This window comes from Leptopilina heterotoma, unplaced genomic scaffold (assembly GCF_015476425.1).
Source record: "Leptopilina heterotoma isolate Lh14 unplaced genomic scaffold, ASM1547642v1 Lhet_682, whole genome shotgun sequence".
Classification (NCBI taxonomy): domain Eukaryota; kingdom Metazoa; phylum Arthropoda; class Insecta; order Hymenoptera; family Figitidae; genus Leptopilina; species Leptopilina heterotoma.
The window spans coordinates 14091-86179 of NW_025111159.1; the positions used below are offsets into that span (position 1 = coordinate 14091).

At 27.3% G+C, this 72089-nt stretch overlaps 2 protein-coding genes across 2 annotated transcripts; one reads left to right on the top strand and one right to left on the bottom strand.

Annotated features, from left to right (window-relative positions):
- Positions 1–28909: 28909 nt before the first annotated feature.
- On the bottom strand, positions 28910–39726 carry LOC122510490. The gene is made up of 5 exons (XM_043625174.1): positions 39590–39726; positions 38231–38364; positions 35987–36148; positions 35024–35197; positions 28910–31645 (listed from the first exon to the last, which is right to left on the bottom strand). The coding sequence occupies exons 2-5, from the start codon at positions 38348–38350 to the stop codon at positions 29354–29356; spliced, it is 2748 nt and encodes a 915-aa protein (XP_043481109.1). The 5' UTR covers positions 38351–38364; positions 39590–39726; the 3' UTR covers positions 28910–29353.
- Positions 39719–58069, top strand: LOC122510491 (BEN domain-containing protein 5-like). The gene is made up of 7 exons (XM_043625175.1): positions 39719–39778; positions 40002–40310; positions 43873–44108; positions 47211–47543; positions 48379–48586; positions 49927–50100; positions 57770–58069. Exons 2-7 carry the CDS (start codon positions 40103–40105, stop codon positions 57805–57807), a joined length of 1197 nt encoding a protein of 398 aa, XP_043481110.1. The 5' UTR covers positions 39719–39778; positions 40002–40102; the 3' UTR covers positions 57808–58069.
- Positions 58070–72089: the final 14020 nt, after the last annotated feature.

Here is a 72089-nt window from a genome sequence, read left to right on the forward strand (position 1 = left end):
AGTGAAATAAAAATTTACCAAGTAAAATTTGTAACGAATGTATTCAATTGTATTCAATTGTAACAAATGTAGAATTTAATTTAATTATTAACATAATCAGCTAATGAAATCCAATTGTTCGTCTTAATAAAAAATTTCTATTTGAAGCAATTTTAACATCTTGGCGTCAATAATGTTTCTAAGTTATAATTAATGAAAGTATTGACGCTGATACCGGTCACATGTATGTGAAAATTCCGCGAAAGAAAAACACCACTGCACAAGTTGAGAACCCTTCTTTTCGAAGGTCTCAACTTCGTGAAAATGTGGTATCTTCCCTTGGGTTGACTTTTTCGACATCGACATGTAGAAAAAATTAGTCTAGCTGGGCCTTACTCGTCGATTTCCCTGACCGCGCGCCTTTCTCTGTCTTTTCTATCTCTGTCTCTCTCTACTCCACGTTTCCGCTTTTCCTCTTTCGCATTCCTCCCCAGCAAAGATTCAAAGGGCCCAGCAGCCACTATATCTATATATATATATATATATATATGCTTCGAGTTAAAATTCGTTTCAACAATTTTGAAATTAACAGGATATATTGTAATAATGATTTATTAATCATTTATACTTATTATTATTATTATTATTATTATTATTATTATTATTATTATTATTATTATTATTATTATTATTTATACTTATTATTATTTTATACTTATTTATTATTATTTTTTGGCTTTGAGAAATAATTCTTTTAATGTTTAAAAATAATAATTTTATTAGTAATACGTTTATATTATCTTGAGTATTAATTTCGATTATTGTTTAATTGTTTAATTAATAAATAAATTAGTATTAATTAAATAATTAATAAATCAATATTAAATTAAATAAAGAGATAAATATATTCTTTTATTTATAATATAATTATACAACGTTATGCAAATTATATGCATTATTATGTCTCAATTAGGGTAAAATGAATGTAAAATTAGATTTTTAAGTTTAATTAAGTTTATTTTATATTTTAATATTAAGTTAGTTATATGTAAGCTGACTAGCAAGTTCGTCTCTTGTTATCCCTCTTACATGTATAAAAAATCTTCCCCTTCCGAGAGGCAGATTTTTTATGCATAGAGTTAGTGGGTATAAAAGGCGACGAAAATGCCCAGTCAGAGAGTCACTTCGCCGCCAACCCTTGTAACGGAACTACTTCCGTAGTCTCCTCCTAAATAAAACCCTAAATAAAATTTTAAAAGTTCAACTTAACAGTTGTCTCTTTTCTTTTACCTACACTACTCTACGCAAGTCCCCAGTACATCTTACCGTACACACTGGCCTTGGCATTACGGGATTTATTTCCTGACTTTGCCGGCGCGTGAGACGGTACTTTCGTACTCCCTGCACCACATACTCAACTTACACACTATCATACACATATTTGTACATCTTACCGTGCACACTGGCCTTGGCATTACGGGATTTATTTCCTGACTTTGCCGGCGCGTGAGACGGTACTTTCGTACTCCATTCACCACCTACTCAACTTACACACTATCATACACCTATTTGTACATCTTACCGTACACACTGGCCTTGGCATTACGGGATTCATTTCCTGACTTTGCCGGCGCGTGAGTCGGTATTTTCGTACTTAAACCCTTACACCCACAAACGTTTAAACCCCAATCTAACACCGCACTGATCGTAGCCATACGGGAATTAATTTTCCTTGCTTGTCTCTATGCGTGAGGTGGACGAAAGGGACAACCGTTTTTGGGGTTAATGGGTCTGACGTCATAGAGAGTTTGCCACTTTGACAGAGTCGGGCGGGATTTGTTTCCTGTTTCTGTGCACTGGGCGAGAGGCAGAATCTCATGGCGACAGTAGTATGATACTTGTGTAAACTATACTTTCACTACAGTACACAACTTTATTTGTAAACTTTTCCTGAATTTTATGATTAATAACAATTAATTATTAACTTTCAGACTTTGCTTAAATTTGAACTTCTCTCATAAGTGAACCATTAACCAAGCATCTAATTACAAATTTATTAATTAATTATTTGTAATTGCACATTTTCAAACACCAGACATGTAAACAAACCATCCTAACCTTTAAGTTTGTTTACGTTCGTGTGTTTAAATTCCTCCTCGATTCGACGCTTGCTAAGCTAACCTCAAATTTGGTCTGCTTCTGAGCATTTAAATCTCCCACCCCTGTCCGTCTTTCCCAGAAAGTAGTCAGCTTAGTGGTTTGCACTTTAATGTGCAAAAAAGTTTCTCGAGATGGCGCAGTACTCACTACTCGTCAGCAATATTCGTTACCTCATTCATTATTGTATTTGTTGTGTTGAAATCGGTTAGAAATCTCAACTAAATTTTATAAAAAAATGTGAAAGTAAAAAAAGTATTAACATTAAAAACTATTTTAATGTTGTAAAAAGAGCATATTGTTTAAAAAGTGAAAATGTTTTTAATCAGTAGCCGGCAAAGCTTGCCTTAGTTTAAAAATTTTTAAAAAAGTTTAAAACTTTTAAATTTTTATTTAGGGTCAAAATAAGTGAAACCGGCCACTTGAAAAATTTTTATCTCCAATATTCAAGTTATCTATGATTTTTAGTAGATATATGAGTACACTTTTTCCCCCTAAAATATTTTTCAAAAAAAAATTTTATTTTTGAAGTAATTAGGTATTGAAGTTTTAGGTCATTTTATTTTCATTTTATTATTACTTTGAAACAAATAAAGATAATTAAGTAATTTTTTTTTAAATTAAAGCTTAAAGTCTATACTTTAAAGATGAAATAAAGCGATTGCTAAAAAATGAAAATTTATAATTGTTATTAACAATTCTTTTAAACAATTGCAAATTGAAGAATGTTCTCAATGTTTTTGAAAGATTAAATTACCATATATTGATGCGCAAAACTATAAGGATTCATTTAAAAAAAAGAAAAATGAGTAACTTCCAATATTATAGAAATTATGTAAATTTTGCTGACAAAATGCAAGCAAAAATTGACTCAAGTTCCTGGAAAAAGATAAAATTGCAAACGAATAAATAAGATCTTCTTTTGTTTTGTTAGAAACTTCACGCTTTCAAGCGGATTTTTAAGATTAAAAATCGATTTTGGCCTGCATTTTGGCAGAAAAATCTACACAATTTCTATAATTTTGGAGGTTACTCATTTTTCTTTTTTTTAAATGAATCCTTATAGTTTTGCGCATCAATATATCGTAATTTAATCTTTCAAAAACATTGAGAACATTCTTCAATTTGCAATTGTTTAAAAGAATTGTTAATAACAATTATAAATTTTCATTTTTTAGCAATCGCTTTATTTCATCTTTAAAGTATAGACTTTAAGCTTTAATTTAAAAAAAAATTACTTAATTATCTTTATTTGTTTCAAAGTAATAATAAAATGAAAATAAAATGACCTAAAACTTCAATACCTGATTACTTCAAAAATAAAAATTTTTTTTGAAAAATATTTTAGGGGGAAAAAGTGTACTCATATATCTACTAAAAATCATAGATAACTTGAAAATTGGAGATAAAAATTTTTCAAGTGGCCGGTTTCACTTATTTTGACCCTTTAATATTATATTTTTTATTCATTGTATACGTTCATGTTTGTTTTTGTCTTGAGTAAAATTTCATCTCAAATAATAAATAAAAAAATGGATTAAAGTTAACCCTCCGTCACACACCTAGGGAGGGATTCCCTCTACGGTTTCAGTATTTTTTAAATAACTTTTGTTTTCCTCATTGCAAAATAAAATCAGTTTCTATACCTTTCGACAATTTACTCCTCAACACATTTCTAAAAAAACATTTAGTTTAAACATAATTAATATTTAATTATGAAGCTTCAAAGCCAGAAGAAACTCGAAAAAGTGAGGTTATGTTAAATAAAAAATCAAGTTCTAAAAACATTTTTTGTTCCACTGTTGGTTGATGACAAAATTATATTATAAATATAATTAAAATAAATTGTTTAATGATTTTTTTGCTTATTTGTTAATGTTACATTATTTTTACATGTCGAGTGGAATTTCTTGGAAGATGTGCATTCGTGTAATTAATTTTTATTTTTGAGACCGAAAATTAATTTGATTAATTTTATAATTTAGAATAATTTACTACATATTTGTAAGTTTGTGTTAAAACTAAATTTTTGTTGATTCCTTTGTTTATGTTGTAATGTTGCTTATTTTACAATGTGGTGAGCGATTCCCTCTGAACGTGTGTAAGGTCGGAATATTTTCTCATGTGTGTGACGGAGGGTTAATGCTATTTATATTATTTAAATTTGTTTTCTTTATTTTAAATATACTATTTATCTATGACTTTCCTTTAACTTTTATTATAAATCAGTTTATCTGATAATTTAAACGATTTAAACGAAAGTCATCAGTTTATTGTACAACACATTTATGTATTTTTATACTAATTATTCAATTGTTCTATCATCTTTAATGAGTTAAAAATACAATATTATTTCTTATCGTGTATTTTTAACATCACTAACAACAAGATTTCATTATAAAAACAAATAATTTATTCGTTTCTATGATATTTTTCTATTGCTTTAGTGAATTTTGAGCGAGTGTTGAGAACAGCGCCATCACGTGTTACTTTTTGGCACATGAAAACGCAAACCACTAAGCTGACATATTTTTCCTTCAAAATACATAGGAGTCGGACTGGGGTGAATCTCCTCAAGGCATCCTCGCCAATCTCGATAGTACCCCGTCGACTATCGATTATCGATTATCGACTATCGATTATCGAACATCGAGAGATCGATATATTGCTGACGTCACGGTTTCACGCCGGCTACGGAGAAGCTGCCTTCCCCTAAGGCCGCAGTCCCATGGCAGCGTTTTGCGTTGCGTTTTGTAACCAGGCCATGAGTGTGAGAGAGATAGAGATATATGTTTGCTCTATTTGCACTCATTGCCTAGTTGCAAAACGCAACGCAAAACGCTACCATGGGACTCCAGCCTAAGGCCCAGCTACTCTGACGTCACTGTCGCACTACGAAGGTGCTACATAAGTATCGAACGCCGAGGCGTTATTAATTTTCTCCCGATACGAAATATCAATCCGTTCTTTGCCCGGTCCCTTCCCTTCACACGGTGACCGGTAACAAATTGGCGCCCAACGTGGGGCAGGATTATATTATCCGACCTTTGAGTTCTGATGGACATCAGAACTATCACCACAACCTGATGTCTCCAACCTCTAAACGAGCTACTGTGCATACACCTTTAACCTCCAGTGCTGAGAGTAGAAATTTACGAGATTTGCCTATCCGTAGAGCACGACAGCTCTACCGTACACCACCGTACATTCGCCGTACCCCAGAACGTTTTACGGAACCCCGCTTAAACGTAGAGTCCGCGATAAGTGACGGTCTAGTGAAACCAACTGAAACGCATCTCCACATAGGTATGACAGAGACAGACAAAGAAGTTCCTAACGCTTCTACCTCTGACGTCAACCGTAAGGGGGATAACACACCTGGCAACTCTCAACAATCTCCTCCACCAATCACTTCCGGGAGTGAAATTCAAAACCCGGTGGCGTCCAACTCTACAACGGTACACACAGACAACATGGTGAATTCACACCAAACTACCGATTCCCCTAGAACCTCTCACGGGGTTGAAACGGAACAAGTCCGTAACATGCTTGATACCATGGTCGTATCTGCATCTCAAGGTTCGGAATCAACAAGCGGTTCTTCCGTAACCATTCCGCCAACATTTCCATTAGCAATGCCTTCAAACCTAACCACAGAAGATTGGATGGGACTAATTCGAGCCTTCCAGTCTCCTGCTCCACCTTTCCCTGAGTTTTACGGTCACGATTACGAGGATCCACGAAAGTACTTACACAATTGTGAGAGATACTTCCGTACCGCTCGTACGGATCCCGATCAACGTACTCAGCTCGTAAACAAAGGTCTTAAGGGGGATGCACAAAAATGGTGGTCTCTGTATAAAGATTTGTGTTTCTCCTGGGATGATTTCGAATCATTCTTCCTTTCGAAATTTGCCAATCCGACCGCCGTAATGCGCCTTCAGGCTTCCTTATACTCCCATACACAGGGAGAAAAAGAACCCGTCGCCGTATTCCTGCAGCAAAAATTCTTGCTTGCCAGGAGACTGAATGTGCCATTATCCCCAATGGAACTGACGTCACTGCTTCTCGAATCCGTAAAACCGGCATTACGTTGTCTAATACGGCCAACTAATCCGAGTAGTTTTCCGGAACTTTTAGAAGCTGCCACAAAAGCAGAAAAGGATGTAGCCGATTGTGCTGCCCGCAAACCCACTCCGGTTAGAGAGGAAGCTCCTCGGAAGCCCAAACCGGAAAATACGGATAGTAAACAGTTACGGCTGCCGCCATGCCACTATTGTCCGGAGCACCATTACCACCGAGATTGTCCCGTTTTCCAAGCCCAGCGACCTCGTTCGACTCCGGAAAACTGGCGAGCTCCGGCGGGGGCAAATGCCCCAGCTCCCGTCGAAACAAAGCCCCAATCTTAAGCTCGATTTACTTGACATCCCAAAATTTGCCACGAGCACGCGTAAAGCTCGGAAACCGCTTGCTCGTGGTTGAAATCGATTCTTGTGCCGCACATAACTTTATTAAGTTATCACTACTCACTAACCATGAACAATGCCACTATATTTTTCGATCTCGTTTAAGGTAGTCATTCTGCCAGTGCCGTATGACTAATACATTTCTTAAAGTTAAATTCAGAAATTCTACTTCTCTTCTACCATACACTCACTACATTTTGCCTTTATTTAACCACATTTCAACTCTAAAGCCTAATACACCTTGTTAGGATAAATCCATCTCACATGTCTGGGACTACAAAGTCTATTGCCACCCTAGTCAATCAGTCTTTTTACAAACTTATATCATCGGACGATGTTATAAATGACAAGGAAGCACAGTTGTCTAACCAGCTCATATCCAAGAAAGTATGCCCTTCTCGGACGCCAGCTAGACGTAGCAACTTCTCCCTTCTATTGGACCAAGCAAGGTTCATACATTCCATCTAGTCACAAAATAGGTTGAATAAACCCGAGGACTAAAACATTAAGCGAAATCATTGGTGATCACACGAATCGCCCCCAAGATGACAAGCTTACCTCCAACAACTGAAAACTAGAAGCAAGACGTGACATTGGCTTATGTCACAATAGGTCAATACCAGATTTATACCATCTAATGAGACAGATAAGGCACTATCCTTAGTTATCCTAACAGGAAAATTCTTCTATACACAGTGTAATACATTTCTAGTTCAATTAATAATATCTTATCTTCAACCCAAGAGCCTGAAACCGAACAAGTTTCACGTTCAATGAAAAATTCTCAGACTTTATACCAAAGTTTCTAGTCCCCTTTTTCTGAACAAGAAACGGACAACGATCCTTTGTCTGAAAATATTAAAACCAAATGGGTGCCCCAATTACCAAGAAAGTGATCTTGTTTATACAAGAAATCACAAACTTTCAAACGCCGCCGACCGTTATAACGCAAAACTTGCTCCGGCCCGGACAGGGCCCTATCAAGTTATTCAAGTGATTTCCCCTGACGTATTTTGGATACAGAAAGAAGATGGGCCACATAAAGTCCATTCTTCTGAGCTGACACCAGCCCCTCGAAGTGATCAGCAAACGAACGCAGTATCAACGTCGGCTGAACAAGCCGTGTCTGAACGCTTGCCACCAGCTGATCCACCGAACACAACACCTGTTCCAGAATCAACTGAGGAAGAGATCTCATCCCTGGAGGGGGATGAAAATCAAGAAGAAATGGAACCTGCAAAAGGTTCAAAGTCGCTCACAATGGAACCTGAGGAAAAAATCAGACAGCGTCACTCTACGCTACAAGTTACGCCAACGCCGAGTAGTCGACTACAAGGACGCCCGTCCTTACCTACCCCGGCGAAGTAAGATTACTAATTAGAGCCCTCTCTCTAATTAGCACTCAACTAAGTTCCAGAGCATCGCAGTTCTTTTGGAGAAAAGAAGATCATCAAAATTCTTTGGATAAAAGATAACCATCGAAATTCTTTGTATAAAAGAAACCTATGTTAGTCGAAATCGAAATAGTTCCCCAAGGGGGGGGATTGATACCGGTCACATGTATGTGAAAATTCCGCGAAAGAAAAACACCACTGCACAAGTTGAGAACCCTTCTTTTTGAAGGTCTCAACTTCGTGAAAATGTGGTATCTTCCCTTGGGTTGACTTTTTCGACATCGACATGTAGAAAAAATTAGTCTAGCTGGGCCTTACTCGTCGATTTCCCTGACCGCGCGCCTTTCTCTGTCTTTTCTATCTCTGTCTCTCTCTACTCCACGTTTCCGCTTTTCCTCTTTCGCATTCCTCCCCAGCAAAGATTCAAAGGGCCCAGCAGCCACTATATATATATATATATGGGCCATTCCATGTCAACCGGATCACTCGCAGACCCAAAATTCAGCGCAACAGAATTATATGTTCTTGGTATCAAAATGTTCGTACAGCCAAGCACTTTCGAATCCAATGTGGCCTTTTCAAAAATTTCAAAATGGCGGCTCTATATGACGCATATAATACACAAAAATAAAAAATCATCCAACAAAATTGTCAATAAAAGTCTTATAAGTCCTTAAATTACTTCTAAATATAATTTTTTTTATGTATTTGCCATCATAGTTTACAAATCTATCAAATCTTACATCAGAATTAAAAAATTCAAAATGGCGGATCCAATATGGCGGACGATATTTTTAAAAATCGTTGAATTTTAATGAAACTTTTTACTCGGGGGTTTTTGGGGTCGCTGATCACTAATCTGAACTCAGATTTTCAAAATTCAAAATGGCGGATCCAATATGGCGGACGATATTTTTAAAAATCGTTGAATTTTAATGAAACTTTTAACTCGGGGGTTTTTGGGGTCGCTGATCACTAATCTGAACTCAGATTTTCAAAATTCAAAATGGCGGATCCATAATGGCGACGGAAAAAAATTTTTAAATCATTATATTCGCTTGAAACTTGTTATTTAGGGGTTTTTCAGGTCGCCAAATTCGAATTTGGAGTCACATTTTAAAATACAATATGATGGTTTCAATATTGTGAACAAATTTTGAAAAAGGTGCTAGATTTTAACCTCTTGTGGCATACATTACATTACAACATAGGCGTTTTTGGTATCGCTGATTACAAATCTTAAGTTCCTTTTATTTAATTAACATTATTTTCTTAAATAATTGTACCGTCGGCATTGGCGTTACCCGATGTACACCGCGGGGAGGTTGCACGATCGGGTTTTGTACATCGTAGAGCCCTTAAAAGGGCAGTTTGGAAAAGCTGCCTGAATTTTGGAAAAAATAAAGATCAAAATCATAGTGGTAATCTGGGTTACCACTATGCTGCAAAAGGTTAATAAAACTTATTACTTTAAGGTCTTTGGGGTAGCTGATTATGAATATATAACCTCTGATTTTCGTAAATAAGGATTGGACTTAATTTAGTATTGAGTAATACTTAAAGGTTCCAAGGCAGCAGAATATCTCTTTGTTTTTAAAGTTTTACTTGGTCCTGGTATAAATGCATGTGATATTTGGATATTTTGAACTCTTGGAGCTTTTGATAATCGTTTGTTAAGAAACCTTTGAACCTTTTGGTGTTCTTTTTTATCATAATAGAAGAATTTTATATTTTCGAATTTTTTACATGCCCAAGAGTACAACGTTTCAGCATTTAGAATTGCATTTTGTGGATCAGCTTGAAGGCTTGCCCTTGTTGCTTCTCTTTTGAATATGGCTCCGAGTCCGTCACACGGCCCTTTACCATGTGCAGTAGCGTAAGTGTGCCATTCTGCATTCACTCCAAAATCATTTCGGTGGTTCATAAGATTCACCATTTGTGATTTATTTTTGTAGTGCTGCTTTGCACCGTCTGTAAAATAATAAATTTTATTCACCTCGGGATAAATTTTTTTAATTTCTGGAATGATCATTTTTTGCATTATGTACACTGCAGATACGTCATGAGTCGTAGAGTTGGACAATAATATGAAACTTTTATGCTTTATTTCATTTGAGACTTTGTAATATATTAATGCCGAATGAATGGTGCATTGGTCATTATTATAATGAAATGCCTGAGCTGCATTTTGTGCTACATAGGCATAATTTTCTGAAAAGTCACACTGAATTATCACTTCTCCTTCTTCAAGAGTTTCTTTCTTTTCAGTTGAAAATTCCGATTGTACTTTTGAAATAAAATGATGAGGTATTAAAGCTGTTAAGCGTTTTGACAAATCTGCAACAAATTCTGACATTGATAAGCAATGCTGCTGCAAAGTGCACCTATCCGTTGATTCCCATAAACTGAAAAAAATTTCAGAAACTCGATATTCTTCTAATATTTCTTTAATATGATTCGAAAATTTTTCGATTCCAGGGCAACGTTCACATTTAAATAAATAACACTCTGCCGTACGATTTTCGCACAAAACAAAATTTATGCAGTCTTTCCAGTCATTTATTGGGAACTTTGAATCTTTGGTAAGCTTTACAATTTCAGCAGCATCAACCATTACTTTAAAGTTTTCGTGAATGGTACAAACACAGACACTGTGGGTACCAGAAGAACCAGCGGGAACGCACCATTTTGGTCTGAGTTCAGCAAATTTGCTTAATCCTATTGGAAAATCGGGAAACTGTTCTTTAAATTGTTCATGTAAGATTTTTATGTCGGAGAGCAATAAACGCTTTTGCATTGCTTGTTTTATGTTATTAATTTTAACATTTACGACGTCTTTTTTATTCGGCATAATACGGCTGTTAATGTCATTTTCATAAAACTCGATTACTTTTATTCTGATTTCTTCTGATAAGCTTTTACCTTTTTTCTGTGACGGCGATGCCAGTATTCCTTCAGATTTTCTTAGATCTTTAGCAACCTTTGCTGCCCTGAAGGATGTGCCGAATTCGTCAGCAGTTTTTCGAATACTCCAACATTCAGGGGCAATTGTGAGTATTGTAATACGTAATGGATCATTATCCGGTAAACTATTAAATTTTTCCTTAATGCCATTCAAAAGTTCTTCTAATTCATGTTCACGAGAAGTATATTGCTTTTTAGCTGGTGACACATCGATTTCTTCGTTGTCATTCTGAGATTCAGTTCCCACAAAAGTGCCTTGTTGCAAATTGCTATTGCACAATTTCCTACATGCATCGCAAATTTTCGAATTTTGTGGCAAGGATGGAAACCTGTCTAAAATTATTTTAGAAACATTTCTTAAATTTTTACCAATATGACTATCATTTTGAAGAGGATTAATGCACCGATCTGAGTGACCCATCTTCAGTTGTTTTCGATAAATGAAGAATAAAAATTACAAAACGACAAAAAGAACAGAAAATTAAAAAGTAAATCAAAAAAGAAACAAAACAATAAAAGGACAAAAATAGCTCTGAAAAATACTGCTCTATACAACAAGATCACAAAAAAAATCCACTTACCTGCGAAATTTGACGAAAAATTTGTATAATTTTTATATTAAAAGCTGTCTGTATTTATATATTTCATAAGCCGTCTCGGTAGTGAGTGAATTTATCTGAACTGGTCTTTCGCCACCTTGCGGACAAAAGTAATACTATAAAGTAATACGCGCGAAGTTTTAAAAATTAAAAATTCTGAATAAAATAACAACACTTGTAAAAATAATAATAAATTAATGAATTGAAAATGAATAAATAATTAATTAATTATTAATTAATAATTATTTAAAAAAATAAAAATTTCTTTTTTTAAAATTAATATCTCTCGGAAAATAAACAAGTAGTAAAAAATTTGAAAATTAAGAATTGTGAATAAAATAACGCCTATAAAAATAATAAATAAATAAATTAATTAGTTAATAATTATTTAAAAAAGTAAATATTTCTTTTTTTAAAATTAATATCTCTCGGAAAATAAACAAGTAGTAAAAAAATCGAAAATTAAGAATTGTGAATAAAATAACAACGCCTATAAAAATAATAAATAAATTAATTAATTAGTTAATAATTATTTAAAGAAATAAACATTTCTTTTTTTAAAATTAATATCTCTCGGAAAATAAACAAGTAGTAAAAAAATCGAAAATTAAGAATTGTGAATAAAATAACAACGCCTATAAAAATAATAATAAATAAATTAATTAATAATTATTTAAAAAAATAAAAATTTCTTTTTTTAAATTAATATCTCTCGGAAAATAAACAAGTAGTAAAAAATTTGAAAATTAAAAATTGTGAATAAAATAACAACGCCTGTAAAAATAATAATAAATTAATGAATTAAAAATGAGTTAATAATTAATTAATTATTAATTAATAAACAATTATTGTCTGTCAATTAATTTTTTACACGCATAAATATTCTATCATTATAGGAAAGTATAGGCAAAAAAAAAACCATTTCTGGAAATCATCAAAGTTACTATAAATTTGCATTTGTTTAAATATTTAATTATTGAAAATTTACAACATTTCCAAATGAACAATGAAATTAGCATAGTTTAAAAAAATTTTCATTCTAATTATAAAAATCAGAGATTATAAATCAGAATTATAAAAATCAGATATTACATTCGTAATCAGCTATCCTAAAAACCTTTAAGTAACGAATTTTTTTTTAAATCTGGCACCTTTTTCAAAATTTGTTCACAATATTGAAACCATCATATTGTATTTTAAAATGTGACTCCAAATTCGAATTTGGCGACCTGAAAAACCCCTAAATAACAAGTTTCAAGCGAATATAATGATTTAAAAATTTTTTTCCGTCGCCATTATGGATCCGCCATTTTGAATTTTGAAAATCTGAGTTCAGATTAGTGATCAGCGACCCCAAAAACCCCCGAGTTAAAAGTTTCATTAAAATTCAACGATTTTTAAAATATTGTCCGCCATATTGGATCCGCCATTTTGAATTTTGAAAATCTGAGTTCAGATTAGTGATCAGCGACCCCAAAAACCCCCGAGTAAAAAGTTTCATTAAAATTCAACGATTTTTAAAAATATCGTCCGCCATTTTGGATCCGCCATTTTGAATTTTGAAAATCTGAGTTCAGATTAGTGATCAGCGACCCCAAAAACCCCCGAGTAAAAAGTTTCATTAAAATTCAACGATTTTTAAAAATATCGTCCGCCATATTGGATCCGCCATTTTGAATTTTTTAATTCTGATGTAAGATTTGATAGATTTGTAAACTATGATGGCAAATACATAAAAAAAATTATATTTAGAAGTAATTTAAGGACTTATAAGACTTTTATTGACAATTTTGTTGGATGATTTTTTATTTTTGTGTATTATATGCGTCATATAGAGCCGCCATTTTGAAATTTTTGAAAAGGCCACATTGGATTCGAAAGTGCTTGGCTGTACGAACATTTTGATACCAAGAACATATAATTCTGTTGCGCTGAATTTTGGGTCTGCGAGTGATCCGGTTGACATGGAATGGCCCATATATATATATATATATATATATATATATATGCTTCGAGTTAAAATTCGTTTCAACAATTTTGAAATTAACAGGATATATTGTAATAATGATTTATTAATCATTTATACTTATACTTATATTGTTTTACTATGAATTAGTTTAACAATATTTGACTGATTAAGTATAAATATTATTATTCCTATTATTATAATTATTATTATATGAGTGTTGGTATTATTAATACTGTTAATATTATCAACATTATTATGTTTTATTAAATTGTTGTTCACTTTTATTAACAAGTTAATGTTAATTATTTTTTGGCTTTGAGAAATAATTCTTTTAATGTTTAAAAATAATAATTTTATTAGTAATACGTTTATATTATCTTGAGTATTAATTTCGATTATTGTTTAATTGTTTAATTAATAAATAAATTAGTATTAATTAAATAATTAATAAATCAATATTAAATTAAATAAAGAGATAAATATATTCTTTTATTTATAATATAATTATACAACGTTATGCAAATTATATGCATTATTATGTCTCAATTAGGGTAAAATGAATGTAAAATTAGATTTTTAAGTTTAATTAAGTTTATTTTATATTTTAATATTAAGTTAGTTATATGTAAGCTGACTAGCAAGTTCGTCTCTTGTTATCCCTCTTACATGTATAAAAAATCTTCCCCTTCCGAGAGGCAGATTTTTTATGCATAGAGTTAGTGGGTATAAAAGGCGACGAAAATGCCCAGTCAGAGAGTCACTTCGCCGCCAACCCTTGTAACGGAACTACTTCCGTAGTCTCCTCCTAAATAAAACCCTAAATAAAATTTTAAAAGTTCAACTTAACAGTTGTCTCTTTTCTTTTACCTACACTACTCTACGCAAGTCCCCAGTACATCTTACCGTACACACTGGCCTTGGCATTACGGGATTTATTTCCTGACTTTGCCGGCGCGTGAGACGGTACTTTCGTACTCCCTGCACCACATACTCAACTTACACACTATCATACACATATTTGTACATCTTACCGTGCACACTGGCCTTGGCATTACGGGATTTATTTCCTGACTTTGCCGGCGCGTGAGACGGTACTTTCGTACTCCATTCACCACCTACTCAACTTACACACTATCATACACCTATTTGTACATCTTACCGTACACACTGGCCTTGGCATTACGGGATTCATTTCCTGACTTTGCCGGCGCGTGAGTCGGTATTTTCGTACTTAAACCCTTACACCCACAAACGTTTAAACCCCAATCTAACACCGCACTGATCGTAGCCATACGGGAATTAATTTTCCTTGCTTGTCTCTATGCGTGAGGTGGACGAAAGGGACAACCGTTTTTGGGGTTAATGGGTCTGACGTCATAGAGAGTTTGCCACTTTGACAGAGTCGGGCGGGATTTGTTTCCTGTTTCTGTGCACTGGGCGAGAGGCAGAATCTCATGGCGACAGTAGTATGATACTTGTGTAAACTATACTTTCACTACAGTACACAACTTTATTTGTAAACTTTTCCTGAATTTTATGATTAATAACAATTAATTATTAACTTTCAGACTTTGCTTAAATTTGAACTTCTCTCATAAGTGAACCATTAACCAAGCATCTAATTACAAATTTATTAATTAATTATTTGTAATTGCACATTTTCAAACACCAGACATGTAAACAAACCATCCTAACCTTTAAGTTTGTTTACGTTCGTGTGTTTAAATTCCTCCTCGATTCGACGCTTGCTAAGCTAACCTCAAATTTGGTCTGCTTCTGAGCATTTAAATCTCCTCAAGGCATCCTCGCCAATCTCGATAGTACCCCGTCGACTATCGATTATCGATTATCGACTATCGACTATCGATTATCGAGAGATCGATATATTGCTGACGTCACGGTTTCACGCCGGCTACGGAGAAGCTGCCTTCCCCTAAGGCCCAGCTACTCTGACGTCACTGTCGCACTACGAAGGTGCTACATAAGTATCGAACGCCGAGGCGTTATTAATTTTCTCCCGATACGAAATATCAATCCGTTCTTTGCCCGGTCCCTTCCCTTCACACGGTGACCGGTAACAACGCCAAGATCTTAAAATTGCTTCAAATAGAAATTTTTTATTAAGACGAACAATTGGATTTCATTAGCTGATTATGTTAATAATTAAATTAAATTCTACATTTGTTACAATTGAATACAATTGAATACATTTGTTACAAATTTTACTTGGTAAATTTTTATTTCACTAATTATTTCGACATTTCCAAAATTTTTACTTGGCGGAAATTTTTGCATCAAAGATGTTTTTGTTGGGATTAAATTTTCTAAAAAAGGTAATATATAGGGGAGAGTGGGGCAAACCGGCCATACTAACGGTTTTTTACTCCTGTGACTAAACGAATCAACCGATTTCATTTTTCAATGGCTTGTTTGAAAGATCATTTAATTGCGCAACTTTTTCCCAGAGACACCTATACTTTATCTTTTATTGTTTAGTTGCTGTGTTAACTTTAAAAAAAATTTCCAAACGGTCCGGTTTGCCCCACCCTCTGGGGTAAGCCAAACCCTTTGGTTTTTTATTTATAATATTGTATTTACATAATCTACAATAATAAAAAAAATAAAGAATCATGTAAACAATGGTTGTAGTAATGAAAATAATAATACTGGATTGGATTTTAATTAAATATAGTACATTGTACAACTAGTGGCGAAAGCGTGATTTTTCGAGAGTGAAGTTTGCAGCTCGAGCGTAGCGAGAGCAGCAATTAGGGGAGAGTGGGGCAAGACGGGGTACTTAAGGTTTAAAGCGCAAAAAAACGAAAATTATGTAATATATACTTTATTATTATTTTTTTAATCATCTTTGGGAATCAGTCTTTCGTAATAAAAGCGTACAAAGGCCATTTGATTCTTAAATAGCTTATAATTAATAATATAGAAAAAATTGCAAATCACCTCATCTTGCCCCACCAGGGGGCAAGATGGGGTGATTTGCAATTTTTTCTATATTATCTTGCCCCACCAGGGGGCAAGATGGGGTACTAAAAGAAACAACCTATTTCTGTCGACAAATTTTACAGGTGAAGGTTGCATCTTCATGCATAACTGCAGTGAGGGGTCGTCCATATACCACGTGGACAGTTTGGGGGGGGGGGGTTCGCCAAAAATCCACGATTGTCCACGAGGGGGAGGGGGGGTCACTACAATGTCCACGTGGACACAAAAGTTTAATTTTATATTATTAGATTGTGATCAGAGAATATTTGTAATCCAAAATTATTTAACTGTCAAAAAATGCAAAATTCATTTCTAATTTATATTAGAAATTCTTTATCGGAAATGCACAAATATAAAAATATGCAAATTTGTCAATTAGGAATGTAAAGCAAGAAGAATTAATCCATTTTTTTTGCAAAATCTCTTAGGTGATAAAATTTTTAAAAAATATAAAATAATATTTATTTATATATCAATCGACGCAGAATTTAATAGGCTTTCAAACAATCGAAGAAACAAGTTTCTATCAGTTTTCAATAATAAAATATGTTAATTTAATTTCGGCAGCAACTTTTCCTGGCTCGCGTGTCGTTTGTACCCACAATTTCTGACGGTAGTGTATGTAAAGGCTTAAAGCTATTATAGATTTTAGAAAGAGATGAAGTATTTCTAGTAATATAATAATTGAAGATATATTGCTGCCAAAGTCCTGTCTATAATACTAAAAATGGTATTTATCTATTTAATAACATTTTAAGGTAATTTAATGTTTATTCAATTTTAAAGAAATTTGTTATAAAAAAATAAAAAAAAATTTTTTTGAAAAAATGAATTGTATTTCTTATTAAATATCTGTTTATTATACAATATTTTAAAATTAAAAACCCGATTGTCCACGTTGACAATCAGGGGGATGGGGGGTTCGTCAAAAATCCACGATCGTCCACGACGGGGGGAGGGGGGGTCAAAAAGTGCCTAAAAAATGTCCACGTGGTATATGGACGACCCCTGAGCCCATTGGCCACAGACAAAAAAAGCAGCCCAGCCTTCATTTGAGTCTAAATAATAACCATTACAATAGAGACAAGGTGTATTTTCCACTTTACCATCGCTAATTCATGATTTAACCTGACAAGCTTTTTTCTTTTTGGTCACTCTTATTTTATTCAGTCTTGATTTTAGTAGTTTTCTTAACTTCTCTTATTTCTCTTTTTTTGCTTAATTTGTGAACCCCGTCTTGCCCCACCCTCTCATACCCCATCTTGCCCGCACCTACGAAATTGAATAAAACGATTAATTACTACTATTTCCGATTCAACAAAGAAAAAAAACATATGCTTCATTTCTCCTGTAACCCTTGACAGTTAGAAAAAAATTTATACAGTCCATTAACTGTTATTATTAAATAATAAACACCTCCTAAAAAAAGTGAAAAATGACAAGAAAATCGTCGAAAACAGTTTTTTTAGGAAAATAGATAAAAGATTTGTTCTCATGACTTTTAGGTTTTATAAACAAGATACTATCGTCTCGGTGCAGTATTATGTAAAATATAATCGCGATTGGTTAATTCGTTTGTTAAATAAGGCCGGTACCCCGTCTTGCCCCACTCTCCCCTACTCGAGAAAAATCATTCTTTCACCACGAGTTGTGCACTACGTTTTCTCCAACGCCTTGCGAGGAAATGTTTCTTCGTGAGTTTCGTATAATTTTAATTTAACGTATGCGTATGATTAATATAATAAAAGATGATAAACATAGGTATAAAGTTATTAAAGAAAACACAGAAAGACCAAAGTATTTAGTTGATATTAAAAGTGAAGAAGGTTTAAGTTTGATTGCTAAATGAAGATGTGGGAATTTTGAAGAATTTAGAAAATATTGGTTGGATGACGACAAAAGAAAGTGTAAATTTTGTCAAAAAGGATGGGACAGTTTAGAGCACTATTTGGAAATTTGCGATGTAACAAAAGGTTGGTTTGAGGATTTAGGAGATAGTGATGAGAAAAGACTGTACCGATTAACAGATTGTTAAAATGATAATATAAAAGTTAGGATAGCAAAAAAGTTATAGAAGGAAAAAAAGAAAATTATAAATAGGTTATAAATGAATGGTGATAAGAGTATGTGTGTAAAATGATATAGAAATGTATACCAAGTCCACTTCCGGGCCAAAAGGCTGAAGTTATAATAAATAATAAATAAAAATATAATAAAAGAAGAATGTTTTGAGTGGGGAAGAAGTTAGATACAAAATACATCTCGTTCAAAGAACAAGAAAAAAGAAATAGGTCATGATTCCAAATTTACTTTCGCCACGCTCTTCAGAACAGTTGACAAAAGTTCTACTTTCGCCACACTTTTCTACCAAGAAAAGTACTCCTTTCAGAGTAAGTGTTGGAGAAAATATTTTTTTTAATAAAAAAATAAAAATGTTTGTCATTATCAAAGAAACAATATTGAAGGGTCCAATTCTCATTGGAAGACAATTATTTTTCATTGTAAGTAAATATTTGAATGAAAGAAACATTTTATTTAAAAATAATTTTTATGAAACTTTAATTCAATGCAAATATCCTATGGCCGGTTTGCCCCACAGCCCCATTTTGAGAATAAATGTTTGTCAAAAAGAAACGCTTTACAAATTCATCAAAGTTTTTGGTGGTAAATATTCCTGAGGTGTGTACTAGGGTGTCCCAAAAAAATAAAAACTTTTTTTTTATTGGGTCTCATCCCCTAAAAATCTTTCAATTTGTGTAAAAATAAAAACACAATATTTGAAAATAAAAATTTTTAATATTAACCCGTGGTTCAGACCCTTTAAACCATTAAAACGCTAAAAATTTAGTGTTTTTTCATTTTTAACATAATAATAATAGGGTGTCGTTGTAAAGATAATTAAATTACCTTTCGATCCATATGTCACAGTATAAGATTCAATGAAAATTTAGAGTGTTACAGTCGATAAAAGATCAAATTTCATGGAAATTTTGATGATTTTTAGACACTTAAGTAACTTGTACTTTTTTCACATTAAACAGTAAAAAATATTTAGATTTTAATTTTTTTTATTGAGAGTCTGTAACATTACAAAAATCCATAATTTGATCGTCGATTAAATTCGTCTCAAAATCCGTTACTCGATTTTGAGACGAATTCGATCGACTTTTATAAAGTTATCCGCCATTTTGAAATTTGAAAAACTGACATTAAACTCTAAATCAGCGACTTCAGTATTTCTTAATCACTGATTTTAGTAACTTTAGTGGTTATATCTAAATTTATTGTTTTAATTTTTGCTGCAAATGTTGAAGGAATGATAAAAATGAAAAAAATAGTTTCGTTCACTAAATCTAGTGTATAATTGTCATTTTAAATCAAATCGAGGTCCACAAGGGCTAAAATTTTTTGTAATGTTACAGACTCTCAATAAAAAAATTAAAATCTAAATATTTTTTACTGCTTAATGTGAAAAAAGTACAAGTTACTTAAGTGTCTAAAAATCATCAAAATTTCCATGAAATTTGATCTTTAATCGACTGTAACACTCTTAATTTTCATTGAATCTTATACTGTGACATATGGATTGAAAGGTAATTTAAGTATCTTTACAATGACACCCTATTAATTATATTTTGACATTTATATTTATGTTAAAAATGAAAAAAACACTAAATTTTTAGCGTTTTTATGGTTCAAAGGCTCTGAACCACGGGTTAATATTAAAATTTTTTATTTACAAATATTGTGTTCTTATTTTTATACAATTTGAAAGGATTTTAGGGAATGAGACCCAATAAAAAAAAACTTTTTGTTTTTTTGGGACACCCTAGTGTGTACCTTCAAAACCTAAGACCTAATATTTGGAAACATTACACGATTTCCTCAGAATTTCCTTAAGAAAAAATTTGTAAAAGTGTAGAAAAAAACTAAAAAAATAACTTTTGTTCCTTCGTCGCACAAACGCAAGCTAAAAGTATCAGCTTCAAAAAATAAGGTGTATACTAAACATGGTTGTTTTAAATTTCTAAATAGCACTTTTAACAATTTCGCCATTTCGGAAATATTGAGACCAGTCCGGTTTACCCACCGGTCCGGTTTGACCCACTCTCCCCTAGGTATATTCTCTTTTCCTACTTTTTTACTTTTACGTCTTTTTCTAATCGAAAATATAGAAATTTTTTCCGTTTGATCCATTACAGTATGTGCAACTGATTTCTTGAAAGAAAGAATATTAAATTGTGCGCTAAGCGGAAATTCATCGCGTATAGGTAAATGTCTATATACTCACAGAAGACGAGTCTCATTAAAAATTTGTCTGAAATTCATATCTTCATTAATAACTCGACGACACAAATCTCGCTTGAAGTTCCTAATTTTTAATTCTTTCAAATTTGGTGGATGTGAGTGCCCTTTGGTTAATGTGAAGTTTCCATTTGTTTCACTACCACGACCAGGACATTGTCCTCTTTTATATAACTTGCACACGTACGAACTGCAAAATAAAATCTAAATTGATTTTACACGTAAATATTTAAATTAGGATGATATATGCATTAAGGGGATACGCATGAATTGTCATACCTACCTAAAAATTAAAAATATAACTACATATATCTGTTCCTCATAGAGAATATATCTCTTGCGAATTGTTTTGAGAAAAGAAAATTTATCTAATTAATAATAATTTACCAGTTTCAAATTTAATACATTATTTCTTTTTTTAACAAATTTTATACTTGAGCAATTCCATGTGAAATAATCGACGATTTTTTGACATTATTAGCAATTTTCTTGAAACTTTTTTTCTTTGTAGCTATAAGGATAAGATATAATAAAGTGATTTTGATTATTTCGAAAAAATTTTGAAAATGTTCAAATTTGAAAATTTAAATACTAATTTTTTAAAATTAAGATAACTCCAGTTATTTTCAATATTTTTTCAAAATTTTTTTTTCAATTTCTTAGTATAACTAGTACTTTTTAAATAAATTTATTTGAAAAAAAAATTTTCATTAGGTATTTATTAAAAATTTTTTTTTCATTTTTGGAAAAAAAAATTTCTTTTATACTTCAATTTTTTGAACATTTTTCAAAAATCAAAATTTTGAAAAAATAAAATTTGTTCTGAATTGTACTCAGCGAGCACAATAAAAAAAGTCTATAACAATTTTTCAAAAAGTTAATATATTTTAAAAAATCACACTTTTTGACTCAAAACATTTGTTGAACCTTTTTGAAAAATCAAAAGTTTGGAAAAGTAAAATTTGTGCCGAATTGTGCGAATAAAGTCTCAAAACAATGTTTCAAAAAGTTAAATAATTATTAAAAATATCATAGGGGAAATTGGGGAATTGTGGATCACCTCCATTATTATTTAACATGACTTTACAGCACTTTACAATTATCTATAAAGGCGCTCTCACAGCTAGTGGGAAGCATACAAATTTGAATTTACTGTCTCTTTCACTCTAATTGATTTTCTCTCTTACTCCAATTACTGCCTGCGCAGGCAGGCAGAGCTGTGAGAGCTCCATAAGTCGTAAACAACAACCAACTGAAAATTGCATTCAAATATTTATTTTGGGCGTTCATGTTTTTATTCTTTTTACAAGGATTTTTAAGAATTGCCTAGTTAAAAAAAAATTTTTAATACATTTTTTCTTTTTTTTCACTTCGACACAAAAAAAAAATTTGCATGAAATTTAATTGAAAAAATAATACTAAACTTTTGTAAAATGAAGCTTTCGGGGAATTGTTAGCCACTATTTTTTTAAAAGTATGCAGGTACATAATATTAAAATCATTCATAGCTATAATAGTTATTTACTTAAAACAATTCAATTTATTGCAATGAATGAGATCGAGCTATTGTAAAACTGTTGTAAAATTGTTATAGACTTTTTTTATTGTGCTCGCTGAGTACAATAATTAAGCACAAATTTTGATTTTTGAAAAATAGACTTTTTCGTTAATTTCTTGAAAAATTATCGCGATCCCACTATAAAACTTTTACGAAAAATTTCTTATTACTTTTGGCTCTCACTATAAAAAAAAATTTTTTAAATCGGAGGGGGGGGTGTTTTTCAAAAAATAAAAAAAAAATTTTTTGTTGAAAAATTTTTAATAAATAATGAAAATTTTTTGTTCAAAAAAATTTATTTAAAAAGTACTATGTAGATACACTGAGAAATTGAAAAAAAAATTTTTGAAAAAACATTGAAAACAACCGAAGTTATCTTAATTTTAAAAAATTAGTACATAAATTTTCAAATTTGAATATTTTCAAAATTTTTTCGAAATTTTCAAAATCGTCTTCACTTTATTATATCTTATCCTTATAGCCACAAGGAAAAAAGTTTCAAGAAAATTGCTAACAATGTCAAAAAATCGTCGATCATTTCACATGGAATTGCTCACTTTGAAATAAACCTAAAAAAGATTCCTCCCTTTCGAAGAATGGGCAGGAAGACAATTTTAATCCTTCTCGGAATTTTTATTTCTTCCAACAAGGTACAAATGTGCATCATTAGTTGCACATTAAAAATATTATTGTCGATATATCATAAAGAAATAAAAATGTTATAAAAGAATTCTATTAATTTTAATTTAATAAATACTTTACATATAATTGAAGAACATATCGAATGTGGGATTGACAAGGTCGATGCGATTTTTCCATTGAAGCTCAATGTAAAAATCTAATCGACTTTGACATCGTCTTAAGTAAGTTTATGAATAATTCCCTATCATATTTGGGGTCGCTCATAATCTACGTCACACTCCTAAGAGTGGAGGGGTGTCAAGCTGTGTGTGACGAAGTGTGGAAAAAAAATTTTTTTGTATGTAAAAATGTGACGAAAAGGGGGGGGGGGTAAAAATCAGACCGAAAAAGCGTGACGTAGTTTGTGAATGATCCCTTTTTAAAGTTCTTAAAATGAGAATGGTTATTTCAATATACTTCATCGCACACATCTAGTGGAGAATTCTTTTGAAAGTTTTAGGATTTTGTAAATAACTTTATAATGTAACAAACGAATAAATTAAGATTTAATTAATTTGTATATACCCTTCGATGCATTCCTCTTGAATACATCAGTAAAGATTTATTTAATTTAAACTTAATGAAACGTCGAAATAAGTTAAAACCTCTAAAACTCAGGATTTTCTCCACATGTACACGGAAAAGTTTTTGGGAGAGCAGTCGTCTCTCGCTTTTCCGTGTATGTTTTCTTGTATTAGAAAAATCCCTGCGTCTATACGTCCGACTAGCCGGATAAAAAAATTTGTCCGGGTACTGTTAGCCGGACGCAATAAATTCGTCCGGATACTGTCTAGCCCGATAAATTAATGAAAGGAATTTTATCTGTATATAGTAAAAATGAAACTGAAGTTAACAATGTTGATTCAACGAAAAAATGTTTCTCTGAAAAGTTCAGGATACAAATTTTTCTTAATAAAATTGTTCATGTAAATGATGGGGAAACATTAGTTCTTATTTTTTTGTGACGGATTTTCTAAAAATCACGAAATTTCAACTAAAACCAAAATTATTGTTTCTTTGCCTTGAAAGCAATTTTTTTCTCTTCACGATTATCTATTTTAATGTCAGAAACCATTTAGAAAAAATTTTAAGAGGATGTAAGGCAGGGAATGCAGTGAATTTGAATTTTTTTTGTCACAGATTTTCCGAAAATTCCGAAATTTCAAGTAAGTTGTTAATTTATTTTAATTATTTAGTTTAATTAATTTTCTTGACTTGGAAGCAATTTTTTTCTTTTGATAATTATTTATTTTAATATCAGAAGCCATTTAAAAAAGATTTTAAGAGGATCTAAGGCGGGGAAAGCAGTGATTTTGTATTTTTTGTCGTGGATTTTCCAAAAATCCCGGAATTACAATTAAAAAACAAAAATCACTACTTTCCCCGACTTGGATCCTTTTGGATTTTTTTTAAATGGCTTCTGACATTGAAATAAATTATTATCAGAAGATCAGAGATTTTTGGAAAATCCGTGCCACAAAAAATTCAAAATCACTTCTTCCCCGATTTGGAACCGCTTAGGAATTTTTTTAAATGGCTACTGATATTAAAATAAATAATTATCAAAAGAAAAAAATTGCTTCCAAAGCGAGGAATTAGCAATTTACTTGAAATTCGGGGTTATTTTGAAAAATTCGTGACAAAAAAATGAAAACCACTTCTTTCCCCGCCTTGAATCCTCTTGGACTTTTTTAAATGGCTTCTGACATTAATATGTTAAGTCTAAATGTAATAAAATATAATTGATTTAAATAAAATAATTTTTTTTAAAAGAATAATAGTTCTATATAAATGTTACAGTTACTATAAAAGTTTAATCAAAATTATAATGTTGAATAATTTGAAACCCGTGTAATCCTGAAGAAGATGAAAATTCAACTGGTAAAATTGTTATATATTCTAGTTGTCATTTATTCAAATGCTGAATTTTTCAAAAGGTAACTTATTAAAATATTTATGTTATGCAAAACTTTATTTTCTCGAACCATTATTAACTCAAATTACTATAAAATATATTTTTTAATGTTTATAAAAATGTCATATGACATAATGTTTACTGTAACAAATGTTAATTGCAAATACATAATGTTTTTATACTCGAATTACCACTTTTACAATGTTAAAAAATCCAAATGGAATTTTGATCTAAAAACATTGACTACCAATTATTATCATCTTCTTGAGGATTACACGGGTTTCAAATTATTCAACATTATAATTTTGATTAAACTTTTATAGTAACTGTAACATTTATATAGAACTATTACTCTTCTTCAAAAAAATTATTTTATTTAAGGGTTAACACCACTCTAGAGGCAGAAAAGAAGACCAATTTTTGATGATTTGTTTTGGGAAAATGAAAAAAGGTATAGGTTTTCGTTTTGGAGGGTTTGTTAAATACATATTGAAGTGTAGAAAAAAATTTTTATTTTAAATTTTATAACAAAATGGCGACGATAAATTTTATAGTAACAATCGACTAATCTTTTTCTTAACAAAACGTCCGGAAAGATTTTTTGAAAAGTTTAAGTCCTGGAACAGAAAACAAAGAAATTTCATGATGTATATAATATACACGGAGAAAAATATAAAATAACTTTTACTACTCTTATAGTAAAAAATTTCCGGTAAATTTTTTACTATAAAAGTAGTAAAAGTTACTTTATATTTTTCTCCATGTAAACTTTGGAAGTGCATAAGGGTTTTTTATATATCAATTTTTGTAAAAATCGCGCACTTTTTGAGTACAATAAACGATTTTTTGCCAAAGAGTAATAAAAAATAAAGTTTACATCAAATTAAAAAATCAGTATGTAGTTCCAAAGTTTATAGTATATTTATAGTTTGTAAAATTTCTTTACTTTTTGTTCCAGGACTTAAACTTTTCAAGAAACCTTTCCGGCCGTAAAAAATAGTCGATTTTGAATATGAAATTTACCGCCGCCATTTTGTTATATAATTTAAAAAAAATTTCCACACTTCAATATGTATAATTAATAAATCCTCCAAAAAGAAATCCTATTCTATTTTTCATTTTCTCAAAATAAATCATCAAAGATATAGGTCTCTTTTTCTGGCTCTAGAATGGTGTTACCCCTTAAATAAAATATATTATTTAGTAAATGCGAATCGGATAATTTGCTTATTTGCTGAAAAATAAATTCTATGATAAACTCACTTTATTAACATTTAAAACTTTTTAAATGGATAAAACTACGATTAGAACTTTTTAAATTCCGGAAATATACAGGCGTCCCAAAATATTTTTGTGAACAATAATTTTTTTAAGACTTACAATCTTCAAAAAATATTGTATTCTTAATTTATAGACATTTTTTAAATAAATAAATAAAAAAAGTTATATAAATAAATAAATATTAGTCTTCTATTTACATTATTTATTTAACAAATATGTGTTTGTAAACTCTGCATAGAATATTTTTTGATGTTTATTTATCTAAAAAAATTTTATTATAAAATATTTTTTGTAAATATTTAAATAAAAAAGCAAAAAATTAATATAGGTAATAATTATAGAATGACAATAATTATAATTGTTATTACTATTATTATGCATATTATGTTTTCGCATTTAGTTATCAAATTAATTTTAAAATTTAACTACATAACTTAAAAAAGGAAATACCCTTTAAAGTTTTTGTGTTTTAAATATTTTGTAGAAAAAAACATAAAGTATCTCCATAACCTAAAAATGTCAAAAACATTCAAGGAATATATTATACTTGTAAAAATCTAATAGACGGACGAATTATAAAGTTCATTATTTTATCCGGATACTGTCAAACGCTCATCACCAGTACATATAGTAAATAGCCGGATGAAATATTTTGGGAGCTATATGTCCGTATATCCGGACGTTTAGACAAAATATTTCGTCCGACTAGCCGGACGTATAGACACTTCGTAGAAAAATTGTCGAGTTCCCAATGGAAAGTGGCAACTCATATCAGTTTTTTTATGATAAATAAAATTATATTTTTCATTAAAATGAAAAACATTTATATTTTTAGAATTGAGCAGTAAACAATTTATTTTTTCACAATGCATTACAATTCTTAAAGTGTAAGGAGATTCTCACTACACAGAATGTATGACAAAAGATAAATTATTGGAATTTTTATAAAGAAAAATTGCAAGATAAAATTAAAAAATTTTTTTAACATTAAGTAATAATAATTATAATATTATATATAGGTTTATAATTATGATTTTATGTTTCATACTTACATTATATTTTCAGTTTTACTATTAATATTATAAAGATATCCATCCCAAACATGGTCTTTAAAAAATCTGCTAACATTAAATTGTTGATTAGCCATATTGAAAGAAAAGAAAGAAATAGCCCAATACAGAAAACACTTTAGTTTATCGTAACTATTCTTTTAATTCTAATAGTTATTTATATGTGGTAGAAAATAAAAAAGCATGAAGTAGAGTATATGTATGAAAATTCTTTCTCTCTAGGAATAAGATGCATGAGATATGGCCTAAGCACAACTGAGTCGGGTGTAGGAGACGACGACTGGACTGGGCACTGGGGGATATGAACTTCCTAACCTAAAAATATATGTAAGCGCGAACTCACGAATATATATATATCTGTCCTTTACTAATTCAGAATCGCCTTCACACCGAGATGTGAGGGTGTTTCTGCAATAGCTTGAAAATACATTTGTTTTGTCAAATTTAAAGTAATTGCATATTAATTATTATTAAATTTAAGGATTTTAAGTAAATTCATATGCAAAATGTGCAATTATTTTTAATCAGACACAACAAATATATTTTTAAGATATTTTGATATTTTTTTGTAAATGTATCCAAACAAATTTCGACAGAATTTTAAGGAGGTTTTACAATTAGTCCTGATGTATGAAAAGTGCGATTACACCTCTGCAGGCAGCCTGCCAGCATAATTAGTAATTAGTTATGCAATTAGGATTAATTAATTAATATTTTAACATTTAATTGACTAATAATTAGTAATTACCATAAATATTAATTTTAAAAGAGTACACCCTACTGAAAATCCCTGTACAAGATCATGTACCCGAACACGCACATTCTCATGTGCAGGATCACGGATCCGTTCCTGTACAAGTTCTTGTGTATGATCAAGTGGCGGGAATTGGAACAGTGAAAACGTACATGAACTCGCACATGATCATGCACGAAAATTTTATTCGCACAAGAACTTGTACAAGTTCATGTACATAACCAAAAATTATTGAATTTTAAGGCACAGGAAATTGTGTGTGATCATGGACAAAATTTCTTCTTGTGAGAGAACGTGTGCAAGAACAGGCACATGTTCTTGTATAAATTAACGTGTAGTTTCTGCACTACATTCTTTCTAGTACATTTTCACGTGCAGGATCATGTGTGTAGTTTCGAAAAAGTAAAATAACCCTATAGCTGACCACATACAAGATCATGCATTATAATTTAGGGTCAACATTTAAAACGAAAAGTGAACTCGTACATGAACGTGTGCGAGTTTATCCTCAAGCAATTTTCCGGATTTTTCTAGTATATGAACCTATACAGTTTCTTGCACTTGATCTTATGTAATGAATTTTCCGAAAACAATTTCATGTACATGAACCCGAGCACTATAATATTAAGAATAAGAGATCTCGTGCAGGAACTGTTACAGGAACTTGTACAAGATCTTTTAAGTGTGATTTTGCAGGAAAACTCTAGGAAAGGAATATGCACAAGATCCTAAATATGTTTCTACACTGGATCTTGCATAATATCCAGTGCAGTAACATGTTTATTATCATTTTGCATGGTTTCTTAGAAACATTCTGAACATTATTGTTTAAAGTATAGATTTAATTATTACACACAATATAACTCGGTTTGACAAAAAGAAATAATTTTCTGACGGATTTGTATTGTTCTTACAATAATAATACATTAGGTACAAAAAAGATATTTACAAAACATATGAAATAACTTTAAATTTTTAATTTCTAAACTTTTCAAGAAAATACTATTTTAGTATTTAAATAGATTCAGAAATATATCTGAAATTTTCATTATGCACCGCACAGTATATTAAAAACAGAACTTTTATGCTTACTTTATTTAATACATATTTACGCAATAAAAGTTTTAAACGTGTTTTGAGATATATAAAAATACAAAAAGTAATAAAATATTTATTAAAAACTCGATATTCCAATTGCTATATAAGATAGCAGATAATTTCCAATTAATTTAGGTTTTTCCAATGTTAAAAACAGAATAATCTAATACGACAATAAATTTGGTACTGCAGAAATATAACAATTTTCGTTAGGAATATCAATGCAAACGCTGATTTTATGTATGTCATGAATGAAAATCGATGTTATTTCTGAATCTATTTCCTCGATAATCTGTAAAGTTCTATGATTTCTGGAAAACGCATTTTTTGTCCGTAAAACTTGTACTAACGCATATTCTTTGTTCAACTCTCTATCAACAATAAACTTAAAAATGTTTGCATAACTACCATTATGAAGAAGAACAAATGCATTATCAGATCGTTGATTGATTCTTTCTGATGACAAATAAAGACATCCATTTTTTACCATTTTAGAATAACAAACAGAATTTTCAGACAGTTCTAACTTTATCTTCCATGCGTCTTCCACAGCACTAATCATACCAAAGTATCTAGCTTTTTGAGTTTTTAATGTGTTTTGAACTTTTGCATGACCTAATGAATCGTAATAATGCTTCATTTCTGTTGAGCAATTGTCATAAACCGCTTTTTTTACAAATAAATGACTAAAATTGAAAGCGACATGTCGAGCAACCTGATGGTGGACGCCTTTAGCTGAATGAATTGTTTTTAATAATTGTCCATTTCCACTTTCAAATCCGTAACAAGAATGGGCGAAAAGCGGACCCCAATTAAAAACGCTTCGGGCTAAATGTAAAAGAATATGAACATTAAAGGTCATAGCTACACTAGAATACAGATTTTCAGTATCTGCAACAAACTTGTGCAGTAATTTATCTGCATGGTTCAGGTCATCAATTGTAATCCTTTCTTTTGATAGAATATAAAAAGCCTCAACAAGAAGGAGCCAATGCATTATATATTTCGAATCCAAAAATAATGAAATAATTGGTATGCTGTAATACAAAATCCAATTTTCCCATTCTCTGGCCTTCCAAAATTCTTTGTCATCCAGAGAACGGGAAAGGCGACCAACTTGGCAAGGAACTTTAATTTTTGTCATAATAGAATTTATTTCAATAAGTTTATCTTTAGTAAGATACGCAGAGGACACGCTTTTAGTACCAAACCAAATGTGGGTGAAAAGTTTACCCACATTGCTAACAATATGCATCGGATCAGGTACAAAGCCATCGATTATATCAAAATTATTTAGATTGATTAATTCGGATGGATGTTTAATACCGAAACATGGTTTATTTGGAGTTGCTATTTCCATGTGACGAAGCGTGTCTTGTACGGTTCGCCTACTAACAGGTGCATCTAGTAATGGATATTTTTGACTACCTCCATTTTTTGTTGTTGGATTCGACACCCATTGCCCAGGATGCAAACACCAAGGGCAGCCATATTTCCCATTGAATTGGCAAAAACCTTGCATTGTTGGCCTACAAATTGAGTCCACGCAACAACATAATGAATAAACTTTAACAGAAAGCACTTTTTCTTTTACTTTACATTTGACTCCTTCTGCAGACAACTTATTCATGTTTGCAACGAAGGGCTTTAAGAAGACATTCATATTAGGTTTACTTTTTCCAAACCATAAAGCGCAAAGAATTAATTCATTGGTTCTTACTTGATACGGCAACTCATTAATTTGTAAAAAAAGAGGCCATATTGAGTAAGCAGAGCTCTCGAATAATGGCGCACCATCTGTATTAAACGTAGTCGTTAAATATTGATGCCTGTCATTATCGTCTAAACTATTTACAAACGCTCGATACATTTGACCGTCATATATATCTTTAAACACATTATTTTCGTATCTTCGTCGATTCATAACATTATAGTAGTAATCGCTATTTGTTTCTACTAATTCCGAGATTTGTGAATTAATGTCAAAATAAACAAAGAAGTCATTGTAAGAAGAACTTTTAACTTGAACGTCTAAATCACAAAAAGTACATTTGATCGATTTGTCAGAACGTTTAAATATACCTATATAAGAACATTGAGGACACATTCCGTGAAATGTTGCGTTACTTGACGGATTGAACAATGTATTAATTAAATATCGAGATTCGGGCAAAATGGGTGATGAAAACATAGAATTTATGAGCAAAAATAGTTGAGTGACGGCAGTAAGTGATAGAGAATGAGTTACTGCAAATTTCAAGAGTATCATTAAAAGTTCCCCTAAAGTTTTGTTGATCGGTTGGCTTATGATTTCGGAGAATTCATGATTGTTGATAAGCGTATTAAGTTTTTTGAAAGGTGAATTATTTTCTCCATCCTTATTGAAAAAAACATTACTGAAGTCATCTGTCATGTTCAAAGCCTCCTCCATTTCTTGTAAGTGTACATTACTGACCTAAAAATAGTTATCATTATTTAAAAAAAATAAAATTAATAGTGATGATAAATAAGGTATTACTAATAAACTATTTTAAGGAAAGAAGAAACATTTTTATGTTAATATATGATCTATATTTGTAGGTGACACTTATTTTAGAAAAAAATGGCGTTTTCTAAAATAGAAAAAAAACACTGAATTATATATTTTTAAAAATATTTTTCAATTTGTTAATCCTAAAATATGGTAAATGTACTACATAAAAAAGAACATTTAAACAAATTTAAGTAATTACAAAGAATATCAAAAGCGTTTTTATTAGTACGCCGCAGTTTTTTTTGGAAAAAATAATGTGTATTTAAATACTATTTTGCGAGTTTCTTCTTTTAAATAAGTAAATTTTACTAATAAATAATCATTTCTACTAATTTTTTAGTGAAATTTACTAATTTGAAAGCAAAAAGTCAGTAACTAATGCAAATTAGTAAATATTTTTACTAATTAAAATTTAGAGAGTGCTTATAAACAATTTTGTAATTTCTACATACAACAGTTATTCATAAATAACTTTAAATACAATTTATTGATAAAATAATAGAAATATAAAGAACATCGATTTAAGAAACATCAATCGAAATTGTTTTTAAATAATTGAATTCTTTTGGAAATTTCTATTAAGGTACTACTACACTTTAGAAGGCTCTTAAAAGACCAAAATTAAAAAAAAATTTCTTAGGTCTTTTATTATAAATATGAAAAAAACATTTTTGTCTATATTAGTGCATATTTGGAGAACAAAAATAATGGTTTGTTTTTAATTTTTATTTAATAGCATAATCTGCAGACAGCATTCAGATCGAAACTCCAAAAAGTTAGTTGTCCAATTGCGGACAGTTTATCTCAAGATTGACAAATCGGAAACAAAAAATTCAAACTGCTTTTTAAAAAGCAGAAAAGAAAAGCAGGAAGGTGTCTTGCATAGAAATCCCACCAATATTGAAAAATCGACTAAAATAAAGAAATAGCAGATGTTTCAATAATTTGTTTAAAAACACACTTGTTTTTCAGTATTTTTCTAATCTGCAAAAATGTTTTTTTTTAATTTTTTGACTATTTTCTGGTGAATTCACACACAGGACATGCTATCAAACAAAACGACTTATTATTTATTAAAATCGGTTCAGTAGATACAGAGATAAAGTGTCCGCAATTTGAAAAAAACGTTATTTTGAGAAAAACGCGTTTAAACCTTATATGTATCGTTAGAGGCCATCCATAAATTACCTAAAATTCTTTTGCAAATTGAAACCCCTCCACTTTTTTTATGTCAGACACTGTTACATACATTAGCACTAATGCTTCTACTGGTCTTAACAAAAAGCTGGACCCCACCATCCCCTAAAAAACTTACTTAATTTGTAAATGGCTTTTTATATTTATTGAATAATTTTTAAGAAATTTACTTTTATTGTTTGCAATTAGTTATGAATACTTTAGGAGGCGTTTTCGGAAGTTATAAGGAGTTAAAAAATACAATAAAAAAAAATAAAATTTTTAAAATTCTAAAGTGTAGTAGTACCTTAAAAATAATTGATATACCTACAAATTATTGAATTAAGAAAATTTTTTGAAAATATTTGAAATTTTGCAATGAAGTTGAATTGAATTTTATTACTTTCGAAAGTAGTTAAATTACTGCAAAGAATTTGATGCTAAATTTTGAAATAATTGATTTTTGCAAAAAAATATATGCAAATTCTATTTTAAATAATTGAATTAATGTAGAAATTTTTTTTTTAAATAATTGAAAGTTTGTGAAGAATTTTTTAAAAACTTTTGTTTAATAATTAAATTCATTCGTGAAATTTTATGAAAATAATACAATATTAAAAACCATCGAAGCAAGAAAAAGTTTTTAAAATAATTTGAAATTTTGCCATGATTTTTATTAAAAAATTTTAAAAATATTTAAATTCTTGTGATGAATACTATTATTTATATTAAAATCATTGAATTTTGCAATGAATTTTATTAAAACTCCACAAAATAATTGAACTTTGTCAAAGATTATTGTTATTTATTTATGAAGTTAATTGGAATGTTAACCACAATTTTCTTTTTGATTTTTTGAAAATAATTGAATTTCTGAGAAGAATTTAATTAATTTTTAAAATAATTGAATTCTTGTGATGAATTTTGTTATTTATAAAAATAATTGTATTTTGTAATGAATTTTATTAAAGTACCTGAATATAATTGAATCTCGCCGAAGAATTTTTATATTTATAAAGATCATTGAAATATTGACGAGAATTTAACTATTAAAACATCAAGGAAAAAAATCTCACTTTTAAGAATTTTAATTTTTCAAGGTTTTGCAATAAAATTCAAGTACTATTCAAGGTTTTCAAGGTAGTTGAACACCCTGTTACTACTCGAATAGAAAAACTAAACATGAATTTTTAAATTCTATGCAATGTAGAGACAAAAGTCTGATCTTATTTATATAGACTACATTATTGTACAATAAAATTTTATTTTTTCTATTATGACGAATAAACTCGATTTTATAAATGTTAGATTGTACTAAATATTACTTAAAAATTTAATATAATTTTCGATAATGCTTCCTCCACGAGGAAGCACATTTTTTTGCTGATTTTAAAGAGGAAGCAAAATGTTCATGTAATGAACATCAGATTCTGGATTTACAACTTGTTTTAACTTTCATGCTTTTGAAAATATTTTTTTATAAATTAAAAAAAAAGATTGAATCAATTTGGAAAGAAAATAGAAGCTTTTAAACTTTCTTTGGGGTTGTAAATCAACCATGTATGTATCGAACATATTTGTATATGAAGTATGTACTTTATAAATATGTATTTTAATAATAATCCTACACAGTATTGAAGATTTTCTGAAGCTCGACAGGACCACGTTCAGCAAAGTTAGAAACATTGAGTGGCGATGTTCATGGGAGAATGTGTAGATATTCAAATATCCACATAAAAAGAATATTAAATATCAACCTTAAGCCTTAATCAATTAATTAGCAAACGAAATTTCAATAGATATCTATGCGAATATCGCATAATATTGATATAATATTGACTGATCATCGCAAGTAAATATTTGCAGAATAATTTTCGCATAACGTTGATATTTAATATTCCTTTTATGTAGACATTTAAACATCCACACATTCTTCCATGAACGACGTCCTGTTGAGTTTCAGGAAATCTTCGGTGCTGTTTGGGAAAATGATATTAAAACGTTAAATAAAAACTTTCTTTGGAAAATTCTTAAGTATACTTCCATTTCTAAGTTGTCATTGGAAATAATTGTATTATAATCGTTTTAAAAAATAAATGTAAATAATATAGGCGAAGACAGTACCTCGTTTAAAAGATTTTTGACATGAAATTCCTCTTCAGCAGAATCTATATCATCTACTATTAAATGAAGTGATGTTGCATCTGCATTACTGTCATCATTTACAGAAGTTGTATGACTTGGTCCATAATCTCCGAAAGAAGATGTTCTTTTCCTTTTGACGTGAATTTGGAATTTCTGCAATTGCGAATGAATAATTGAAGTAATTTATTATGTAAAACATGTGTTTCTATTTCATTTAAAATTTTTCTTTTTTGTGAATTTATAATTTGGAAAATTATTTTCTGAAAATAAAATTATCAAAAATTAGAGTAGACTGCGGGACGAGATCAACACTTTTTCACTATTTGAAATGTATACGTAGCTCTAAATCTAGGACCAATATAGACAAAAAAAGTTTGAAAGATAGGCGCACGCATGACGGTCCCCTATAGATTATATGGTATAAAATTTTAATAGACACACGGAATAGTAAGGTACTACCTATACTAAATTCGCACAGACTATAGTCACGCTTCAAAGGCATATAAAAACATACCGAAAAAGCGCGAACCCACGGTTTTTGGGTATTAATTCATGCTTTTGAAACATGACTATAATCTCTCCGTCCAAAATTTTAACTGGTAGAATGGACTTTTAACAGACTTTATTTCTGCAAATTAGTATATCTTAGAACTCGTGAGTACAAAAATATTTTACAAACAAATTATTGCAACTTAAACATTCAGTAAAATGAATTTTTAAATGAAAAAAGTTATAATTGAGAGTATTTTTAAGAATATAATTTTTTGTTCAACTGAAATTACTTCAAATTTTATATTGATTGGTGACAAGAAATCCAATTAAATTTCAGTTTATATATATATATAAATATTTTGGGAAATATTATGGGAAAGCCCAAATTTTCCACGAGTTTCGCGGGATATATATTCTTGTGAAACATAATGACAAAGAAGTATGTTTTACCTCTTCTGTTGTTAATGTATTTCTTTCTTCCGTTATTACATCTTCGTTTGCAAGTTGTGACGTTACCTCATTTTCTTCTGTTATTGCTTCTTCGATTGCGAATTGTGGCGTTCCTTTATCACAGTAAAGTTGAGATTTATCTTTAAATCGATCAAAATATTCCTAGGACATTAAATTAAATAATATTATTTTATATTACGATTAGAACAGTTGAGAAAAAGTAGAAATTTTCAGCCCTAACTTCAGTTTATAAAAAATTACAACAATTAATTGTTTAAACAATTTAATAAATTGTTATACTTTCTTTCATACTTAAGAAACACTTAAACATTATTTTAATAAGTTTTTTGATTAATTTACTTATAACCAATGAAGCTAATAAAAAATATTATTTATGATTTTCTATAAAAATAATTACCTTAATGTTTGCGTAGAATTCAATTAAATTCTTTTTAAATAATTGAATTCTTTTGGAAAATTGTTTTAAAATGGTAAATATTGAAAATCATTTAATTCAGAAAAATTTTATTAAAATTTTTGAAAATTATTTAATTTCGGATAATAATTTTATTGTTAAAAAAAATAATTAGAAATGTTTTAACATATTTGAATTACTTAATCATTGTAACTCTAACAACACTCCCCTATCTACTATTTTAATGAAATTTTTCAAAAGAATTAAAATATTTTTAAAAAATATTGATAGAATCCTAAGGAAGCATTACATTATTTTAATAAATAATAAAAATTTCACAGGAATTTAACTATTTACAAATTTTTATAAATTTTTTGTCAAGTATTCAGTTATTTTCAGAAATAATAATTTTTTTACTGGGATTCAATTATTATCATACACTACCGTCGGGAATTATCGGTACGACTGCACGCGCACAGCCCAAAAACATACCAATCTTTAAATCACGATTTTTTTGGAAATGAAAATGTCGGAAAATTAACAAATATACCATTCGAAATTAATTCTGTAGAATTAATTTTTTTGAAAAGTGTAATTGAATTTTTTTAAAATTATTTGAAGTTTTTATTTTTTAAATATTGAATTCAAGAATTATTTACGAATAATCGAAATTTCGTAAATTTGAATTGTTGTAGACAAATGGGTTTGAAAATTCTTAAGGAACTTTTGCAAAAATTATTAAAAATAATAAATAATTGAATTCTTTCGAAGAATTCTAATAAAGATTTTGAACATATAATTACATTTTTCGAAAAATTTACTTAAAATTGTATTTAAAAAATTGAATTGTTCCCAAGAATGATATTATTTATCAAAATAATTGTATTTAATTTCAAGAAACATTCAATTATTCAATAAATAATTTATTTTTGTATTTAAATAATTGAATTCTCGTAGAATTTTTTAATTTAAATTAAAGACTGACTTTTTGCTTTTGAATTAGCAGATTTTACTAATAAATAGTCGTTTCTACTAATTTAATAGTAAAATTTACTAATTCAAAGAAAAAATTCAGTCACTAATTTCAATTAGTAAACATTTTTACTAATTGAAATTTATATTTGAATATAAATATAAAAACGCTATTATATAGCGTGAATTTTTAGAAAGAATTGAATTTTGAAAAAGTTTCAAATGATAATCTTTGAATGTTTGAATTTTTTATACTTAAACTAAAAATTGTGTGATATTTGATTTAAGAATTTTTGAATAATCGATAAAATTTCGAAAAATTGAATTGTAAACAAAAGGACTTTAAAATTTTCAAAGAAATTTATCAAAAATTATTAAGAATAATTAATTTAATGAAGAATTTTAGTTAAAAATTCGTGGAAAACAATAATTGAATTGAAATTATGAAAGTAATTTTGAATCAGTTACAGTAACAATATTCTTATAATAAAACATGAAGATATCGATTTCTCCGAGTCGAAGACTTGCAGTGATCGATTTCCTCATATTTTATAGCAATTTTTTATAAGTTAATTAATTTCAAAAAGGTTTGAATTTAAAATTTTTGAAAATCTTATAGAAAAATTATTATGACTAAATATTTATTTAGAAAAGATAAATATAACAATGCGGAATACAGTATTATATGAAAGTTCCATGTATTCGTAAAAATGTATTGGAATTATTTAATTTTGTAAAATATAAATGTAGTTTTGAAAACTTGGAAAAATTCCGTTTTTTAACCTGGAAATGTCAGGAAATTTGAAATGAGCAAAAGCGTGGCAACCCTGATAATAAACTTTAGAATACTTAAATACCTCATATTCTTTTATATGTGCAGGATGAGAAGCTTTTCTTCTAAAAAGTGTAGATCGTGGAATCGAAACATTTGGGTGTTGTAGATATCTTTTGTAATTTAAAGGTTTTTGCTTCCACATATTAACTGCAGGACCTAAAATTTGAAACATATATTAGTAAATGCAGATATACTTCATTCAGATAATAAATTTTTTTATTTGCTTTAATTACTACAGAAATCGTTAGTATTATTTTATTATTAACATCATCTTATTGCACAATTATAAAGAACACAGTCAATTTTTTTAATAAAAATTCCTTTCCTTAAAACCTAACAAGGAGAACAATCTGGTAGGATTACTGTTTACTAATAGAAATTATTAATTACATTAAATTACGAAACTTTTCATGTACTTTTCGATAGATTCTTTGATGCTAAAATTATTAATATATAAATTTATAAAATATAATTAATTAATATTAAGTAATAATCTAATAATACATCATAATACAGCTATCTACCTCTACCTTTAACCATATGGAAAAGTTTATTTTTGATTAAAAAGAAATAAAAAATCATAACATTGAAAAAATCAAATAATCATGACAAATTTTGTTTTAAGAGAATTTCATTTCAAAATCAATCAAGGTCTTAGTGTGGAAGAACTTTCATTTACTCCATCCATAGAGTAAATAAAAACAAAGATAATCAAAATATGGAAGGTCGCATAAGACGTTTTTTTTATACGAATCCCGTGCTCTCTGATGAATATAGAAACTTTAATAATGCCAAACTGATATTGTAAAGGACAACTTGAAAAAGACAAAAATATTGGTTTATACTAAGCGAGGAACAATTTTTTTAGTGTAACCGAAACAAGATAACTAGGTATTTTCATAACGGTTTCAGAATATTTAAAAGAACAAAGTTTTAAAAAATATCCGAAATTAAATAAAAAATAAATAGTAAAATAATTGAAACGAAATATTTTACCACGTATCTTCGATAGTGCAGAAAGTATTAAAAATTTCACAATATATAATTTTTGTTTACTTTCATTAAAAAAAGTATTCAAATAATAATTTTGTTTCGCAGGTATTTGTATAAAAATTATTTTAGAAACTGAAAAATTTGTTACTTATATCTAAATATATTATTTTAATAATATATATCTTTATATCTAAACTAATTACTTGAATTGGGTATTTTTTATTTTCTTTTTATTGTTTCTTTGAGAGTTTACTAATTTTACATTTATAAATATTTTATTATTTTTAATTTGAAGTTAACGAACGTATTATTTTTAAAAATATATTTATCACCAACACACATATCTTATACAAAATCTACTCTAAGAAACAAAAACAAATGTACTTACACAAACCCGCAGTGAACAAAAACTAATGATGATCCGATTCTTCCAATTACTTTTCACTCTTTTCACTCATACGGCGACGCGACAAAATTCATACAGTGATCACGTTTTGCTACGTTTTGAAAGGGGATGCAGAGTTTTAGTAGGGAGAGAAGGAAAAGTCAACAACCTGTCACTACGATCGGGGATCTGGTAACAATCTGGTGACTTTTAATCATTCTCTTCCTCCATTTTGTTTTTCTATTCTTTCTAACCTGTTAATTGAAAAAAGACAAAAAAGAAAAATGGAGGAAGAGAATGGGTCTCCACCAGATGGCGTATTGCTAAAAAGCCCATACCATTTTGGCGCTAATTTATATTACAACTGCGCATACTCAAAACAGTTCACGTGCGTGAAATTGTAAAAGAGTTTCAGGCAGGCGCAGTTACTTCCTTTTATCTCTGGCTTTGGGACTTGTCGAGCTCGAACAGAGGAAAACTAGTCTAAGTCTAGTGCAATCTAGTGCGGTTGGCAACATGTGCATTATTAAATTTGTTAATATACAATACAGAGAAGATAAAGAAACAGAAATTATTCCTGTCGACAGGATAGATAAGTGGGTCCCTATCAGCAAAACTGATTTTAAGAAAAAGTTTCCGACACCCCCTCAATTCGATGTGTTTTGGTACGAGCCTTTGGATCAGGAATGGGTCATCGTGAGTGCGATTATTCATCAAGTTGGAGGTAATATATTTACAAATTTTTTATTATTTTTACAAAGTACAATGTTACAATTTTTGTATTTTCAAAAATTATTTTTTTTAATTCTATAATTTGAAAATTTAATTATTGTAAAGTTTATTATTTTGTAATTTAATTCTGAAAAATCTAATTAATTTTTTCTAATTTTTTATTAGGTTTAAAAAAGAATAAAATTTAAATAATCAAAAAATATTTTCAAAAGTTAATGTACCAATGCTGTTTTTGATTTTTTTATAAACATTCAATCTTAAAAAATGGACGGAAACTGGAACAATAATTATAATAAACAATAATTCAAAGAAATTGACTAGATTGCTTGGTATTTTAATTTTCAGAGTTGCGTTTAAATTGAATTATTTTTAGTTTTTTTTTAGAAAATTCTTGTCAAAATTCAATGATTTAAAAATTTTAATTAAAATTTCTGTCGAAATTTCAATCATTTTCAAAAATTTTCGTCAATTTCATATGTAATTCTATTATTTATAAATTTTTTATAAATTTCTTCACAAGAATTAATTATTGTCAATAAATAATAAAATATTTTACAGGGATTGAATTGTTAATACTTCTAACCAACAATTCTGTAGAATTAATTATTTTGAAAAAGTTTAATTGAATTATTATCTGAAATTATTTGAAGTGTTTATTTTTTAATACGTATTCAATTGAAGAATTTCTGAATAATTGAAATTTCGTAAAATTGAATCGTAAACAAATGGATTTGAAAATTCTCAAAGAACTTTTTTAAACATTATTAAAGATATTTCATTTAAAGAAGAATTCTATTCTAAAATTGTAGAAAATAATAATTCAATTAAAATGATGAAAATAATTTTGAACTAATTACAGTAAAAATATTTCTATTATATATAATAATGATTTTATCACTCGGTTATCTATAATTTATTATAAAAAATGAAGAAACCAATCAATCAATTTCTTTGTGTTTTATAACAATTTTTTATAAGTGCTTTAATTTCAAAAAGGTTTGAATTTGAATCTTTTGAAGGATTTGAATTCCCATGGAAAAATAATAATTAAATATTTATTTAAAAAAGAAGTTATTGATGTTTTTGAATAATTTTACAATCTTTTTTAACAAGTAAAAATTTTGTATATATTTTTTCAAAAATAAATTAAAAAGTTCTTAAACAAAATTTGATTAATAACATTTATTTTACTTAAAACTTGTACTTTGTTCATGAATCGTAATTAAGAAGCAGAAAATGTTCTTTTTTGAAATCTTTTTCAAAGTGTAATAATAAAATTTAGACTCAATGTTATAGAATTCATGCGTTGTATTTTTTGTTTAGATTATTAACACCACAACATAATAATAATAATAATGTCTTATTATGTTTATAATTTAAATAATATAGATATCGTAAAGAATTTTATAAATTATAAGGTGGTTCATTCAACAGAATGCAGACCTCTAAAAATAATTAATTAACATTCAAATAATAAAAATATTATTATTAATAATTTTTTCTGGAAAAACAAAAATTCTAAAGCAAAACTTTCAAATTTTTCCATTTCTGACTATAATTTCTTTTTAAATAACTTAATTCTTTAAGGACTATCATAAAATTATTACTTAGAAATTATTTAATGAATAATTTTATTTATAGATTTCAAAATCAATTGAATTTTAAAAGAGTTGCTTTTGCAATTTTCATAAATAGATGAACTTCAAAAAAAATTAATTTAAAATTTTACAAAATTTTAATTTTGAATGAATTTTATTATAAATTTTGAAAAACTTAAATGTTTGCAAAAATGTTAAAAATTTAAATTATTCTGAAATTTTTTTAAAAGTAATAAATTTCTTTTCAGAAATTTAATGGTATATTAAAAAATTTAACGAAATTCTCGTCAAAATTTAAATTATTTAAAAATTTGTTGATAAAATTTTATATGAAATTTGAATTTTAAGAAACATTCAATATTATTCTATAAATTATTTTTTTGCATTACAAATTGTTGAAGAAATTTAATTATGTTGAAAAATAATACAATATTCTTCTGAGAGATTAAAATATTTTAACAAATAATAAAACTTTTCGCAGAATATCAATTATTTTTAATACAATTTTAAACAAATTTCTTGAAAAATGTAAAATTATTCTTTAGTTTTGTTAAAATTCGTCGAAAAAATTCACTTATTTATAAAATGAATTTGATAACATTCTTTACGAGCATTTAATTTTAAGAAACATTTAATTAACAAATTATTTATTTTTGTATTTAAATAGTTCAATTCCATTAGAATTTTTTAATAAAAATTGATTTAAGAATGAATTCTCGTAGAATTTTCTAATAGAATTTGATTTAAAATTATTAAATTTTAATTAAAATTTTACATAATAATATTGAATATTAAAACAGGGTGTCTAACGGTCAGGGAAGTCATGGGAAAGTCAGAGAATTTAATTCAAAGTTAGGGTAATTTCTATAAAAATTGAAATTTTTTGTAAACATTTTTGTAATCTAACAAAACTTTAAAGACTTATATGACTGTTTGTTACTATCATTAAATATTAATTTATTGGTAAATATGTCAGTTACCATATTTCTGTCCCAAGAAAGCAAAAATAAAATTAGTAAAAAGTCAGGGAAAAAGTAAAGAAATGTCAGGGAATTTTGTTCTCAATCCTTGTTAGACACTCTGTAAAAGCATTGAAGCATTCACCCTGTAAAAGCGTGAATTTTTAGAAATAATTGAATTTTGAAAAAGTTTCAAATTGAAATTTTTTAAAATCTGAATTTTTCATATTTTTAACAAACAATTCTGTTGAATTAATGTTTTTCGAAAAGTTTAATTGAAATTATTCGAAGTTTCTATTGTCAAATATATATTAATTATTAAAAGTTAATGTAAATAATATTTTATTTATAGAAGAATTTTAGTTAAAAATTCTAGAAAGTAATAATTGAATTGAAATGATGAAAATAATTTTTAAGAAGTTACAGTAAAAATATTTCTTACAGTACAAAATAATGATCTTATCACTCGGTCATCTTTAATTATTATAAATTGTTGAATTTCAAAATGATTTGAAGATCTTAATTCTTGTGGAAAAATAATAATGATTAAATATTTTTTTAAAAAAGAACTTATTACTGTTTTGGAATAATTTCACGTTTAAGAAGATTCGTAAATAAATGTAATAGAACATTTTTTTCGTATCTAATCATTTTTAGAGTGAATCGTAGAATATTCTTTAGGGACAAAGTCAAAATTTTGTCTGAATATCAATGAAAAGTCAGGGAAAAAAAATTAAATACTTTTGTGGCAACTCTGATTAAAATCGAATCATTTTATAGAAACTATATGATAAAAAATTTGAATTATATATGCAAGTTTTAGAAACAAATTAATTTTTGTCCTCTTTTTGTCCCCTTTTTGAGGAAAAAAATTCACCTTTTAACTTTTTTTGAGGGAGAAAGGTACTGTTATGCCTGAAATTGGCTTTTTTCATATTTACTTCCAATGTTCTACATCTAATTGCCCCTGATATCGATAATTTTTTAATACTTCCAGATTCTCAAGAAGATGTTCAAAAGCAAGTTAATGATGATATAGCAAAAAACAAACGATTGCAAAAGCCCACAATACGGGCTATAGAATCGGCTTCCCAGGAGATCATTGACAAAATAAAATGCAAGAGAAGAGATAAAAATGCATTAGTAGATGCTGCAAAAATGTCGGCTAATAGACAAATCATTAGTGATGCCAAGCAGAGAACAGGACCACTTCAGCATACTGTAAAAGGAAAAGTATGTATATAAATTATTTAAATACTAATAATTAAATACTAACTCCTTACGCACTTTTTAAAAATAAAATTAGCAATTTTAAAAAAATAGAATTAAAAAAATTTAATTTAAATTGTTTTTCATAAAAATAAATAATAAATATTCTATTACTATTAATATAATATTAATATAATAATATTTCTATTACTATTTCTATTACTATTATATTATTACTATCAATATCTACTATTTTAATAAACCGAAAAGAATTCGATTATTAAAAAAATTTTTTTTATAAAATAGTACTGACCCACACAGCACCAAAACTTTCATGAAAATTTATTAAAGATTTACTTGCAAACTTCGAAAAATTTACTTGCAAAGTTTAGTGGAAATTGTGTAAAGATTCAAATATTCCACTTAAATAAATGTTTATAGTCAAATTCTCCTAAAAATGTAACTTAAAACTTTCCTGAACATTTAAATTCAATTTTCGACTTCTCTCTTATAAGCGAAAATGTAACTTAAAACATTCCTGAAAAATTTAAATTAAATTTTCTGGAATTAAAGTAAATCTTTAATAAACTTTTAGGAAAGTTTCGGTGCTGTGTGGGGAAGCATTTAATTATTTTCCTAAATAATACATTTTTTTAAGAATTCAATTATTTTCATATAAAGGCGCTCGCACAGCTCTACTGCCTGCCTGCCTGCCTGCAGGTCGTCATGGTAACACATAAGAGTAAGAGAGTCAGAAAATTCAAATTAAATGTTTTTTCTCCCTTACTCTCATTGCGCCTGCCTGCGCAGGCAGGCAGGCAGTAGAGGTGAGAGAGTACCTTAAAGCTCATCGCATAATTTTAATTATTTTCAGTATAATTTTAATCGAATTTCTCAAAAAATGTAATTATTCTAAAAAATTTTATTAAACATCATTAAAACAATTTAATTATTTAAGAATTTGTTTATAAAATTCTTTATGAGAATTAGATTTTTAAAAACATTCAATTATTCAATAAATTATTTACTTTTGTATCTAAATAATTGAATAATTTTGAAAAGATTTAAAATTCAAATATTTAAAAAATTTTAATTTTCTATACTTTTAACTGGCAATTCTAAAGCATTAATTTTTTTGAAAAAGTTTAATATAAGGTTTTTAAACATTATTTGAAGTTTTTATTTTCTAATATATATATATATATATATATATATTTAGTTGAAGATTTTCCGAATAATCAAAGTTACGTAAAATTCAATTTTAAAAAAAAGTATTTGAAAATACTCAATGAACTTTTTCAAAAATTATTAAAAATAGATGATTTAGAGAAGAATTTAAGTTACAAATTCTAGAAAATAATAATTGAATTGAAATGATGAAAATAATTTTTAAGAAGTTACAGTAACAATATTCTTAATATGAAGTAATGATAATACTTTTATAAGTTGTTTAATTTCAAAAAGGTTTGAATTTAGAATTTTTGAAAATCTTAATTCCTATGGAAAAATAATAATTAAATATTTATTTTAAAAAAAAAGTTATTGATGTTTTTGAATAATTTTAAAATTAAAGAAATTCGTAAATAAATAATGTAACAAAACTTTTTTTTGAGTGAACTTTTTTCCTTTATTTTATTTTCCTAAAGTTTTGAACGTTCAAATGAACGAAATATTTTTTTATGCTCTAATATTTTCAAAAATTAATAGACTGAAATTCAAACAATATTGTAATTAATTATTTTTTAGCTAAAAAAGAATTCTTTATTATAAAAAGCAATATTTTGTAAATAAAATTCAATTCAATTGATATTGTCGTTCATTTGAACGTTCGAAACTTCAAGGACATTTTATTTTCTAAAAACTTTAAAATTTTCAATTTCATTTTCAATTAAAATTTGCAATTGTTAAATAAAGTTTATAAACATTATTTTCCTTTATCTACTTTTAAAAAATTTTAAATTTCATTAAAGCAATTGTAATTGAATCGTGAATTTCGAAAAGGGCTCAACTCTGAAAACCATAAATGTCATGTTTACCTAACAATTGACAGTGATAACGAATCTTACGATTTTTAGAGTTGAGCCCTTTTCGAAATTCACGTCTCAATTAAGAAGTAGAAATAATGCAAATTGTTTCCTTATCAAAATTTATTTATTAATCATAATTATTTTTAAATTTTCTAATTTCAAATATTAGTTTATTATAAATCATGAAAAATACCTGCATATTTTTTATTTGTCAAACAATATTTCTAAAGAAAGAAAAACAAAAGCTCACCTTTAATAATTGTTATCAATTCTCATATTATTGAATTGCAATAGGAATGTAACCTCATATTTTTTTATTTAAAACATGCAAATATGTTAATTTTGGACAAGGAGGGAAACTGGTTGATTTAATTATCGTTAACTGTGCGCTTGACTTAAATTACGATTTGTTTTGAACATTTTAAGTTATGTATTAGTTAGTCGTCGTACTCAATTTCTGTAATTACTGCGTTATGAAAAAACAAAATATTGTTTTTTAATTTTAAGTAACGGATACTTAAATAATGCTTTTCTCTGTTTTCTTATCATGTTTTAAATCATTTAGAAATTAAATATTTAAGATTATTATAGAACTGAACTTATAGAACATTTTGCGAAACTCATACATAAATCACAAGAATTATTAAATATCCACAGTTAACTGATAAGTATATACAAATTTTTTTTAAAGAATTATCTTATTTTTATATTTCTACATTTTATTGTTACAAATTTTAATTTTTTAATGTAAAACTATCAACATATTAATTGAAAATGTGGAAGACTTTATAAACCTTTAAAAAAATCAATTTAAATTTTATCCTAGCAAAGTAAACGTAATTTTAAACAATAATTTAATATTATTATTAAGAAAGTAAAGTAAAAGTGTTTCTAATATTTCAAATAGTTTCTTAAAATAAAGACAAATAGTTTTTTTTTACTTGTAGGTGTACATATATATTTATCCTTCATTTCTGCCATAATTTCTCTTAAAATTACACTTTCACAAATTCTTAACTTTAAAATTATAAATAAGTCCATGCTTTTCTACACCTTGCAAATTTTATAAAGATTAAGAAATATTTTATTAAATTTTTAGGTCTTGCAAGTAAAACTTTCACAAGTTTCTTCAAAGAAGCAGGCACTTCTTGATAACAGAGAAAACTTTGTGGCAGAACCCGACAATGTGAGTAATAATATTAACGAAGACAAAAAAAATGAAGTTGAAAATGAAGAGGATGAACTAAGAAAAATTCAAGAAATGAGAGAAATTCAACAACCGAGGGAAGTTCAAGAACCGGAATTAATGCAAGAACAAGAATTAGTTGAAGAATCGGAATTAGTTGAAGAACAGAGAGCAATTCAACAACAGAGAATCGAACAAAGAATCGATGTTGCTAATAATTTCAATTTTGAAAAAATAAATAATACTGTAAGTTAAGTTAAATATTAAATATGTTAAATTAAAGACACAGGATGTCTAGCGTGGGAATTTCGGAAAAACCAGGAATTTGACAGGAATTTACAAAAATATCCGCAAACTTTTTAAAAATTTCACTAATTGGTTAAAATTTATAGAAAATTTGTATTTTAGTCTTATATTCTTCAACAAATTTTTAAGAAAAACAATTATATACACTCGGGTTGTGAAATTTTTTGTTATATTTGATAGTTTTCCAATATGAAGTACAAATTCCACTTTTTAAATCTATACTAAAATCATCTACAAATAGTCAGTATATTTCTTTCAAATTCTATAAAAAAAATTCTTTTACTTTCTACATTTTTCAAAGAATATAAATTGCGAATTCGTCGTTTTTATTAATTTATTTTATCAATTAATCACACTTTCGAAAATTGTAAAACTGACTTTAAAAAGTGTCTATAGTATTAATAAATTAATAGTATAGTTATTGATATTTTAAAAAATAAATCCAGAAAAATTTTATTTTTAGTCCAGAAAATCCGTTAATTTCGAAATCATAGTTTGGTAGACATCCTACAGACAGTCACCAGTCATTTTTTTTAATTCAGAAAGTATAGAAAAAAATAATAATTCAATTAAATAAATAATTGACTAAAAATTTTAATAATTCTATTACATAGATTTTTTATATGATAAATAAATCGATTAATTAATTTAATCTATTTAATCGTATAATTTTTTCTAATAAAATTATAATATTTTTTTAATACAAATAAAATCAAATAAAGTCATAAAATACGTTACATTTTTCAAAGAAAAGTTTATAATTTTAAACTTGCAGGTTCGAATAAATGAAGCTGTAATTTTTAATGAAGCTGTATGGCACGAGTTGGAGAGAACAAAAAAGCCATCTGTGTTGGTTCGAAATACCGCAATAGCTATATGGGGGAACGATTTAAAAAATAAATGCTTGGATCTCAAAGCTGGTGCCAGACACCCAGGGCAAGTAAGGAGCATTTGCTCCCCCAGAAAACTTGATGCTCTTTATGGTATGCACAAAATTTATTTAATAACCCAAAATTAGCAAAACATTTCTTTAATATTGCTCCAACATTGAATGTCTATATTTAAATTAATTTAAAAGTAATTATTACAGGGTTTCCAAAGGTCAGGGAATTCAGGGAAAAGTCTGAGAAAGTAGAATTGGTCAGGGAAAAATTGAGACGGCCTTGGATCCAATAACTCGCCCGACGCTCGGAGACACGCGTTAATGCCAGTCGGGTAGCAGTGAGTGGCCCAGAGGCGCTCACTGCTCACTGTGTGGCAGTTGCGCGTTCCTCCGAGCGTCGGGCGAGTTATTTGATCCAAGGCCTCAATTGAATTTTTAGAACTCATAAGAAAATTGTGAATTTTGGTGTATTTTTGGTTTGCCTCATAAACTATCAAATATTACCACGAATTCTAATGCAAAATCTTCAATTTTTTTCTATTTCTAATAATAATTTTTTTCAATAACTTAATTCTTAAAGAACTATTATAAAATTATTACTTAGAAAGTATTTAATAAATAATTTCAATTAAATATCTCTAAATTAATTAAATTTTAAATGAATTGCATTTGAAATTTTTATAAATAGATAAACTTCAAATGGTTTCAATTTAAAATTTTAGAAAATTTCAATTTTGAATGAATTTTATTAGAAGTTTTGGAGATTCAATTATTTAAAAATTTGTTGATAAAATTCTTTATGAGAATTCAATCTTTAGAAACATTCAATTATTTAATAAATTATTTATTTTTCTATTAAAATAATAGTAACTTATAATAAATCTTATTTTGCATTGTTAAAAAATCGTCAACATTTCAAATATAAATAAGCAAATTATTAACTGAAAAAATTTGAATATTATAATGTCTGTATTATAATTAATATTATTATTAATAAAATAATGGACTTGGACAATGGACATATAAAAACTAGCACCGTAGACGGCCGCTTGCGGCCATCGGAGGAGCTAGTATCTAATAATTTTTACAGTGAATCAGAAAATTCTTTAGGCTAGGAAAAAAATGAAAATTTTGTCTGGAAATCAGGGAAAAACAAAACTAAATTTTTGGGTCAACCCTGTATTAGTTTTAAATTATTTTAATTATTAAAGTACCTGGAGAACCGGAAAATGTAAGGAAATTCTTTTCATTCTTACTTTTGAATATCCTTGAAAATTTTTTTTAATTTCTACAAAATGGTTTCATAACATTTTAGTTGTAAATTAATAACGCAAACGTTCTATACATTTTAGGGCAAAGCTTGTTTTAAAAAAATTGCAAAATCTCAATTTTAGTTACTTTAATTATGGTTAATTAATAATTTCTAAAATTTCATTGCAGATGTTGTTCATAATAGATTTATAAAAATCAAGAAGACAGACGGCCCTGTTTATCGTGGAGATATTATTTCCTTTAGTAGGAAACATTTATCGCAGAAAATAACAGATCTGAATGCCGATAAAATTCCAATTCGTGAACTCCGAAGACTGCGAGAAATTGCCAATCGTCAAAATGGTAATCAAGTTTTAAATATTTTTATAATATCTTATGAACAATAGAGAAATCGGACAAGTGCGAGTTACACTCGCACTATAATCGAGGGTTCCGTACACCAAAATTAAACTCGTTTTTTATACAAAGATGTATGGGAAACAAATAAGATTGATTGAAAGTAATATGTGGACGTACACATGAGAAGGGACATTATTCTCGGTTCTAATTTTCGAGATTAAAAAAAATCTTGATTTTTTTTTATTATCAATCTACATGTTTTGACAAGTCGAATCATGCGGTTTTCATTAATTTATCGATAATTTAACTGTTTGATTTTATTGGTTCTTTAGAAAATAGAAAAGGGTCCATTTTGTCGGTCATTTGCAAAAAAATCCGTATTTTAAAAATAGAGGTGTAGAAAAATTTAAAACCTCTTGATTTTTCATCTCTAAGGTGTCCTGGACTGTAAACAATTCTTATCTGAATAACTTCCCAGAAGAACCAGATATATTGATGTTAGAGTCTTTTTTTGTAATTGTCGAATTGAAAATTTGGATATTGCGTCAATTTTTTTATAATAGAGACTGTCAAAAATTGTTAAATAAGTTTAATATCTATTCTTCTTATTCAAATGACACAATAAAATTTTACCTAATCATTAATCTTGTAAAAAAAATGTTTTTTTAATAGAAAAACTGTCCTTTTTAGAAAAGGACCCATATTGTCGATTTTTCGTATTTTCAAAATTAAGAGATGAGAGGGGGGTGGTTTTAAAAATTTAAAGCCTGTTGGTTTTTTATCTTCAAGGTGTCCTGAACTGAAAACAATTCTTATCTGATTAACTTCCAAGAAGAATCAGAGATACAACTATTAGTTGCATAGAAATCTTCAATTCCGTTTTTCTCGAAATGAGGTTTTTGGCGTTCTAAACATTGTAATTCCGTAACTCAGCGAATTTTTAACCAAAAAAGTTAAAAAAAAAAATTTTGCCAGGAATACGCCCATACAAAGAATTAAGAAAGTTCGTAAATATGACACCCAATCAGATTCAATAAAATTTTCCCTAAATGTACAATTGAAAATTTGTACTAAATTTTAGCCCAATGAGTGACGATATGTAGAATTTCAGTATGCGGACAGGGTCATTTTTTGACATTTTTTTGAAAAAATTAAATTTCATTCCTTTCTAGTTCGTAAATATGACCCCCAATCAGGTTCACTATATTTTTTCCGTAAACTACACGTAAAAATAAGTATGTGTAATGAATTACAACTCTCTAAGTCCTTATATGCAGAAGTTAAGATTGACACGTCGAATTATGCAGTTTTCATTAATTAATAGTTTATTTAAATGCTTATTTTCATTTTTTCTTTAAAGAAAGATACACTACCGTCCGTGAGTATCAGGATGCCCCTTTTTCATGAGTGGAAAAATGCTTAAAACGTAGAAAATAAGAATGACAACAGTTTGTCGTATTTTTTTCTTGAAAGCTAATGAAATTATGAAGAGGCTGACAACTGATCGAAGAATTTTCGTTGATTATTCTGCCAGATACAGAAAAATACTGGATTTTGCATGCTTTTCGTAATTTATTAATTTCTCGAAAACTAATTAACTTTTATTAGCGCGCTTGGTCTTGTTGTAATCTGTATTTAATGTAGAATCTAAATTATTAACTGGTATTGTGAAATATATTTTTCCAAAATAATTTGAAACCGTAAAAGTAGGATTAAAAAAATTCAAAAAATTATCATAAATATTAAAGTGTCAAAAAGGTCAATGCAAAATACGTTTATTTAATAGATATACTAAAATTAAAAAAAGCTTTTTAATTACTTAATTATTTAATTTAAAAAAATTTTTTTTTTGTCAATCTGTTTTTCAAAATTTTTTCATCCGACTTTCACAGTTTCAAATGTTTTTAGAAAAATTTATTTCACAATGCCAGTTAATAATTTAGATTCTACATTAAATAGAGCTGATTAAAACAAGACCAAGAGCGCTAATAAAAGTTAATTAGTTTTCGAGAAATTAAAAAATTACGAAAAGCATGCAAAATCCAGTATTTTTTCTGTATCTGGCAGAATAATCAATGAAAATTCTTCGATCAGGTGTCAAGCTTTTCATAATTTCATTAGCTTTCAGGAAAAAAAATACGAAAAATTTTTGTCATTCTTATTTTCTACGTTTTAAACATTTTTCCACTCATGAAAAAAGGGGCGTCCTGATACTCACGGACGGTAGTGTAACTGCCATTTTTGAATATATTTTAAATTTTCTAAATTTTTTTTTCAAGTTAAATACATCCCAATGGGAAAAAAACCATTGGCGCATTAATGGCCCAATAATGGGAGCCAGGCATGCCATTAATGGCACCCATTAATGGACCAATAGTGGTAAAGTAATGGGCTGACTACGTCGTTGCCAATAATTGGCAGCCATCATTGGCACATTAATGGCTGCCAATAAAACGCCAATAATAAAAATTTTTTAAATTAACAAAAAATATTTATTAAAATTATAATTATTTAATTATAAAAATTAAAAATTGTTTATTAATTTTTTTTTTAATTATTATATTTGTAATAGAAAAAAGTCATCACAGTAATTAGTGAGATCTTTTCTCTTTCAAAAAAATTGACTCACATCCTGTGCAAAAATAGGAGAGGCAGGGGGCAGAATTATTATATTCTACGAATGGACCTGAGGAGTTCAGCCTTTATATACACGGGCTGGAGTAACTTCGATGCGAGTAGAACTGATGTTTGCTCGCCCTATGCGGCACGGTTGGAACTAACTTCCAAGTACAACGCGCACACGTGTTCACGCATGCGGGAAGATTTGAATAATTTTCAATTATTTGCCTATTAATTCCAAATCTATTCTATTCTAATAAAATAAATAATAAAATAAAAAGTATAAATAAAATAAATAATAAATTATTAATATCTACTATTTTGAATTGTCTTATAAAATAAAACAGAATTTCATTTCTTTTCAAGTATTTCTATAATCCAAAAGAAAAAAAATGCTGAGTATTCTTTGAAAATAATATTCAAACTTGTATATTTATAAAAATCTATTATTATTCATAAATTGTAATTTATAAATAGAAATAATGTCCACTTTTTATTTATTAAAAATAATTTATAATAAATAATATTTTCAAATTTGAAATTTAATGAATTTGTCAATTTCTTAATTTATTAAATTAGCCAATTTTTTCAATTTTGAAATTCATTTAATTTTTTTTTAATAAAAACGAAAATTCAACAAATATCGTATTATTTAATACTACTAAAAATATTTTTACATATAAACAATGAAAGTAATTGACAAATTTCTAAAAACAATTTTGTTGGAAAAAGTAATTTTGATATTTATTAAATTAGTAAATTTTCAAATTCATTCAATTTTTTTTATTCAAAATGAAAATTCAACTAATTTTGTATAAAATTGATAAAATATCGCTGTTTTTCGAAATTTGTCAATAATGTTCATTCTTTTTTTGTCAAAATGTTTTTATTAGTATTAAATTATACGATATTTGTTGAATTTTCGTTTTGAGTAAAAAAAATTGAATGAATTTCAAAATTGTCTAATTTAATAAATTTCAAAATTTAAGAAATTGACAAATTCATTAAATTTCAAATTTGAAAATATTATTAAATTCAAAATTAATTTTAAAATTAAAAAAGTTATCAAATTCTTTTATTACAAAAAATCCCAATTATTTTTTAGAATGTGAGTTAAAAAAATAAATTGTAAAACTATTTTTTAATTTCGATTTTTAACAAAATTCTATCTATTATTTTTAATAAATAAAAAGTGGACATTATTTCTATTTATAAATCACAATTTATGAATAATAATAGATTTCTATAAATATACAAGTTTGAATATTATTTTCAAAGAATACTCAGCATTTTTTTTCTTTTGGATTATAGAAATACTTGAAAAGAAATGAAATTCTGTTTTATTTTATAAGACAATTCAAAATAGTAGATATTAATAATTTATTATTTATTTTATTTATACTTTTTATTTTATTATTTATTTTATTAGAATAGAATAGATTTGGAATTAATAGGCAAATAATTGAAAATTATTCAAATCTTCCCGCATGCGTGAACACGTGTGCGCGTTGTACTTGGAAGTTAGTTCCAACCGTGCCGCATAGGGCGAGCAAACATCAGTTCTACTCGCATCGAAGTTACTCCAGCCCGTGTATATAAAGGCTGAACTCCTCAGGTCCATTCGTAGAATATAATAATTCTGCCCCCTGCCTCTCCTATTTTTGCACAGGATGTGAGGCAATTTTTTTGAAAGAGAAAAGATCTCACTAATTACTGTGATGACTTTTTTCTATTACAAATATAATAATTAAAAAAAAATTAATAAACAATTTTTAATTTTTATAATTAAATAATTATAATTTTAATAAATAATTTTTGTTAATTTAAAAAATTTTTATTATTGGCGTTTTATTGGCAGCCATTAATGTGCCAATGATGGCTGCCAATTATTGGCAACGACGTAGTCAGCCCATTACTTTACCACTATTGGTCCATTAATGGGTGCCAATAATATACCAATAGAAAATCAATGGCTCCCAATATTGGGCCATTAATACGCCAATGGTGACTCTTGGCAGTTTCCCATTGGGATGTATTTTTAAACTACAGTTATCAAAAAGTTGTATTTTTAATAGTTTTGACAAAATTAATTTTTGAAATACCATCTAATCCCAACAAAAACATCTTTGATGCAAAAAATTCCGCCAAGTAAAAGATTTTGTGACTGTCCAAACAATTAGTGAAATAAAAGTTTAGCAAGTAAAATTTATAATTAAAATTTTAATAATGTTTGATTTTAAATATTTTCTCTCCTACACAACTCGAAGTACATATTGCAGTTGAAAAAAACAACCCGGGATTAGCTGTTGTTATTCTACATTGCGGCTTATTACATTTCCGAATTAAGTCAATGTTCTTCATAGCATTTTGAATTGTAACAAATAAAATTTAACTTCATAATTAACATTCACAAAAAACGAAATCTAATTACTCGTCATAATAAAAAATTTCTATTTCAGCAATTTAAAAATCTTGGCGTCAATAATGTTTCTAACTTGTAATTAATGAAAGTATTGATGCCAAGATTTTTAAATTGACATTGACTTAATTCGGAAATGTAATAAGCCGCAATGTAGAATAACAACAGCTAAGCCCGGGTTGTTTTTTTCAACTGCAATATGTACTTCGAGTTGTGTAGGAGAGAAAATATTTAAAATCAAACATTATTAAAATTTTAATTATAAATTTTACTTGATAATCTTTTATTTCACTAATTCTTTAGACAGTCACAAAATCTTTTACTTGGCGGAATTTTTTGCATCAAAGATTTTTCTTGGGGATTTTAAAACTTTTTGCGTCATCTCAACTTTTTAATAAATGAAATAATTAATTGTAAAAATATTGTGGTCTTTGATCTAATAATTTAAAATAAAAGACAATTAAGTTTTAAATAATAATTTATTTAAGATATGATTCTTTACAGAAATTTTTACATAATAAAAAAATGAAAAAAGGATACAGGAGAAAATTGATGTTTTGATTTAACTAAAAAATTTTTTTAAACATAAATTAAAAATTAGAAAATAATGTATTAAAGTTTTTAAAACAAATTTCTAGCTTTCAATCCATAATAATATTTCAAAATATTTTACAAATCTGTTAAGTATAGTTTTTAGTCTCTACGTTTGTATAAATGTCGGAAAATCAAATTTTTTTAAGGAAAACTAAAATTTTTAAAAAAATACTTAATGTATTGAAATTGTATGCAATATATATAGAGATTTTAACCCAATGAATAACATTCTAGAATATTTTACATATCCATTTAGAATTTTAATCTTTGCGTTCGTCTACATGTCAAAAAATTTAATTTTTTTTAGAAAAATCAAAATTTTTTAAAAATATGGAGTGCATTAAAAATTCCTAGAATATATATCGAGATTTTAACCCAATCAATAATATTCTAGAATATTTCGCATAACCGTTTAGAAGTTTAGTCTCTGCGTTTGTCTAAATGTCAAAAAATTCAATTTTTTTGAGAAAAATCAAGATTTTTCAAAAAATACTAAGTGAATTAAAATTTCCTGCAATATATATATATAGATTTCAACCCAATCAATAACATTCTAAAATACTTTACATATCCGTTTAGAAGTTTCCTCTCTGCGTTTGTCTAAATGTCAAAAAATTCAATTTTTTTAAGAAAAATCAAAATTTTTTAAAAAATACAAAGTAAATTAAAAATTCCTGAAATGTATATCGAGATTTTAACCAAATTAATAATATTCTAGACTATTTCAGAAATCTATTTAGGAGTTTATGCTCCAGGTTTGTCTAAATCTCAAAAAATTGCTATTTTTCCGGTTTTCCTAGCCTAAATTCTATAAAACTATATAAAATATTGAATAAACTTAACAGAATTCTTTTTTTTTATTCTTTATCCAACGAAAAAATAATGAGGCAAATCGGTTAAGATTTACTCGAGTTATTCGATTTTACCGAAAAACAGCTGATATTTCGAGAATATATTATCGCGATTTTTGCTTTTTACGTGGCGGCGATTCTCTACGGCGAATCTTGATTTTAAAGCGTTCAGGGTGGCGTAACCCCATAATTATTATAAGAATAAAATAATTGTTTCTTAATATGATACGACAAATTTTATTTACTTTTAGTTCTAAAAGTCTAATTCTAGTAAAGCAAGACGTATCAAAATTTTCCAAATTTTGAAAGGAATTCGTCCATTAGTGGTCTAATCCTCGTTAATTTAAAAGCTCAATAACTCGAATTTTTTGTCGTTCCCCTTGAAATTCGATTTATCGAGATTTCACTTTAATTAGATTGTTTTAACCCTCCATGCGTCGCACCTTTTTTTGTAACGCGATCCGTCGCAGGTGAGAAAAATTCTCACCCTCATAAATTAGTGCAAACTTGTTCTAAAATGCCAAATTTTTTTTTAATGTTCATAAGAATTTCTAAACAACCTATTGGCAGTAAAATTAACTTTTATTTTCTGTTAATTATTTAAATAAAAAATTAATGACAAATGAAATCGAGTATACGCAGTCAGTCGCATGGTGAGAAGTTCCCTCACTTCGCGTCAAAAATCCTCGAAATTTGCTGCTTTCAAATTCAATAACAAAAAAATTAAAATATAAAAAAACACAAAAATTGTTTTAATGTAAAGAAGAAGAGTGTTGTGAAAGGTAATGAGAATATGAAATTATAATTTTTTGTATTTTAAAAGTTATAAATAAAAAAAGAAACTAGGTGAAGGAAATTCTCACCATGCGACGGATGGAGGGTTAACTAACATTTTTCTCTTTTAACTACTTTTTTCTGTTCTGTGGAAATTAAAAATCGAGTTTTTTTCGGCGATAGAAAATTATTATTTAAATGCAAAAAATAACATATTTTTTGCTGTTAGGCATACTAGAGATTACAACACATATGTCAAAATGCAAAACACGTGTTTACAAAAAGTAGGTGGTGCGAATATACATGAAGTTGTTTAGCCCGTAGTAGTTAGAATTTATTACCTGGTTATAGCAAGATTGAAGTGTACTTCTTCATCTTTTACATTAAACTTAATAATTTCCTTCAAATGTTTCAGGTCCTGCTACGATCGATGCAAATGAAGGAGAAAATTAACCGTTTTCGGTAAAACCGACTTCAAGTGACTTTATTTTTTTTTTAATTTAATACCATTAATATATATTTAATACTCTTTTGGAGATCTCCCATTTTGATAAATCGTTTTTGTAATTCATTTTCTTGATAAAAATATGTTTATGTAATTTTGTTTTAATATATTTATAATATATTTATAATTTTATTGTATTCGTCGAGACTGATATAATTTAAGTTAATATATTGTGATATATTGTGATCTTAAAAATTAAGAGTTAAAAAATTATGTTCAAGCATTACATATATACTTATAATAACTTATAATAATGTTCTGATTATTTCTAAGAAATTATGCAGAACGATTACAACCCAGGTAAAAATGTTTAGATCAATTTTCGCACAAATCGTACAGAATTCGGGTTAATCAATAGTAATTCGTGAAAACTTTAAAACAGTTCGTTCGTAATTTGATAGGAATTATGTACATAATTGTTACCCAAATTTTTTTCGACCACTTATAGTTTATATAGTTATATTTGTGCTCTAGATTTGATAGTAATTTTGTACATTATTGTTCACGTACAATTTAAAAAAATTTAATTATACTTTTCTGAACGAATTTTGTACAATATTCGTCTAAAATACTAACAAATTTCAAGCAAAATTTCTAAAACTTTAATCGAAATCTAAAATTTTTGAAAAAAGTTTTTGGGCTTCAATTACATGCGGAATTGAAAAATTTCGCCCCTTTTTCCAAAGAAATTTTGTGTAGATATTACGGACAGAGTCCCTTACGAATTTTGTACGAATCATTTTCACCTGGGAAACATGTTACTGCACTGGATATTATGCAAGATCCAGTGTAGAAACATATTTAGGATCTTGTGCATATTCCTTTCCTAGAGTTTTCCTGCAAAATCACACTTAAAAGATCTTGTACAAGTTCCTGTAACAGTTCCTGCACGAGATCTCTTATTCTTAATATTATAGTGCTCGGGTTCATGTACATGAAATTGTTTTCGGAAAATTCATTACATAAGATCAAGTGCAAGAAACTGTATAGGTTCATATACTAGAAAAATCCGGAAAATTGCTTGAGGATAAACTCGCACACGTTCATGTACGAGTTCACTTTTCGTTTTAAATGTTGACCCTAAATTATAATGCATGATCTTGTATGTGGTCAGCTATAGGGTTATTTTACTTTTTCGAAACTACACACATGATCCTGCACGTGAAAATGTACTAGAAAGAATGTAGTGCAGAAACTACACGTTAATTTATACAAGAACATGTGCCTGTTCTTGCACACGTTCTCTCACAAGAAGAAATTTTGTCCATGATCACACACAATTTCCTGTGCCTTAAAATTCAATAATTTTTGGTTATGTACATGAACTTGTACAAGTTCTTGTGCGAATAAAATTTTCGTGCATGATCATGTGCGAGTTCATGTACGTTTTCACTGTTCCAATTCCCGCCACTTGATCATACACAAGAACTTGTACAGGAACGGATCCGTGATCCTGCACATGAGAATGTGCGTGTTCGGGTACATGATCTTGTACAGGGATTTTCAGTAGGGCAGTCAATAAGGATGCGATCCCATGTGAGCAGAATACGTCGACTATCGATTATCGATAGTTGACACCTCCATTATCCAATCGAGGTCGACAAGGGCTCAAAATTTTTTTAATGATAAATATAGTATATCAATAAAGAAATTAAAACCTAAATATTTTTTTACTGTTTGACGTGGAAAAAAAGTAGAAGTTACTCAAGTGTCTAAAAATCATCAAAATCTTCATGAAATTTCATCATTGATCATTTTGCAATCATTTTGCAAAAATAGAGAATGTAGAGTGAGACAAACTTATGCTTCTGTCATAGAAGAAAGGAAAACAAGAATGGTTTTTCCAAAAGTCATGTATAACCGTAACCTTACGATAACGATTGCAGTTCCGATTCTATTCTACTTTGGCCTTTAAAGACTAATTAATTAATTAATTAATTAAAGACCTTTGCAATACTAATTTTCATATATACTTAATCGAAAATATTAAAAATGCTTCTTTTCTGGGGGTGTTAAGGCAATTCTTCAATACTAATTTTTGCGTCGATACAAAAATTGCTATTGGAGAATTACCTTAACACCCCCAAGCATTTTTAATGTTTCCGGTTGATTCCAATTTCCTGTTCTTTTACTCAACTGAAAACGACGCCGCTTGCACGAAAAAAACATCGATGGGGGATTTACCAGGAAGAAGAAGAAGAGGAGGTGGAAGGAGAAACGACTTTGAATACACCTACGAGGGACACTTTTACAACCCAGTTCAAAGAAAAAATAATAAAGTGTAAGTAAAAGAATTTATTATCAAATTATAAATTTTGATTACAGGGGCGATACAAGCGAACAAAAATGTCCGCTTTTTTGTAGAAATGCCCACAAGCATCATAGCAGCATTCCCCTTTTCCCCTTTAGAAATGCAAAATGTTTCACCAAATAAAAATTTTTGCAAATCTCTAAATAATTTATTAAATAATATTGATTGATTTTAGTAAAATGACAATTTATATTTATGATACGAATTAATGTTTCACATTATAATTTTAATTCTGACAAACTAGTTTTTTGCTTTTAAATTAGCAAATTTTACTAATAAATTAATAAAAATAAATATTTATTAGTAGAATTTACTAATTGAAAAGCAAAATGTCAGTCACTAATTCAAATTAGTAAACATTTGTACCAAATCAAATTTAGAGAGAATGTAATTTAATTTTAAATCTGTATCTTTATGGACAATAATTGTATTAATTATTGCTCAAAATAATTTTTTCGAAAATTTTTAAGCATTAATATTTTTTTTAAGTTCTGAAGTATCTGCAGCAAATTTACGCTCTTAACTTAGTTAAATTTTGAAAAAGTTTTACATTGGAATTATTTTTTAAATTTTAATTCCTGTTGAAAAATAAATAAATATTTAAATATTATTTTAACAAACAGTATTGAAATTTTGAAAAATAAAATTTAGAAATTATAAAGAAATTAGACTTTTTAAAAATTGTAATTAAAATGTTTCGAAAATTAAATTTCAAATTAATTAGAAATTTTGTCACATTGAATAGGAATAAATTTTATATTTAAAAGTTGTTAATAAAATTCTTTATAAAAATTCAATTTTAAGAAACATTCTACTATTCAAGAAATTATTTTTATTTTTGTAACTAAATAATATAATTCTCATAAAATTTTCTAATAAAATTTGATTGAAAAATTGATTTCGGTTATACCAAAATTTTAGATAATAATTAAATATTAAAAGCATTATATAGTAAATTTTTAGAAGAAATAATTAAGTTTTGAATAGATTTCAAATTAAAATCTTTAAAAATTTCAATTTTTCATACTTTTAACTAACACAGATTTACAAATTAAAAACTTTTTTTTGCCAACCGAACAAAACATTTTTTTTTCGAATAGTAGGTGTTTGTTGAGTAAGAAAATCATAGTTTTAATTTTTTTCCCTCGTTCAGTTTTTCTGTAGCTTCAAATTTTGCATTTTCGAGGTGCGACGCCACTTGAACTTACCTGTAGGAAAATTAGCTTGTCAAAATATAATAAATGAGATATCATTGGAAAGGTTGTTAAATTACCTTTCGATCCATAGGTCACAGAATAAAATTCAACAAAAATTGAGAGAGTTACAGTCGATTAAAGATGAAATTTCATGCCAATTTTGATGATTTTTAGACCTTTGAGTAACTTCTATTATTTTTTTCTACATCAAACAGGAAAGAATGTTTAGGTTTTAATTTTTTTATTGATAGACTATATCATTACACAAATATTGAGTCCTTGTGGACCTCGATTGGATTAAAAATGACAATTCTACACTAAATTTAGTGAACGAAACTACATTCTTCATTTTTAGTATCCCTTAAACATTTGCACCAAAAATTCAAGTAATAAAATTTGGTTAAGCGTTAAAGTTACTGAAATCACTAATCAAGAGTTTCTGAAGTCGTAGATTTTGAATCCAATGTTAGAATTTCAAATTTCAAAATGGCGGATCCAATATGGCGGACAAGTTTTCAAAAATCGATGAAATTCGTCTCAAATTCGTTACTCGGGAGTTTTCGGAATCGCTGATTACGAATCTGATGTCAGATTTCGAAAATTAAAAATGATGGACTCATAATGGTGAACGAGTTTTTTAAAATCCATCGAATTCGCACCTATTGGATCCGCCATTTTTAATTATTGAAATCTGACATCGGGTTCGTAATCAGCGACCCCGAAAACCCCCGAGTAACGAATTTGAGACGAATTTCATCGATTTTTGAAAACTTGCCCGCCATATTGGATCCGCCATTTTGAAATTTGAAATTCTAACATTGGATTCAAAATCTACGACATCAGAAACCCTTGATTAGTGATTTTAGTCACTTTAGGGCTTAACCAAATTTTATTACTTGAATTTTTGGTGCAAATGTTTAAGGGATACTAAAAATGAAGAATGTAGTTTCGTTCACTAAATTTAGTGTAGAATTGTCATTTTTAATCCAATCGAGGTCCACAAGGACTCAAAATTTGTGTAATGATATAGTCTATCAATAAAAAAATTAAAACCTAAACATTCTTTCCTGTTTGATGTAGAAAAAAATAGTAGAAGTTACTCAAAGGTCTAAAAATCATCAAAATTGGCATGAAATTTCATCTTTAATCGACTGTAACTCTCTCAATTTTTGTTGAATTTTATTCTGTGACCTATGGATCGAAAGGTAATTTAATAACCTTTCCAATGATACCTCATTTATTATATTTTGACAAGCTAATTTTCCTACAGGTAAGTTTAAGTGGCGTCGCACCTCGAAAATGCAAAATTTGAAGCTACAGAAAAACTGCACGAGGGAAAAAAATTAAAACTATGATTTTCTTACTCAACAAACACCTACTATTCGAAAAAAAAATATTCTGTTCAATTGGCAATTTCACTGTAAACCAGTGTAACAATTCTGTAGAATTTTTTTTTTTTTTCAAAAAAAATTACTTTTATTTTGTTTCAAATTGTTTCAAGTGTTTATTACATCTAATATACAATTGAAAAATAAATTTTTTTTATTTGTAGTCATGGAAATGCAGCGTTGGGTGTTTCATTTAAAAGCGTTCAAAGCAGCATGTACACCTGGAAGAAAAACAGTCTGCCGGAAAAACCAACATCACTCGCTGATTACGCAGAATTACTTTATTCCGAAGAATACAGTCACTTGCGACAATTTGAAAATGGAACTTTAGAGATCATTCCCGTGAATAATGGAGAAGCAGTGATCGTCGCAGATTTATCATACTTGCGATCAGTATTAGGAAGCGGCGAATTTTACTTACATTTTTCCGAGAAAGCAAACCCCGAGAATATTGAATGCCAGCAGTTGCTTTCAATAATGTGTGTGAAGAATGATTATGTAAGTATACGTAATGTCATTACTTAAAACTAAAAGTTGTAAATTGACATATAATTTGATTACAATATTATTAAATAATTATGATTGGATTTTCAGAAAACATTTTCAGGGTTGCCAAGCAACCTGGAAATGTCAGGGAATTTTTATAATAACCTTGAAAAAACCTGGAAACATCAGGAAATTTTGATTACAATCCCAGAAAATTATTGTTTCCTAAAGTCATTGTGCTTATTCTTGAAATTTAATTTTTCTTTAATTTAAATTTAAATTTTCTTAATTCAATTTTAAAAGAGTTTCCTTTACAATTTTTCTTCGCAATAATTTAATTATTTTTAATAGAATTTTAATGGAATTTCTCGAAAAATGTATAATTATTAAAAAATTTATTAAAATTCATCATAGAAATTCAATTATTTTCAAAAGTAATCAAATTCTTCGCAAAGATTCAATTATATTTTCAATATCTACTATTTTTAAAAAAAATTTCCAAAAGAAATGAATTTTTTAATAAATTTTTTCGCAATAATTCTATTATTTTCAAAAATATTAAATTTATGTTTATAGAGATTCAATTATTTTTATAAATGTGTAATACAATTTTTTACATGGATTAAATTATTATTTTCATTGATAATAAAACTCATTGCAAAATTTCAATTATTTTTGATACAATTTTAATCGAATTCCTCAAAAAATGTAATTATTCTTAACAATTTTTATTAAAATTCGACAAAAGAATACAATTATTTAAAAATTTGTTAATAAAATTCTTTATGAGAATTCAATTATGAGAAACATTCAATTATTCAAGAAATTATTTATTTTTGTATTAAAAATAATTAGGTATTTAAAAAGAAATATTTTTAAAAAATTCTTCACAAGAATTCAATTATTTTCAAAAGTAATAAAATTTTTAGCAGAAATTCAATTATGGTTAAAAGTTTAATAAAAGTTATAGTCAAAATTTCAATTATTTTTTATAAATTTTTAAATTTTTCTCATAAATTCAATTATTTTCAAAAAATTTAATAAAATTCTTGGCAATATTTCAATTATTTAAAAATTTTTTAATAAAACTCTTGACAAAATTTCAATTATTTTCAAAAACTTTTCTCAATTCAATGAACAATTTTATTGAAATTCGTCAAAAGAATTTTAATTACCTATTTAAAAATTTGTTGATAAAATTCTTTAAATGAGAGTTGAATTTTAAAAAACATTGAATTCTTCAATAAATTATTATTTTTTGTATTTAAATAATTGAATTGTTGTAGAATTTTCTAATAATTAATTGAAATATGAATTTCAGTTAAATTTTTTGAAGTTATTTCAATTTTTATTTTCTAATAAATATTTGATTGAAGAATTTCTGAATATCTGAATAATCGATGAAATTTCTTAAAATTGAATTGTAATTGTAAAATAATATCTACTATTTTTAAAAAAAATTTCCAAAAGAAATGAATTTTTTAATAAATTTTTTCGCAATAATTCTATTATTTTCAAAAATATTAAATTTATGTTTATAGAGATTCAATTATTTTTATAAATGTGTAATACAATTTTTTACATGGATTAAATTATTATTTTCATTGATAATAAAACTCATTGCAAAATTTCAATTATTTTTGATACAATTTTAATCGAATTCCTCAAAAAATGTAATTATTCTTAACAATTTTTATTAAAATTCGACAAAAGAATACAATTATTTAAAAATTTGTTAATAAAATTCTTTATGAGAATTCAATTATGAGAAACATTCAATTATTCAAGAAATTATTTATTTTTGTATTAAAAATAATTAGGTATTTAAAAAGAAATATTTTTAAAAAATTCTTCACAAGAATTCAATTATTTTCAAAAGTAATAAAATTTTTAGCAGAAATTCAATTATGGTTAAAAGTTTAATAAAAGTTATAGTCAAAATTTCAATTATTTTTTATAAATTTTTAAATTTTTCTCATAAATTCAATTATTTTCAAAAAATTTAATAAAATTCTTGGCAATATTTCAATTATTTAAAAATTTTTTAATAAAACTCTTGACAAAATTTCAATTATTTTCAAAAACTTTTCTCAATTCAATGAACAATTTTATTGAAATTCGTCAAAAGAATTTTAATTACCTATTTAAAAATTTGTTGATAAAATTCTTTAAATGAGAGTTGAATTTTAAAAAACATTGAATTCTTCAATAAATTATTATTTTTTGTATTTAAATAATTGAATTGTTGTAGAATTTTCTAATAATTGATTGAAATATGAATTTCAGTTAAATTTTTTGAAGTTATTTCAATTTTTATTTTCTAATAAATATTTGATTGAAGAATTTCTGAATATCTGAATAATCGATGAAATTTCTTAAAATTGAATTGTAAACAAAAGGATTTGAAAATGTTGAAAGAAATTTTTCAGAAATTATTAATAATAATTAATTTAAAGAAGAATTCCAGTTAAAAATTGTGGAAAACAATAATTTAATTAAAATATAAAAAAGTAATTTTGAATAAGTTACAGTAACAATATTTTTATAATAGGTATAAAATGATGATTTTATCAGTCCAACATTTTTAATTATTATAAAATATGAAGATATCGATTGCTCCGAGTCGAAGACTCGGAGTGGTCGATTTTTAACCTGGAAAACCTGGAAAAGTCGGTGAATTTAAAATAAGCAAAAGCGTTGCAACTCTGATATTATATTATTAATTATTTATAGTTGTATTGTATAATTTTATTGTTTAGCATAAATAGATATATGTATAACAGTGATGAAATTAAATTATTTTCAGAAATTTTATTAAAATTAATTTCAAAATTCAATTATTTTTCATAAATAATAGTATTATGTATTGAATGAGCTGATTTAAATATGTTTCTCTTCATAAAGGTTCTTCCTTGTGCCTGGGCTCTCTTAAACTTGGCGAATTGTGAAACTTCATTATCAGCCGTTTTTGGAAAATTGAAGGAGCTTGTTCCCCAATTTCAAATAGAAAACCTAACAACATCTTTCGGAAAAGCAATCCACGACACAATAAGGAACTTGTTTCCAGAAGCGACAATAAATTGCAGCCTATACCACTTCCAAGAAGTAAGAAATTTATTATTAAATAACTAATAATTTAAAAACATTACACTGTGCGACAGTAAAAAATTACTTTGAATTAGACCTATACTAACTTGTTCATTTTGAAAAACTTAAAAATGAAATTCTATGCACAAAAAAGAATCAAATAAATTAGCATTTTTATTCACACAGGTTTCGCACTCATCTACTGATATCTACTATTTACTTTTTTTTCAAGTTTGTAACGATATTTAGAAGTCGTTATATTTATTTTGATTGTCCGTCCTTTTACAAGGACCACTTTCCCTCTTATAATGAAACTGAAATTACCAACGTTTGTTCGACGAAAAATATAATACGTAATAATTTCTATTTCCCCGCCTCAGATCCAATTTTTTCTCCACTTTTATTATAAATACTAATGTTAGAAGCCATTAGAAATTATTTTCAAGTGGAACCAGGTCGGGGAGGGCAACGATTTTGACATTTTTTTTGTTACCGATTTTTCGAAAATTCAGAAATTTCGAAACAATTTCTATTTCCCCGCCTCAGATCCAATTTTTTTTCCACATTTATTAAAAATACTAATGTCAGGAATCATAAGAAATTATTTTCAACTGGAACCAGGTCGGGGAGGGCAATGATTTTGATTTTTTGTCACGGATTTTTCGAAAATTCAGAAATTTTGAAACAATTTCTATTTCCCCGCCTCAGATCCAATTTTTTTTCTACATTTATTAAACATACTAATATCAGGAATCATAAGAAATTATTTTCAAAGTGGAACCAGGTCGGGAAGGGTAATAATTTTGATTTTTTGTCGCAGATTTTTTGAAAAATCCTAAAAAACCGTGACAAAAAATCAAAATCGTTGCCTTCCCCGACCTGGTTCCACTTGAAAATAATTTCTAATGGCTTCTAATATTAGTATCTATAATAAAAATGCAAAAAAATTGGATCTGAGGCGGGGAAATTGTTATGTATTATATTTTTCGTCGAACAAAATTTTCATTCAATTCTTTACAATAATTTAAATAATAACATTTTTCATAAAAATTCAATTTTTTAAATAGAATTTCTGATTAAATTTTAAGCAACTATTCAATTATTATTAATACAAGTTTAAAGGAATTACTCAAAAAATTGTAATAATTATTTTTAAAAATTTAATTTTACTTTCTCGATAAAATCAGTTATTTAAAAAAAAGATTTTTTTCTTTTTAATTCTTTAGGAGAATTCAATTATTTACAAAAATATTAGAAATTTCCACAGGAATTCAATTATGTTCAAAAATGTTTTAAATTGAAATGAAAAATAAGGAAAAAGTCAAGAAAATAAAATAGAATGGAATTTCTGTAAGTTTTTGTAAAGTGTCTAAAACAAGTTTCTTTCGTTGTCAAGTTTAATTTTACGATAACTACTTTTTTAATACTATTTTTTTAATTTAAAAGCTACTGTTTAATAATTTTTTTAAATTCAATTATCGAGTGCGAAATCCGAGTTGAGTGTTTTTAATTTTGACCCCTAAACTTACCCTATTTTGAAAATTTCTCCTATTTATTTCGTCGCAGGAAATAAATAATTTTCAAGTAATTCTGCAAAAGAATTCAACTATCTTGATAACCAACAAAATTCTCCCCATAAAATCAATTATTTTAAGGAATTTTACTTAAATTCTCGCCAAAATTTCAATTATTTAAACAAAAACTAATAAAATACTTTGCACAAATTGAATAATTTTTATAAATTTTAATGAATATCTTGTCAAGAATTCAATTATTTTTATGCATAGCAATATTTTTCGCCAAAAATTCAATTATTTTCAAAAGTTTTTCGCAATTCAATGTTTTTAAATATTTACTATTTTCATAAAATTTATCAACAGAATTAATTATAGAAAAAACTTGTTAATACGATTCTACGAAAAGATTCAATTATTTTCATAAATAATAAAATTTCATTTACGAATTTAATTATTTTCATCGGAGAATTTCAAAAATTTTTAGTACAATTTTAAATAAATTCCTTGAAAAATGCAATTATTATTATTAAAACTTGTATTAAAACTTGAGGAAAGAATTCAATTTTAAAAAACATTTAATTATTCAATAAAACAATAAAATTCTTTGCAATAATTCAAATATTTTCATAAATAGCATTTAATTTCTTCGCAGAAAATCAATTATTTCCAAAAATTTGTAATTAAATTTTGCGAAAAATTCAATTAGCTTGATAAACAATAAAATCCCATAAATTCTTCCCATAAAATCAATTATTCTAAGGAATTTTAATAAAATTCTTTTCCAAAATTCAATTCTTTTGATAATTATCAATATTCATCAGAATAATTGAATTCTTTTGAAAAGTAATAAAATATTTTGCAAAAGTTAAATTATTTTCAAAATTTTTAAAAAATTCTCGTCAAGAATTAAATTATCTTTATAAATAGATAGGGAAATTATTGAGTCTCAAATTATTCTCAAAAATTAAATTATTGGCTAAATTTTTTTTAAATTCTTCTCATGAATTGAATTTTTTTTAAAAATTATTATTTAAATTCTTCTAAGGAATTCAATTATTTTTAAAAAATTTAATAAAACTCTTCCAAAATTTTTCAATTTTTTAAAAAAATTGTTATAAAATTCTTTAATATAAGAAATTTCATTGAAATTTTAATTAAATTTCTTAAAAGAAATTAAATATTTTCAAAAGTTGTTAATACAATTCTTCGTTAAAATTAAATTTTATGAAACATTCAATATTGTTTGTTTTTGCTTTTAAATAATTGATTTCCCGTAGAATTAAATTATTGTTTTTCGTACTTTCAACTAACAATTGTGTAAAATTAATTTTTTTTGAAATAGATTAATTGAATAATAATAATTGATGTTATTGATTGAAAGTAGAATTGTAGTTAAAATTTCTATAAAATGTTAATTGAATTGAAATGAAACAAATAATTTTGAAGAAATTAACAAATTAAAATTAAAGTAACAATATTCTTATAATAATAAAATAATGATTTTGTCAGTCGGTCATCTTTAATTATTATGAGTTGTTCAATTTGAAAAGGTTTGAATTTGAAATTTTTGAACATCTTAATTCCAATGAAAAAAAATAATTAAATTTTTATTTGAAATAAAACTATTGATATTTTCGAATAATTTTACTTTTGAAGAAATTTGTAAATAAATGTAAAAAAAAAACAATTTTTTTGAGTATCTAATAATTTTTAGAGTGAATAAGAATATTATTCTTTAGGGTCAGGAAAAAATATAAGTCAAAGTTGTGTTTGTAAATCAGGGAAAAATAAAGTTAAATTTTTGTAGCCACCCTGTATAAATAAATTATATTTTTTATCATTATTTGATTGATTTTAAAGGTCCCCTAAAAATCCCCGATTTATTAATTTTCAGTCCCCCATTTCCCCTACAATACTTTTTAGGGGCACAGTAAAGCCTGTATTTTGTCTTTATTTCTGATTTGTAAGTTTACATTTTTATGAAAGACTCAAATATATTAATTTAAATTTATGTTGGAATAAATTAGTAGAAATTACCATTTAATTGCAAAATTTACTCATTCAAAAGCAAAAAATTCTGAGTGAATCATTATAAGAACTTAAAAGTTAATAAAAATTAATAAAAATTACAACTGCATTAATTAGAAAAAGAAATAAAGAGAAATTAATCATATGTATACTGATAAAATGTATAGAAGAACATGTGACTGTAAAAACGTAAACTGTAAAAATTCGGCTAATTTTTAACGAATTCTGATAAAAAAAATGTCAGTCAACACAGAATTAAATATTCTTAAAAATTGTTATTAAAAAAAAATTACTATTAAAATTCAAATTTTTTTATCTTTTCAATTTTTTTGTCCTAATTAATACTAAAAAAAATAATTCATTAAGTTTGTACCAAGAATGACAAAGTTACAATATATTTTATGCATTAAGTTTAAAGAACGGATTTTTAGCTCTAAAATGAAATTTCGGGAGTGTTTGAGTGATTTAATTTATAACATTTTTTTAGTTTTTCAAAATGAACAAGTTAGAATAGGTCTGATTTAAAGTACTATTACTTTTTATTTTTAATAACACTTAATGAATCCATAATTCCTCATTTCAAGAAAATGAAAAAAATGACTTTCCTCACATAACCACTAGAATTAATTTTAAAATAACAATGTGTGACGGATGTACGGAACAATTTCAAATTACATTAATTAAAGCACGCATTAATCGTTTACAAAATCAAAAGTTCTTACTTGACGAACTTTTGGGAAAACCACGAGTGAGGAGAGGTTTGTTTAATATTGTAGGTGATATATCTAAAGTTCTTTTTGGTACTCTTAGCGAAACAGATTTGAAGAACATTTATCACGAATTAGACAAACTATTTCTAAGCAACAAGGTTATTTTACAAAGTATAATCAACCAAACAAGAACAATTAAATATTTACTCAACTCTGCCTCAAGTGATCTACGAACCTTACAACTCCATAGCAATGAAAGTGTTGGACACATGAATGAATTGATTAAAGGGACAAATGAAAATACTCGTAATTTAGCAATATCAAATCAATTAATTATTTGTATGATGATAATTGACGAATTAAGTGAAGACATTAACTTAATAATAGACGCCATAAATGACGGAAAAAACGGAATAATTCACCCTCAACTACTGACACCAAAAACACTAATAAGTGAACTAAAAAAGTTTGAAGAAATGTTCAACACAAAATATCCTATTCCTTTAAAAGAAACTAACTTCCAACATATTATTGACATTACGACAATTAACGTAGCCATTATGAAAAATCGGTTCACATATTCAATTCACATATTCAATTCACATCCCCATACCAGAAATGGAAACGTATGATATTAAACACCTAATTCCTATTCCTAAAAAAATCAATTACGTTTTCCTTGCTATTATTCCTGATTACGAATACTTACTAACTGGACAGGAACACACTACTTACATACCAACAGATAAAGTAACTCTAGATAATTGTAAAAACTTTGGACAGGGTAAAATATGTAAACGATTCCAGCCTACATACCTTATGTCAGAAACGCATAGCTGCGAAAATAGTATTCTTAGGACAAATGTTAAGGTCTTAAAGGACGAATGTAAATATTCACCTTTTAAAATTGTTAATATAGCATTTGTACCTCTTATAGATGGTTACATATTGATTCCATATGACACTACGGAATTAGATGTTTCCTGCGAGTCAGGACAAGATAAAATAGAAGTTAACAGACCTACTAAGGTCTCTAGTAACGATAAGTGTATTTTACATGGATTAAATATAGTTTTAAAATTAAATGCAGTAAACCAATTAAAAAAAGGAATAGTATATTAGAAAAATTTGTCACTACCTTATTCTAACAAACAATTAGATTCAATAAAAGATAAACTTATACCTTTAACTCAGGAAATTAAGCCCATTAATCTTAATAATCTTAAACAATCTTTAGATGATATCGAAAACGCAGTTAATAAAGTAAGACTCGAAAAACGAGCAGAAAGTTGGATAGAACAAGCTACTAGTTGGATACAATATATAGGATACAGCGCAATAGGAACAATAGTTATGTACACATTCTATAAATGTGGAATCTGCGATATATTAGCTAAATGTATTCCGAAAAAAATTTGTCTGTTTTGCGTCAAAATTAATGTAAACAACTCACCAACGGTGCAATATACTGCGGCACCAATTCAGGAAACTAGTAGAATAGGTTGCG

Bases quoted from the DNA above. Each gene is read 5' to 3' on its own strand.
- LOC122510490 (XM_043625174.1), bottom strand. From the start codon at position 38,350: ATGTGGAAGCAAAAACCTTTAAATTACAAAAGATATCTACAACACCCA. The intron at 35,198-35,986 runs GTAAAACATACT...TCGCAATTGCAG, and splicing joins ATACATTAACAACAGAAGAG to AAATTCCAAATTCACGTCAA. The intron at 31,646-35,023 runs GTACTGTCTTCG...AACTATTTTTAG, and splicing joins TCAAAAATCTTTTAAACGAG to GTCAGTAATGTACACTTACA.
- LOC122510491 (XM_043625175.1), top strand. From the start codon at position 40,103: ATGTGCATTATTAAATTTGTTAATATACAATACAGAGAAGATAAAGAA. The intron at 40,311-43,872 runs GTAATATATTTA...TAATACTTCCAG, and splicing joins GATTATTCATCAAGTTGGAG to ATTCTCAAGAAGATGTTCAA. The intron at 48,587-49,926 runs GTATGCACAAAA...ATTTCATTGCAG, and splicing joins AAAACTTGATGCTCTTTATG to ATGTTGTTCATAATAGATTT.